At 43.0% G+C, this 72,089-nt stretch overlaps 1 protein-coding gene across 1 annotated transcript; it reads left to right on the top strand.

Annotated features, from left to right (window-relative positions):
- The first annotated feature begins 10,101 nt into the window (after positions 1 to 10,101).
- LOC126259458 (putative defense protein) lies at positions 10,102 to 37,850 on the top strand. The gene is made up of 6 exons (XM_049956285.1): positions 10,102 to 10,331; positions 15,092 to 15,273; positions 23,364 to 23,500; positions 25,764 to 25,852; positions 33,987 to 34,053; positions 37,509 to 37,850. The coding sequence occupies exons 2-6, from the start codon at positions 15,093 to 15,095 to the stop codon at positions 37,524 to 37,526; spliced, it is 492 nt and encodes a 163-aa protein (XP_049812242.1). The 5' UTR covers positions 10,102 to 10,331; position 15,092; the 3' UTR covers positions 37,527 to 37,850.
- The last annotated feature ends 34,239 nt before the right edge of the window (positions 37,851 to 72,089 follow it).

Below are 72,089 nucleotides of genomic sequence, written 5' to 3' on the forward strand. Positions count from 1 at the left end.
CATTTGAACATTTTTTTGAACATGAAAACTATTAGAGCTTCAGTCCTCTGCGAGAGATTTAACCCCTTCAGTCCCGCTGATAAAATAAGAATTTTTTTATTGTATGTTTTATTGTTGTGCCACATACGTAGTTACAGTCTAAATTACATAATTTAAATTTTTATTTTTTATACACTGACGGAAAAACTCTCAACACAAAAAAAATTGCAGATTAATGCAAATTCTGGGATATATTTGTCTATGTAACATATGTAAGTGATGAACAATGCAAGATCACGGGTAAATGAAGGCGTGGGGTTAGCCATTGCAAAGTTGAAATGCTGGTGCATTAAAAACCGGTGTAACTGCCGGACTGTTGAATGCAAGCATGCAAAAGTGCATGCGAAGTGTTGTACTAGTGTCAGCTTGTGCGATGGAGTTCCATGCCTTTTGCACTTAGTCAAAAATGTTCAAATCTTTGTGCATTGCATAAAACCTACAGGTGTGTGTGAAATCTTATGGGACTTAACTGCTGAGGTCATCAGTCCCTAAGCTTGCACACTACTTAACCTAAATTATCCTAAGGACAAACACACACACCCATGCCCGAGGGAGGACTCGAACCTCCGCCGGGACCAGCCGCAAAGTCCATGACTGCAGCGCTCGAGACCGCTCGGCTAATCCCACGCGGCTGCACTTAGTCGGTTAATAAGGGATAGTTCATGATGTTTTTGGATGCTGCTGGAGTTGTCCGATGATATCCCATATCCGCTCAGCTGGAGAAGGTCTGATGATCGAGCAGGTCAAGGCAACATAACGACACTCTGCAGAGCGTAGTGGGTGAGCGTTAATCTGTTGGGAAACTCCCCTTGTAATGCTGTTCGTGAATGGCAGTACTTCATGAATGGCAGCACAACAGGTCGAATCACCAAACTGTCGTACGAATTTGCAGTCAGAATGTGCGTGATAACCACGAGAGTGCTCCTCCTGTCATACCAATTCGCATCCCAGACCGTAACTCCAGCTGCAGGTCCAGTGTGTTTAGCGCGAAGACAAGTTGGGTGCACTTCCGTAACTGTCCCCTCCTAACCATTACACGGCCATCACTGGCACCGAGGCAGAACCATCTTTCATCAGAAAGCAAACTAGAGCTCCACGCTGCCCTCCAATGAAGTATCCCTTAACACCACTGAAGTCGCAAATAGCAGTGGTTTCGGCACAGTTGAGTGCACGCTACAGGGCGTCTGGCTCGATTGTCCTTGAAGTAACTGATTTGTAACAGTTCGTAGTATCACTGTGGTGCCAAATGCTGATCAGATTGCTGCTTCACATGCAGTACGACGCGCGAGAGGCATACGGACAGTGCGACTGTCTTCCCTTTGGGCAGTGCCCGGTCTTCTTGCGACCATACATCGACGTGACCATGTATAGTGTCTACATTCCCACCAAGACTTTCTACAGTATCGCACAAGGAGCATCCAGCATTTCCTACCTCCATTAGACGACCTAGTTCCAACTCGGTGAGGTGTTGGTAATCGTGTCTTTGTCGCCTTAAAGGCTTTCTTGACTAATCAACTCATCACGTCCAAACTGAAAAGTAACTAACGCTCACGACCATTACAGCATGTATTTAAATCAAACCTGAGTTGCATCCTCATAGTGGCGCTATTAGTGCCGCTCTTATGCGACTGGGCAAAATTCGAATGGACATCGCCTTTCAGACGTTGAAATACGACTACCAACTGTCGTATACGTCGCACATCTCCTAAATTTTTTCCGTCAGCGTATTTTCTAAAATTCGTATATGTCGCACAACTCCTTGTTAATGTTCCGATTTTTTCCGTCAATGTGTTTCTAAAATATTTAAGTCTTAACCCAACAGAAGAAAAGAAATTTTATACCACATCTTAAGATTTTTGATCATGGAATTTTAAAAAGTAGTTGTCTTCGAGTACGCATAAATATACATCACGCTTCTTGCACACGGTTCTGCACGCTTCATGGTCACATTCCTCACCTCTATGCACCTGGTCGTGAAGAGTTACGTTTCTTGGGTCGAGAACAACATTTCTTCTCTTTGATGCCTTATCAGGTCCAGAACTGTCACAGCTTTCCTGTCCATCCACAGATATCTTTCTGGAGATACGAGTGTGGGATTTGTGTCTGTGTTGAGACGCCATGATCGGCCTCATTTGAACTCTTCTGTAGGGAGGGTGAACTTGGAGTTGGAGTGGCTGCTTAGGACGGTTGTAGGGTCCCATATTGGTTTGATTCCTGTGGATGCTATCGATAGGTGGGACTACACTAGGCATGGCCTTCAACTCAGTAGGAAAGGGAAGGGAAAACTGTCCGGATTGATTGCAGAAAACTTAAGGAGGGGCACTGTCATAAGTGGTAAAATACCAGTGGTCACAGGTGTCAGAGGGATGCCTTTTTTAGGATAGGGAAGGGGGATAGAAAACGAGTTTTAAGAGAGATTGGCAGACACACTCAGTTTGAGAAAACAGATGAACAGGAGTCAGATTTTAGCATACAGCTTCCGTTTAAACAATGTTTAACAGAAAGTAATCAGAAACTGCCAGTTCATCTTCACCAAAGCAGTTATAATCCCATTAGTATGCAGTATCAGTTATCTTTATTACACCAGAACATTCCGGGACTCAGAAATAAAGTTGATGAACTACTCATTTGTATCGATGAAATGAATTCATCTAACCAAATTGACATAATCTGCCTCTCTGAACATCAAGTGACCACTGGTATACATATGTTAGACATTTCAGGTTTTAAGCTAACTTCCTACTTCTGCAGAGTAGATATGGATGGAGGAGGAGTTGCCACATTTATTAAAAACTGCCATAAATTCAAGAACATTGGCATTAATAAATTCTGTTTAGAGCAGCATCTAGGAGCATGTGCAACAGAAGTAGAGTTCCATAACAGATCCTATATAATAGTAGCTATTTACCGAGCACCTGCAGGAAATTATAATCTATTCATAAGTCATCTAGAAGCTCTTTTGGGTCATTTAACAGGAAGAAACAAAGAAATTTTGATTGCTGGTGACTTTAATACAGATTTTCTAATGCAATCTTCCAGTAAACATTTACTGCAGTTAGTAATGTTGTCTTTCAATCCAACTCACGCTGTAAACTTTCCAACTAGGATCACTAAATCCTCAAGGACAGCCATTGATAAAATTTTTACAGACAAATCAAAGGAACAAAATCATATCATAAAACCTGTAATAAATGGACTATCAGATCATGACATTCAGCACCTTGTTTTAGATGTAAATTCTAAGCAGATTATCAAGACTGCTAAATCTGAGTACAGGAGAGTATTCAATCAACCAAAAATTGAGTGTTTTAGAAAAATTCTCAAAGATATGAACTGGAAAGATGTTTATAGTGCTCATGACATGAATGAAAAATATAGCACATTCATGAACAATGTCAGTACCATGTTTGAAAACTGTTTTCCTCTAAAGGTTACTCAAATAAAACAGGAGTCTATAATAGAAGCATGGATCACACAAGGAATAAAGATTTCCTGTAAGACAAAAAGGAAAGTGTATCTGTCGACCAAGAATAGCTCCAATGCTGATGATTTAGCTAAATACAAGGAATACTGTAAAATATTAAAAAAAGTAATTCAGACATCTAAACAAACGCAGTACGAGAAGAAGATAGCAATGTCAGGGAACAAAATAAAAACAATATGGGATATAGTGAAAGAGGAGACTGGTAGAACCAGAAAGGAACAGGAGCAAATAGCACTAAGGGTAGATGACACATTAGTAACCGATGGGCACAGTGTGGCAAATCTATTTAACAAGTACTTTATATCCGTTACTGATAGAATGGGATTGTCAGGATCAGTAAATAATGCCCTTGAACATCTGAAACTAGCCTTTACAAATAGCTTCAGGTACATGAATATATCACTCACTTCACCAAAAGAAATAACTTCCATAATAAAATCTTTAAAAACAAAGCATTCTAGTGGTTACGATGAAATATCAACAAAGTTAATTAAGGCATGTTCTTGAGAGTTTAGTACAATTCTAAGTTACTTGTGTAACCAGTCAATTATAACTGGGAATTTCCTGACTGGCTAAAATATGCAGATGTTAAGCCTCTATTCAAGAAAGGGGATAAAGAGATACCATCAAACTACAGACCGATTTCACTTTTGCCAGCATTCTCAAAAATTTTAGAAAAAGTAATGTACAGGCAGCTTCTCAACCATCTGAGCACAAATAACATATTATCAAGAACACAGTTTCGATTTCTGAACGGTTCTGATATCGAAAAGACTATTTACACCTACAGGGAAAATGTACTTAATTCATTAAATAACAAGTTACAAGCAGCAGGTATTTTCTGTGATCTGTAAAAGGCATTCGATTCTGTAAATCACAACATCCTTTTAAATAAATTAGAATTCTATGGTGTCACATGCAGTGCTGCAAAATGGTTCAAGTCATACCTCGCTAACAGGAATCAAAGGGTATCAGTGCAAGGGACTAGTGAATTAAGTCATCAGTCATCATCAGAATGGGAAGAAATTACATGTGGTGTCCCACAAGGATCCATCATAGGGCCATTGCTTTTTCTTGTGTACCTTAATGATCTCTCGTCAGTTACACTGGCAGAAGCAGAGTTCGTTTTGTTTGCAGATGACACAAGTATTGCAATAAACAGTATGTCGAGTGTAGTTCTAGAAAGATCTGCTAATGATATTGTCATTGATATTAATAAATGGTTTAAAGCAAACTCACTGACATTAAACTTCGAAAAGACTCATTATATGCAATTCAGAACCTGTAAGAGGTTTCCACCTAGCATATGCATAAAGTATGAAGAAGAGCAGATAGAAGAGGTTGACAGTCTTAAATTCCTGGGATTACAACTTGATAATAAATTCAGTTGGGAGGAGCACGCCACAGAACTGCAGAAACGCCTTAACAAATCTGTATTTGCAATTCGAGTGTTAGCAGACATAGGTGACATAAAAGTGAAAAAGCTTGCATACTTTGCCTGCTTTCATTCCATAATGTCATATGGTATAATATTTTGGGGTAACTCTTCAAGTCAAACAGACGTTTTCAGAGTCCAAAAGCGTGTAATACGTATTATTTGTGGAGTAAATTCACGGACGTCCTGTAGAAACCTCTTCAAAGAACTGGGTATAGTAACTACTGCCTCTCAGTATATTTACTCCTTAATTAAATTTGTCCTAAATAATATATCTCTTTTTCCAACAAACAGCTCAGTTCATACATACAATACAAGGAACAAAAATGATCTGCACAAGGACTTAAAAGCACTTACTTTAGTTCAAAAAGGGGTCCACTACTCAGGAACACTCATCTTCAATAATTTGACAGCAAACATAAAAAATGTTGTTACAAATAAAGATCAGTTTAAAAGGAGCCTGAAAGACTTACTAGTGGCCAACTCCTTCTACTCCATTGACGAATTTTTTAATAGAAACAAATGATGTATTGTATATATTCATACTATTAGTATTGTTATTTCAGCTTTTTTTATTTTAAAAAAAAGTGACATGTTCCACATCCACGAGGATCTCCTTATTACGGATCTATGGAATGAAAAACTAATCTAATCTAAGCCGTGAGGAACTTCTCACATGAGAAGACTTTATCAGCTCATTAGCTAAATTCAATACAAAATTTGAAGGGACGATCTGTTACATTTTAGTACCCCTTCTTAGTACATAATCCACCAATTAACAGCAGCTAAGTCAGTAAAACGGCTAAACAAACTGACTGGTCATTTTTTTTTTTGTTCTGGTATTTGAGTGGTATTTATGGACGACGTGGCCCACCAACCACTCCGAGGGATCTAAGCCGAATCGCCGTTGAGGAGTGGGGCAATCTGGACCAGCAGTGCCTTGATGAACTTGTGGATGGTATGCCACGACAAATACAGGCGTGCATCAATGTAAGAGGACGTGCTACTGGGTATTAGAGGTACCGGTGTGTACAGCAATCTGGACCACCACCTCTGAAGTTCTCGCTGTATGGTGGTACGACATGCAATGTGTGGTTTTCATGAGCAATAAAAAGAGCGGAAATGATGTTTATGTTAATCTCTATTCCAATTTTCAGTACAGGTTCCGGAACTCTCGGAACCGAGGTGATGCAAAACTTTTTTCGATGTGTGTTAATCGTCTAGCTTTTGGAAATGTAGTAACGAAGCACACTTCTCGGGAGAAAAAATAACTTGGTGAATTTGTGAAGAAATTTTAGGAGATAACCTTTGAACCAACCACCAAGTTTAAACGTGCTCCTTCATTGGACAAAACGAAGAACGAAATACAGTGGAACCTCGCTTAACGAGCACCTCCCATAACGCGCAATTTGTATAAGGAGCAGAACAAATTGTAAAAAAATGACTCTCTTAACGAGTAATGTTTCTCATGTCGAGTGATTTAGTGTGACGTCCCCAGGCTTCGCGCGCGGTGGTGGAAAAGTTCGACAATATGAATACTTTTGTTTGTCGGCAGCGACATATGAACAATCTCTTTAATACGTACTGCAGTGGACTGATGACCATAGATGTTTAGTCCCATAGTGCTCAGAGCCATTTTGAGCCGTACTGCAGTGTGGGTTTAGTGCTTTTTCTGCTTCCATCCTAGAGCAGCTTGTGACATATATTTTTTCTAAACTACTGTTCACACAGTGCTTTTGTGTGCAAATTTAATACCTCCATAGAAATTTCCCCGCAGATAAAGCCCCAAGAAGACGACCATAAGGGAAAGTATGTGACCTTAGAAATAAAACGTAAAATCATTGAAAAAGCGAACATGGTGTGAGCGTTGCTGATGTGGCACGCACTTACAATCGGACTACATCAACTATTTGCACTATCCTTAAGAACAAGGACAAGATTAAGGAAACAAATGTATCAAAGAGTCAAAGAGTATGTAAACAACGGTTTCCTATTTTGGAATGCTGCTCCTTATACGGATAAATGAAAAGCAACTGTAAGGCGACATGATTAACAAGGATACCATTTGCGAGAAGGCGAGAATGATTTTCAACGACCTCGTTTAGAAGATATCAGGATCATCAACGGCCTAAGAAGTGTTTAAGGGAAGCCGTGGGTAGTTCGAGAAGCTTAAGAGAAGAAGCGACTTCCACAGCGTTGCGAGGCACGGCGAAACAGCCAACTCCGACACAAAGGCAGCAGAGAACTTCATCAGCAACTTCATGATGCTCGTAGATTCTAAAGGATATTTGCCACAACAAGTTTTTAATTTTGACGAGACGGGCCTTTTCTGGAAAAAGATGCCGACGTGTACCTTTATAACAGCATAGGAGGGACGCATTGCCCGGTCACAAGCCAGTGAAAGCCCGTCTCACACAGCTATTCTGTGCCAATGCAAGCGGCGATTTCAAAATTAAACCGCTGCTTGTTTACATTCAGAAATTCCATGAGTCCTCAAGAAGTGTAAAGTCCAGAAGAGCCAAGGGTGCGATTGGATCAATGAAGTGTTTGGTCCTTCGGCTTGAGATGAATCTGTCACTCCCTGTCTTGCTTGGTACGGACAACGCTCCTGCCTATTGCCCAGGCCTACAAAATCACCTCTTTGAAGAATTTCAATTTATCAAGATCCTTTTTCTGTCTCCCAACACAATTCCGTTACCTCAGCCTATGGACCAGCAGATATTTTCTAATTTTAAGAAGTTCAACACTAAAGCACTCTTGGAGCATTGACTGAAGCTACCAATCTCATTCTGAGAGAGTTTTGGAAAAATTTCAAAATCGTTGCCTGCGTCAAGACGACCGAAAACGCGTGGGAAGGGGTTACCGAGAGAACTTTCACTTCTGCTTGGAAGAAACTTTGGACAGGGTGCGTTGTCGAATTTGAGGCATTTGATTTAGATTATTTGGAGCCTGTAGTCAATGAGATTGTGTCTTTCGCCAAGAGCATGCGACTAGAAGTGGATAACAACTATATTGATGATCTTGTGGTAGATCGCAGCCACGAAATGACCACCGATGAGCTAAGGGAACTGCAGTGTGTTTCACAGCAGGGGGGTGTAGGAGAAGACTTCTTCAGAGAAGGAAGTGGTAACAGCAAAGCAGCAATCTTCTGGTGCAATAAGATAAATGCTGAAAGCGGGCGAGTCGGTTGCATCGTACCAGGGATAGAAGTATGAAACCGGAGTTACCCTACAGATGACGCTGGCCGTCAGTATAGGGCCCGCGAGACCTCGTCTGCAGAGCCATCTGCTCCCTGTCGTTCATGACGACGAATGTCAACACACAGTGACCCAAGTTCCATTCATCGGCACGTGTTTCAAACCCATAAAAATGTCGAGTTTTGTGCCTACGAACTACGGTTTGCGTAGAGCATTGGTTTTCTGTTATCATTTGAAGAAAACGTCTGCAAAATCGCTCGTCGAAGCTTTCGGTGAGCATGCTCTTGGGAAAACAAAGTGTTTCGGCTGGTTAAAAAAATTCAAAAGTGGTGATTTTGACGAGCGCGGGAACCCACCGAAAACGTTCGAAGACAACGAATTGCAGGCCTTATTGGATGAAGTAATACTCAGACTCAACAGGAACTCGCGAAACAATTGAATGTGACGCATAAAGCCATTTCTCCTCGGTTCAAAGCTATGGGAAAGATGCAGGAAGTGGGAAAATGGGTTCCGCAAGACCTGAATTAAAGACAGCAAGTAAATCGAAAGACCACTTGTGAAATGCTGCTCGTCAGATACAAAAGAAAGTCTTTTCTCCATCGAATAGTGAGAGGAGATAAAAAATGGATATATTTTGAGAATCCTAAGCGTCGTAAATCATGGGTGAATCCAGCCAAACCAAATCGCCTTGGAAAGAAGACAATGCTCTGTGTTTGGTGGGATCAGAAGGGTATTATCTATTATGAGCTGCTAAAACCTGGTGAAACCGTTAACACTGATTGCTACCAACAGCAAATGATCGATTTAAATCGAGTATTACATGTAAAACGACCGGAATATGAAAAAAACGTCAACGCAAAGTCATATTGCTCCATGACAACGCCACATCAGACACAACAAAACGGGTCAAGGAAACGTTCGAGGCGTTAAGTTGAAAGTACTAGGGCATGCGGCTTACTTGGCTCCGTCCGATTATCATCTATTAGCATCACTGGGACACGCTCTCGCTGAAAAACGCTTCAGTTCGTATGAATATGTACGAAAACGGCTCGCTGACTGGTACACACACACACACACACACACACACACACACACACACACACACACAAAAAAAAATGATGGATGGGGGGGGGGGGGGGAGCGTAGAATTCAGAGCCTGCCGGAGAGTTGAGAGAAATGTATACATAGCGATGGAGATTGCTTTGAACAAAATATTGTTTATCAGTTTCAAACAATAGAACTGTAACTATTGCAACCAAATTCCGGTTTCATACTTCTACACCTGGTACACTGAAAATCGTCACCCAAATAAATCAGTGGCTACGCGCGCTACAAATTTATTTGACGATAATGCTACGTCGCATTTTCGCCAAGTGTTGAAACGTCTGCAGAAACAAATGACAATAGATAGCATCCTAATCAATAAGAATTGTTTATGTATCGTGAATAAAAAAGTACATAATACTGTATGTATAATTTTCTTTGGATAAATGGCATGAAATAACTTAAAACATTTAGCACCTTTTTCTGCATGGAACGCATTATCGTATTTTAGATTACTTTATATGGGATGAATTGTTTCGCTTAACGAGTGTTTCGTACTACGAGTAAGATTCTGTAATGAATTATTTTCGCTATGCGAGGGTCCACTGTAAAGCATTTCTGAAGCCGAGTTTAAGTAGACGACATTGTCATTTATTACTATAGCAGTCTTCGCGTTCTTCGTGTCGCAAGTTAAAAACGAATATGTGGCGGACAGAACGCAAGGGCGTCACGACGTGGTGGTGTGGAATACATAGTATGAAACGTGTTGCTTGGTTGGTTCCGATGCTGCTAGGGCACTGGCCGTGGCCCCAGTGAGGCAGATCGGCAGCGGCGCAGCGTTGCTGGTGGTGGGGGACGACCTCCTGCCATCGGCCGGAGTAGGAGGAGGAGGAGTTGGAGGAAGGGTACCCGCCTTTATTTGCCGTTTGTTATCGCCAAGTCCCGCGGTGAGTCCCCGCGGGAAGAACCCGCAGTGTGGGGTCCGCGTGTATAAAGGCGTGCTGTCGCAGCCATCGGCAACGCACGTCGTCTGCACCGTCTGCCTTGGCCACCGGCGAAAAACTCTCAGTCTAGCAGGTCAGTCACCTCCGCCGCCGCTCCTCGCCACCTCTTTACATCTTTTCCTCGCACAGTAAGTGTTGGCGACCTGGTTGCGTCCAACAAACCTGGCGTGCTGATTTGTTACTGGTGCTCTCTCCGTTCTCCCAGCACTGCTGCACATGTCAAGTAGAGCTACAAGGTTTTCGAGGTTACGTCTAAACCTCTGAATGATTAGATCTAGAGTTTTTTCGTCTTCAGGATTTCCACTACTCATTACTTTATTTACAAGAACACTATACATTACACAAATAAAGATTTACAGGCCTTTAATACAGAGTGACTCAGCTGCCCCTACCTGTAGGTTTTATGTAAAGTGCAGAGCCATCAAAAACCACAAACGAGATTTTCATATTCTCTCCAGCGTTACGCGCAAAACTATTAGTCCTACATAAAAAATGAACAGAACGTTTTTGTAGGAAATTTAATGTATTTAAGTGTTGTAATGGGATACATTCTCCCTGGAGGCCACGATTTTCGAGTTATTCAAGAAAAACGTGTTTGATAGCGATTTTTGTACGTTTTTCAGGAGTTATTAGAAATTACGGCCTCCAGCGAAAACGTGTTTAAATACAAAATTTGACTACATTAAATTTAGTTTTCTATTAATTTCTTTCTGCAGGACTAATAGTTTGCACATACCGAGCGAGAGAATATGAAAATCTTCCACATGGTATTTGAAGGCATAGTGTGTTGCATTAAACCTATCGGTTGTGACATTTGAATCACGCAGTATAAATGTCTGCCTCCAGACACTTTATCAAGTAACGCCCTTTTCAAAATAGACACTTACAAGGCCCAACTTCTCTAACTTAGAACTGCTATTAAACGCACCAAGAATTAGACAAAGATTAGCGAATAGTATCTCGCTACATAAAGATATATTTTAATACCGATCTATACATGCAAAGATAAACTAATATTCGATTAATAAATTAGATAATTTACTTTACAAATATTTTCAAATGCTCACCAAAAAGTTATGAAATAATAATAGTAATTATTATAATTTCAGCTATTTTCAAAACTTATAAATGTATGTTTAACACAAATTTTTAAAGTTTTAGTTTTCGGTTTGAAATAACTGGTTATCGCACGTTTTCATAATTGAATGTAAACGTGGAACTGAGAACCATAAGGGACTAAAGCACATCACCGCCACTTTTGAGGTTATAAGGAAGAATAGGAACACAACAATCAGTCGCAATCGCATTAGTTCTTTATTGTTCTTACGTATACAGATTTCAGCTATAAACACCTATCTTCAGTGCATATGAGTGAGTTATAATCCAACAAACTCCCAGCAATGCATGTCACCATACGACTTTATTGGTGTCGCGTACAGCGGGGAGTTCGTTGGATTACAAATCGCTCAAATACACTGAAGATGGCTATTTATAGCTGAAATCTGTATATGTAAGATTAATAAGAAAACTAATGGAATTGCGACTGATTGTTGTGTTTCTAACCTTCCGTATAATAATATACAGTCGCTGTGCACAATGGTTCCATATGGAGTCAGAGTTGGTGGATTTTGAGATTGTAGCATGCATACAAGTCCTGACATCTATTGATCTCACGATGAACCAGCTTTACCAGCGCTGTTCAGCTACACTGTATGTATGAACAAGTGTCACTGCTTTCTCTGATATTCACTACCATATGGGCCCTAAGCACAAGTTTTCATTGTTTTGGGAACGCTCACTGGCTACACTGATGCCCATTTCTTCAAAAAGCTGGAATCTCTTGAAGCAATGACCCACCATAACGTTACGTTCCATGGTTTCAGCATTCCAGTCTGTAAAACTGATGCTGGGGATTTTAAAACCTCTAAGAGTGTCACCACCGTCATTACCAAACCATGAGATGATGTTCGTGGTAACAATGTACATTTCAGAAATTTTACAATGATGAAGTTTTCAACAGAATGCCCATGAATTGTCGTTTAAAGTAACACATTCTTCACTGGAGTCGTGAAAAGCTGCCACTGACCTTAAGTCACATCGAGGGAGACCACAATTTGTTATTTCCCCACAGTTTGTAGATGTCTTACAAAACCTAGTGCCCACCAACGTAAGTGAAAGGCAAATTTCAACCTTGAAACACAAAGACATAACAATACTACTAGATCAAGCTTAAAACACATAGAATTAACAAAACCACTAGATTTCATGCCTGAATTGAACAGACGGCTTTATCTGAACCTCAAGCCGGAGGATGTGCTTAATGAAAATGATGATAACGAAGGCCCTGAAGGGCTGGGATAGGTCATAATTGCGTGGGTGGTGTATTTAGTGTTGTTCTTTATGTTCTGATTCTAGTTTCACATTAATTACAAACTATACAACAGTTAAAAAGGCAGTATTGCCAATAGTCTATACATGAACATTTTGTGGATTAGGATTAATAACAATGATCCTAAATATTAATTAAAATTTCATAACATATAGTAGGTACATTATTTTCTATTGGAGATAAAGGATGTTTAACTTGATTAAAAAAAAAGTGCAGCCTATGAGAATGGTGGCTTGCGTACAAATTTGATTTTCACAAATATCTATTTTTCTCTCAAAAGTTTGCGCTTTGGGCTCATATGGTTCTCAGTGCCTCAAATGAAACAATCCTTCACCGTTTGTTTGATTGTAAATAAAAATCAAAATTACGTGAAATGTAAAGAATGTTAGTGGATTGGGTAGTGATTTTATTAACTGTATCGAAAAGTAGGTTGAAGAAAAAGTATGTGACTGATCAGTTCCATTGCACCACTTGGGACAGTTTGCGTTAACACACCATAAAAATCAGGCAGTTTCATTCACAGTGTGGTCACGAACACATCCAACCGAGACAGTTCCTTTCTGCCATTCAGTCTAGTCTCTTCATCAAACCATGTTACTGCACTGGTTTCATACAACCGACTGGAACGTACGCAACACATCCACTGCTGTGACTAACATCTGCTGTTAGAGGGTCACATTGTAAGATGGCAAGAACTATGCTCCTTACATGAAGTCATTAAAAATCACCTAACTCACGTTGAGCGAACAGTAGGGCTGAACAAAAATGACTGACAAGGCACAATGCATCTTGTAGAGGGTATAGTATGGACGTATTGGAATAATTAATGTCGGGTAATTCACAGGACATGAAAACTTTGTGGAAATGCGTCGATTTACTGGAGGCTAGTTTATCCCAGGGAAGTATTCGAGTTGACCACCATGGCCGGCGGGGGAGAGGCAAAGGGAAGCGACAATAGGCAGCTTAGGGCGGCTCAAGCTCTGAGAAAGCGGTAATGGGGCGGTAATGGGGTGAGGCCTCCAGCTGCCTTAAGATGAGTGACAGTGAGTGGGTGGTTGACCCCAGGTGGTGTACCGGGAAGCAGACGGAGAACTTGTACACCTGTCGATAAATGTCCGTCGTCCCGTTTTCAGTGAAACATGCGAGAAAGCTACGGTGGAGCGGTCAACAGAGGTCAAAATATGCGTGTTCGTGACTGTAGGAACTTCACGCTGAATTCACGGTCTGCAGAGTCTGAAGTAAATCAGGTGAAGAGTGACAGAATGAAATACGCCGGCCTCCGATGGGAACGTAGCACCGAGGAATTTGAAGTACTCTCCTGGGAGTCAGAATTCCGGTTAAATTGGTGTTTGTGCAGATGCTAACCTTGATGGGTGGCCTGGGAGAAGGTAAATAGGAGAAGTTGAGAGGAAGGGAAATTTTGTGGGCATTTGTTCACTTCCCAGAGCAGGCATTGGTCAGTGCTGGGAAGCGACGCATAATTAACGCGACTTGCACTGCAATTGGCGTAAGTGATTTTGCTGGAGGGGAAACCGAGGCGAAGAGCGGACTGGGAGAAGTCTCCGTAGGGGTCTTCCATTCCCAGCTTGCCTAGAGTGCGGACGTGGCGTTCTTTACTCAGCTTACCTGAGAGAGAGTGAGCATCTCTGCAGTTTAGGACTTAGCAAACGGGACGATTGAGCTTGAAGATAGAAAGTTTTCTTTCAGCTATGTACTGAGCAAGATAGCTAGAAGTGAATAGACGAGCGCAGCCTTGCAGCACCACGAGGTCGGCCGACGTCCGCATAACGACGCCGCTCCGCCACGCTGTATTCGGTGATATTGTGCCCGCTCCGGCCACTGATTAATTTGTTGGATCACGTCGGCAAAGTTTCCACGAGGGTTTCATGGGCCGCGTATTGTAGAATTCTTCTCGCACTTCGCATTACGCCTGGGTCAGTCGATAGGAATTACTTTTGATTTATCGCGCTTTACTCCACGCAAACGCAATTTATTACCACTGCCTTATAGGAGAGTCACGTAATGTGATGATTGAAGGTCGTGAGTTAAAATAAATCTGTGCTAATCGACTGCATCTGTTTTCAATCAAGTAGTTGAAATCCCAAGTCACTTTCTTAATTAATTTCATGTTCAACATTTACATCTGGTGTTCAATAGCTGAATATAACATCAATGTGCACCCCTTTTTAATTAAAAGGGATCAATTCTGAATCAATTAATGTCAACACTGCCACCGCAGTTCAATCAGGAGTCACAGGGCCTTATCACTTTCTTTGCGTTGTCCGACATTGCGGCAGTTTTGCACTGTCTGTTGATCTGTTAGTCAATTACCTGGGGTGACGGGTGGGGTGTTACAACACGACCGTTCGGCGCCAGTTCTACACGATGTACAGATCTCCAAAGCCTTAGCACACCCTGTTGTCATTGCGACTAGTGTGGTTCCGTGTCGCGTTGAAGGTGAGGGGCAGCAGTGCCCAGGTAACGGGCGTCCGTTTGCAGGATGAACCTGTTACCGGCCACCGTGATGCTGCTTGCGCTCGCCGTGCTGCCCGCGCCGCTGTCTGCCACAGCGTGCGTCGACACGCTGCCCATCTTCGGGGACGCCCAGCCCAGCACAAAGCCGTCGCCCTACACCATAACTGTGACGCCGACCACCGTCAACGCGGGAGGCACCGTTAAAGGTGAGCGGCGGCACATCTGCTTTTTCACAAACGCAACGCTTCATCAGTGAAAGCGCCAAGTTCTTCTGGAATGATTGACTAACCCAGTGGGTAGCAAACTCCGAAACCATTTCGTGAGGGCCACAGAACCATCATTGTTTTAATACAGGTACACGGTAAATAGTTAGTAGAAACTTGTGTGTAAGTAGTAATACGTTTTCTAATTGGATGAGTGTTCGATGACAGTTTGCTTGAGAAGATTAACTGAAAGTGGTATGCATGTGACAGCATGAACTACCTAATATTTTCCAAAATTCCACGCATAAAATCGGGATTCTTCTGGGGCTCACAACTCAGGTTCTATTGCTGATAGAAAGATACGATCAGGTATTTTGGATAGGTCTTGCGCTAGGGACCATTTGCATATCCAACAAAAGGATCGTCACAGAGTCACTATCCTACAGTAGAGGGTCAAAGTATGGACATTATCACACTTCTTCCTGCTTACACAAATGTGGCAAACCGGTGGTTCTTTTTGCATTTGATGTGGTCTACGGTGGGCCTTAGGGGGCTTAATAAGGCACCATTTGTCCAAGGACGGTTCATTAGCAAATCTCCAACCAAGGTATTTTTGAAACTTCCTGGTAAGTTAAAACTGTGTGCAGGACCGAGACTCGAACTCCGGACCTTTGCCTTTCGCGGGCAAGTGCTCTACCATCTGAGCTACCCAAGCACGACTCACGCCCCGCGAAAGGCAAAGGTCCCGAGTTCGAGTCTCGGTCCGGCACACAGTTTTAATCTGCCAGGAAGTTTCATATCAGCGCACACTCCGCTGCAGAGCGAAAATCTCATTCTGGAAACATCCCCCAGGCTGTGGTTAAGCCATGTCTCCGCAATATCCTTTCTTCCAGGAGTGCTAGTTCTGCAAGGTTCGCAGGAGAGCTTCTGTGAAGTTTGGAAAGTAGGAAACGCGGTACTGGCGGAAGTAAAGCTGTGAGGAAGGGGCGTAAATCGTGCTTGGGTAGCCCAGTTGGTAGAGCACACGCCCGCGAAAGGCAAAGGTCCCGAGTTCGAGTCTCGGTGCGGCACACAGTTTTAATCTGTCAGGAAGTTTCATATCAGCGTACACTCCGCTGCAGAGTGAAAATCTAATTCTGGCAAGATATTTTTACCAATTTTCGTGCCAAATTCGAGCCGCGGTGTCCAGACGGCTATAGGCAGCAAATGGCTGAAACTTGTATGATATGTTTCTAAGAGCCCAATACCAATTCTTGAAATTTTTCTTGATATCTTTATCCGTTTCCGAGATACAGAGTTCAAAGTCACCCAAAACGTAGATTATAAAGTGACGGAGGACTGTCCTGTAAACTGTCTCCGTTGTGATCAGAAGGGTTCTGAGAATCCCTTATTGTGCTACTGAAGTACATGCAAATGTTTGTGCACGTAAAATCCTATCTGAGGTGTAAAATTAGGTTTGCGTTATTTTAATTTCACATAAGTAAACTACCAAAATTTTAGTGACCCATAAAGTTCTTTTCATATGAGTGACTTGCTCTGCTGTCGCAGGAAAAAGAACGGAAGCAGCCGAAAAATGCTCCTATCGAAGCACACAAAAGGCGAAAATGCTCCTGTTTAAACGACTATGGGTGAAAAGTGGAGCACAAGCTGCCTCATTCTACTTTCCTTAAGCACCTTTATAAATTTTCCCAAAAATTTTGGCATGCGAAACAAATTCGCGCTTTTCATGCTGAGAGAGAAGGAGACAGTGGCAGTGCGAAAGTGACGGAAAAGTTATAATACTGGAATAAACGAAGGATCCACCGACTCTGGATTCAGAGTCCAGAGTGCTAGATTCTAAGGCTTGGGGCAGTCCGTCGAGTTGTCACTAAAATCGAAATATTTCAACAGAGCACGTTTTCATCTTTTATGCGATGATATTGATTCTTGATATTTCAATACACAGTCAACATGAATGTGTCTAGTCAACGTGAATGTGTCTAGTTTCGAAAAAACGTGCCTAATGCTCGTTCTGAATCTCTCAACAACTTCTGGTTCCTTCTAATTATCCAGAACTCATCTCCTTAATTTCCTTTTTGGTCTTTGTTCAATTTTAATCTGCAGTTCATTACCCATAAATTACTGCCAGAGTTCGCATCTGCCCTTGGGAACGTTTTACAGTTTAAAACCTGATTTCGGGTTACTGTTATCACGTCCGCCATGTTTCAGTAATACTGATAATGAATTAATTATGTTCATCTTCATTCTACCATTTGACGTATGTCGTCTGCATCGGCGCGTTTGCATTACGCCCTGAAATGTTGACAGTGCAGGTGCGTAGATTTTGCAGTTATGCAGGACTCCAACATTCAAGTACAAAATGGAGGTAAACTTGTTAAAATCGTATCTAAAATTAATTTTACGTGACATTTCTCCCGTCACGGCATTCTTGACGGTTAATACAGCAATATTAGCGGCCTTATATCTTGCTCCACGTTCCACTGAGATGACCTTCCATTATGGGCAATAGTTTTTTAATGTATCAAGTCTTACATTTTGTGTTGTTTTTGGCTCACCGGGCAGTTATTATCTTACAGTGAGTAGTAAATGATGGCAGAGCTGTGCGTGCTCAGAGTATAGTGGATGAGCAGGGAAACAGATTGTGCAGTCGCGGCACAGCCCAGTGCTTTCATCATCCATACTCCAACAGCAAGAAGTGGTTCTTGCTATTTTCTGTATACAGAGACACTATTATTATGATGGTCTGCGGTGGTTCAAAAATACTGGGAGAATATACGGAACTAAAAGCGGTTTTAAAATACATTTCAGTTGAGACAGAGATACATTTTATTGTTTATTTCTTCAACCTGCCTCTGTATGTGTGTGTGTGTGTGTGTGTGTGTGAGAGAGAGAGCGAGAGAGAGAGAGACAGAGAGAGAGAGCGGGAGGGAGGGAGGGAGAGAGAGAGAGAAAGAGAGAGAGAAAGAGAGTTAAGGAACAATTAATTTATTAAAAAAACTAATTTTTGTCTTAAGTACTCCTAATATTGTTTTTTGTGTTTTAACGTTACTTACTTCTAAGCTTCTCATCGAATAACTTAGGACCGAGCACATTTTTCGTCGTGTTCTCATGAGTAATCTACCGCGTTTTTCCTGAACTGTAATAACCGCTCCACTATCTGAAAATTATTTTCCGTAGTTTTCCGTCTTTTACTTACGCATTAGAGTAAGTGTGCAATTGGAATGATTTGAACGTCTTGCTGCAGTTCATGTTGATGCGGTACGTCGATCCAAATAGCCTAAACTTCTGCACGCACAGTTTTCCATTGTTTATCCATTGGGGATCGATATGACTGCAACCATTTTCGAGAGAGGCGTCGATCACATGCAGAATACACTTAACAAGATAACTTATCCAGTATTGTTCCTCATGACAACAAAATGTTATCATTTATCAACAACAGAAACTGATGGTGATGCGCCTAACGCGTTTGGCTATCCAGCTGTGGAAATTTAATGTTTTAGCCAATGCACGCACGATTAATAACTGGTAGTTTACATTTAACTTTAGGACTCTAATTCCACGTTAGGCGACGCGACGAGTTTGCGCAATGGTCGACTCCCTACTAAGGCAAAAATTTCCGACTAATGAAAAATTACCACAGCGTTCTGCAATACCAGTTATGTATTCTTCTTATATGTAAATGTGTTACGTAATAATCAGATATAATTCATCGGTTTTGACGCCGCAAAACATTATGATCAAGATCCTTCAGAGATGTGCATGCAAAAGGAATGATAAATGAAGTATGTGACAAGGTTGTTGACCAATTTTCTGTAAATGGTGGTACCACTTACCGTAAAAAAGAGAAACGGAAGAAACAAAGTTCGCATAGTTCCGTAGAAGCTAGAGCTATTACAGCCTCAGCAAAACAAAACGTAAAATAAAACGTTCAAAATTTTTCCTTGGGTGTTTGCTGATAAGAACATTGATTAAAAATCGCATATTGAAGCCATTAAAGGCTAAAATTCAAGCGTTTTTACTGTGTGAATGATTTTAAATTCCGCGTTTTATGTATAAGAAAGTTGAATAGTTTGTGCGCTTCATTGCTAAACGTTATACGTGATAATGTTTTGGAACAAGTGCAAGAAAAACATGCATGTCGAACTGTAGACAGTTGTTCAGGCTACTAGGCACAGTAATCACAGCTTCACAGTAGATTCGTAACTATATTAATTACATCATTAACTATATTCATTACATCATTAACTAAAGAGACAGAATTTTCTTATAACGTTGTTACCGAAGCTCCCTGAACGCTTTCGCTAAATTTTTCAGCATTTTGGCAAAACTCTATCCCAGAAGCTTAAAGGCAATGATATTGACTGTGGTTGGAAGTCCGTAGAGGAGTCAGCGTCATCGCCCGAAGATGCTGCTCTATCGAAATAACTCGAAGTCCTAGCAGCACCACCCGATGCAACGCTCGAGAGCTTTAGCAACATTTATTACGCTCAGAAACACTTGCAAAACACTAGAGTTGTTTCAGTAAATATAACGCAAGTGTTCATGTATTAGTCTCATTCATGTGCAGGAAGGTATGATAAGAGTAACTACACCATTATTTATCCACCTCCCCATCGAATTAAAAAAGATACTTGAAGATAATACTGGCTTATATGGATTCAGTTAATCTTCTCAAGTATGATGTCATCGTCTGTACATTCAATGAGAAAATGTACTACTACTTTCTTCCAAATCATTGCGAGATGCTCGTACGTGCTACCACGGTCACTCTTTGGAGTAAACATCCTACTGTGCTGGAAGGTATGATAAGAGTAACTACACCATTATTTATCCACCTCCCCATCGAATTAAAAAAGATACTTGAAGATAATACTGGCTTATATGGATTCAGTTAATCTTCTCAAGTATGATGTCATCGTCTGTACATTCAATGAGAAAATGTACTACTACTTTCTTCCAAATCATTGCGAGATGCTCGAACGTGCTACCACGGTCACTCTTTGGAGTAAACATCCTACTATTTTATCCGTTTCCAAACCAGATGCTAATGGTTGATTCTGGACTGAAGCCGAATGATTCTCCCATGTGACATTTACAGTGTAGCGTGTCCCAGTAGGGATGGACAGTATTCATTTCGAAGCAACAGGCCGGCCGGAGTGGCCGTGCGGTTCTAGGCGCTACAGTCTGGAGTCGAGCGACCGCTACGGTCCCAGGTTTGAATCCTGCCTCGGGCATGGATGTGTGTGATGTCCTTAGGTTAGTTAGGTTTAATTAGTTCTAAGTTCTAGACGACTGATGACCTCAGAAGTTAGGTCGCATAGTGCTCAGAGCCATTTGAACCACTTTTCGAAGCAACAAAGTCTAGCAAACACGGGTTCTAAAATGCATACCTTACTGGTTGTGAGCATTACTTTGTCTTCGATACTGGGGAACAAATCTCTTCTGCTGAAAGCTTTTTGCTTTCCGCATTTTTGGAGGACCATAATAAGAAAAAAAAGTCTAGAAAACATTTGTCTCCGTTACTGTGAAACACATCTCTTCTACTGAATTAGTGCTCACAGCTCTTAAGGTAACCATTGTATAGCTATTGTTCAGTAGACTTTTTTGCTTAGAATGATCGTTACTGTCATATCACTGAATACTGACCATTCCTCTTGGGACACCCTACGAGTATATTTGGCTATCTGACGAGATGTTCTTTAATTTTGTTTTTTCCGTTCACAAGGATGTGATATCTATATGTGAAAAAATGCCACGATTTTTTTTCTTTTTTGTTTGTGCTGGCAGCGGTATAACAGATTGTCTCTTCAACCACAGTGTTTACAAACGGACAAAATACGTTTTTGTTTTTAAAACGTGAACAATAGTGATGAAATATTTATTAAGATCTTAATTATGTGTGTTGATTCATGACTCATGGAAATAATGTGAAGGCTCCTGGTAACGGTGGAACTGATGTAGACTTTTTTGCGTGCAAGGAAGTGTATGTTTACGTGGAACGGATTGAAATAGATGGGGTGTTGGAGTCAAACAATAGGTGGAATTGAATTAAGCTGAAGCACGAACTGGGACCTTCATTGAGTGGGTTGGGAAAGAAAGGGGACGGATGACAAAATGAAAGGTTATAGGTGTCATTTGGAAATCAGAGGGGTGGAGTTGTTTGTTGTATCCACGTCAAAACGGATTCTCGAGCAGAACGTGGGAGTGGATCGGATAATTAGGATGGATAGATGGTTCAAGCTAAAGTCTATCTGGTTGTAGGAATAGGTGGCAGTTAAAGTTCAGTGGAGGACAGATTGGACAGCTACGGAAATTTGGTATAGCGTGTGAGAAGGTTGGAAGGGTTGGATATTTGGCAACATTACTGAGACGAATTGGACAGTTACTTTAGCTATGGTAAAGGGACACAGGTAGTTGTTGGGGTGAAACTGGTAGTCGATAATTCGTTTAGGGATTATGTCCTCGAGTCTTGTTGGAGGATGTTTGACTTTGCACTTGTGGAAATACAGTGAGGAGCCGAAGAAACTGGTCCACCTGCCTAATATCCTGTAGGGCCCTACGGGTACGAAGAAGTGCCGCAACGCGACGTGCTGGAGCCAACTGACACCATGAATCCTTCAAGGCTGCCCATAAATCAGTAAGAGTATAAGGGCGGGAGGAAAAGAGATATCTGTTCTCAAGACCATGTTGCAGCGCATCCAAGATATGCTCAATAATGTTCATCTCTGGGGAGTTTGGTGGCCAGAGGAAGTTTTTAAACTCCGAAGAATGTTCCTGGCTGGAGCCACGCTGTAGCAATTCTGGACGTTGGGGTGTCGCATTGTCCAGCTGGAATTGACCAAGTCCGTCGGAATGCACAGTGGATATGAATGCAGGTGATCAGACAGAATGTTTATGTACGTGTCACCTGTTAGTGTCGTATCTAGACGTATTAGGGTCTATGGAGATTGTCTCCATACCCGTACACGTCCATCCGCTCGATACACTTTGAAACGAGGCTCGCCCGACCAGGCAACATGTTTCCAGGCATCAAGAGTCCAATGTCGGTGTTGACGGGGTCAGGCGAGGCGTAAAACTTTGTGTCGTGCAGTCATCAAGGGCACACGACTGGGCCTTTGGCTCCGAAGACCCATATCGATGATATTTCGTTGCGTGGTTCACACGGAGACATTTGTTGATGGCCCGCCATTGAAATCTGCAGAAATTTGCGGAAGGGTTGCACTTCTGTCACGTTGAACGATTCTCTTCAGTTGTCGTTGGTCCCGTTTTTGCAGGATGTCGGAGATTTGATGTCTTACCAGGTTCCTGATTTTCACGGTATTGAAATGACCGTACGGGAAAATCCCCACTTGATCGCTACCTCGGAGATACTGCGTCCCACCGCTCGTGCGTTGACTGTAACACTATGTTCCTACGCTCTTAATTCTTGATAACCTACCATTGTAGCAGCAGTAACCGATCTAACAGCTACGTCAGACACTTGTTGTCTGATATAGGCGTTGCCGACCGTAGCGCCGTACTGTGCCTGTTTAGCCGGCCGAAGTGGCCGTGCGGTTAAAGGCGCTGCAGTCTGGAACCGCAGGACCGCTACGGTCGCAGGTTCGAATCCTGCCTCGGGCATGGATGTTTGTGATGTCCTTAGGTTAGTTAGGTTTAACTAGTTCTAAGTTCTAGGGGACTATTGACCTCAGCAGTTGAGTCCCATAGTGCTCAGAGCCATTTGAACCATTTTTTTGTGCCTGTTTACATACCTCTGTATTTGAATACACTCGCGTGTACCAGTTTCATTGGCGTTTCAGTTTATGTGGTTTCATTGCAAGTGATAGGATTTCAGTTTGGGGCAGTCTCTAGAAAGACGGCAAATGGATGCAGGGCATAGCATCAGCAGGAAGTATCCGCTTGAGTGGACTGCTTACATTTGGAGCCTCAGGACTGATTAAAAACGCCGAAGACGCGACATTAACATCTGTCCACCGCAGTGGATAACTGCACTATAGTGTTAAAGTAAATGACGCAGATTCTTTGTAACTTGTCTTGTGACGGTGATAGCTAGCTGGCACCTCTTACAGCTGGTACTGTTGTGCTTGCAGTGCGCATATCTGGCAGCGAGAACTTCCACAGCGTGTACCTGCAGGCAGGGAACGGGGAGCAGCCGGTGGGGGAGTTCCTGGCCCCCAGCGGACAAGGCTGCAGGGCCGGCGTCTTTGGCTGCCCGTCCGGACAGAAAGTGAGTAATGCCTGGTTACTGTTGCACTACTTACGGGAATCATTTCTTCCTGGAGCACATACGCAAACAACCACAAATAATTGCCATCATTTCGCTGTCAATATCGTTACTCATTATAAACTAGGGTAACACGGGGCGGACGGGATGTTTAAAATAAAGGACCACAAAAAACACTTCTTCAAGGTGTCGTAAATAATCCTGTACCGTACTTTAGTTGAAAATCACCTTAACCGTATGTTATGTATTTCTTACGTTCTTTTAAAGAAATGGTTGCGTATTTCCCGTTCTGCCCCACCTACTTAGGAGAATGGGATAAGGTAATTTTTTTGTGAAATTATTGCTCAATCGTTGTTATTATCAGGAATATCATCTTAAAATTAAAACAAAGTTGTGTAATGCACAAGTTATACTTATGAATAAGGAATATTAAAAAAATGTTAATAAGAAGAAAATATTTTAACATCATTACGAAAAAATGTACAATTATTTTTGATGCTTAATACCAATATACTGTTACTTTATTCATTATCGTCGCTCGTGCAGTAGATGTATTTTCTGGCTTGCGAATGGATACATAGTAATAAATCTTATAACCCATCCTGCTATGCCAGACACGTTTGTTTGTCAAATATGTGTGGCAAACCAATTATTTGTACTAGCCGATAGGCTAATGATCTATCAATGAGGTATTTTATCGTTGGACTAAAACATCTTCTCTCCGTTGACTTCATATATACTATCAGCTTGTCTACTTGTTCTGCAGTGAACAAATTTTTAAATTTTCCATCTGATTTGTCAGCACTATAGCTGTGAATATTCTTTGCTTTACGAACGTATCTTTCCAACGTTGTATTGGGTACGTTAAACTTGTTAGCTGCTTTTAAAACTTCCATTTCTGAATATAAAGCGGTTGAAACTGCAATTTCTATTGATATACTATTCAATTTCTGTCCATTAGTATTTCTAATGTAAGTTCACACCACCTGCAAAAGGAAGAAAAAAAAAGACATATGTAGTTTGAAATGTATTTGCATCAAAAAATGACGGGACCGAACGGGATACTGTCCCAGTCTGCCCTGTAATGTTCTGCCCCAAGTGCACATTTCAGGTTAACAACTCTTATGGAGCGTAATAACAGGCGGATTTAACGTGTTGCGTAACTGAAATATACGGAAAGGCACGCATTTTAAGATTACATATCATTTAAGGGCGTGCAATTAGGGATTAACGGATTTTCCTACCTTTACATTCACCATAAGTTGAAAAAACGCGACTGGTAACGCGAAGAACAACCGTTAACTTACAAGTCGCACTCCAGACCAAGTCAAAGTTATCCCGTTTTGCCCCGAGAGTTCCACTATACATTTTGCTCATACGAATGATACAACGTACCAGTCCCCAGTGTCGAAGTCAGAAGTGCACAGTCTCCAAAGCCAGTAGTGCACAGCTAACCGGTGACTTCTGGTTGGTCTGTGACATTGTACGTAATCACCACCTCTGTTAGATGATTTTATTTTTTGTCGTCAGTCTTGTGATTAGTTCGATGCAAACCCCCTCAACTTCCTCTTCCTCATCGGAGACTAACACCTACACCTGAGATTCTCGGTTAGTTGTTGGATGTATTCCTTTCTATCCCTCCACCTACTAGTGTCGCCTTCTACAGCTCCCTTTAGTATTATGCAACTTCCATAAGGTCATAACACGTGTCTTATAGTCGTGTCACATCTTCTAGTCAGCGTTTTCCATATACTGCTTTTCTCGTCGATTCTGCGGACGACCTTCGCATTTCCTGTCTTATTAGTAGTCCACTTACTTTTTAGCAACCTTCTGTAACACTACACCTCAGACGCTTCGATTCTCAAATTTTCCAGGTTCCCCAGAATCTGTCGTTCATTCCCATACGATGCTCTGTTCCGAACGTACATGCTTAGAAATTTCTTCTACAAATTACGGCGCGTGTTTGATACTAGTAAACTTAATTTAGTGAACAACTCCTCCTTTGGCTCTGCTGGTCTGGTTCTTACATCCTCCTTGCTTCGTCCATCAAGCTTTATTTTACCTCTGAAGTATAAGAATCTTTCATTTTGCATTAACTTCATGAAGAAAGTATTATACAAGGTAATCATTCTGTATACGCTTTTGATATTCATTACCCATCTTCATAATTTTAAAACTTGAGTAATATACACTATAGCTTATTTTCTTCTTCTTTTCCTTGAAAATTTGTAGTGTACAACTGTGTGACTTACTTATTTCCTTTCAGAACGCCTTCTCGTACAACTCACGCAGGGGAACTAAAGAGGCAGAAGTTGAGTGGAAGGCACCACAAATCAACGCCCAGGTCGCCTTCAGGTGAGACAGACCATATATGAGTTATTTTCATATTCCGTATATTACACTAGTGGCCATTAAAATTACTACACCACGAAGATGACGTGCTACAGACGCGAAATTTAACCGACAGGAGGAAGATGCTGTGATATGCAAATGATTAGCTTTTCACAGCATTCACACAAGGTTGGCGCCGGTAGCGACACCTACAACGTGCTGACATGAGGAAAGTTTCCATGCGATTTCTCATACACAAGCAGCAGTTGACCGGTGTTGCCTGGTGAAACGTTGTCGTGATGCCTCGTATAAGGAGGGGAAATGCGTACCATCACGTTTCCGACTTTGATAAAGGTCGGATTGTAGCCTATCGCTATTGCGGTTTATCGTATCGCGACATTGCTGCTCGCGTTGGTCGAGATCCAATGACTGTTAGCAGAATATGGAATCGGTGGGTTCAGGAGGGTAATACGGTACGCCGTGCTGGATCCCAACGTCCTCGTATCACTAGCAGTGGAGATGACAGGCATCTTACCCGCATGGCTGTAACGGATCGTGCAGAGACGTCTCGATCCCTGAATCAACAGACGGGGACGTTTGCAAGACAACAACCATCTGCACGAACAGTTCGACGACGTTTGCGGCAGCATGGACTATCAGCTCGGAGACCATGGCCGCGGTTACCCTTGACGCTGCATCACAGACAGGAGCGCGTGCGATGGTGTACTCAACGACGAACCTGGGTGCACGAATGGCAAAACGTCATTTTTTTCGGATGAATCCAGGTTCTGTTTAAAGCATCATGATGGTCGCATCCGTGTTTGGCGACATCGCGTTGAACGCACATTGGAAGCGTGTATTCGTCATCGCCATACTGGCGTATCACCTGGCGTGATGGTATGGGGTGCCATTGGTTACACGTCTCGGTCACCTCTTGTTCGCATTGACGACACTTTGAACAGTGGACGTTACATTTCAGATGTGTTACGACCCGTGGCTCTACCCTTCATTCTATCCCTGCAAAACCCTACATTTCAGCAGGATAATACACGACCGCATTTTGCAGGTCCTGTACGGGCCTTTCTGGATACAGAAAATGTTCGACTGCTGCCCTGGTCAGCACATTCTCCAGATCTCTCACCAATTGAAAACGTCTGGTCAATGGTGGCTGAGCAACTGTCTCGTCACAATACGCCAGTTACTACTCGTGATGAACTGTGGTATCGTGTTGAAGCTCCATGGGCAGGATGTACACGCCGTCCAAGCTCTGTTTGACTTAATACCCAGGCGTATCAAGGCCGTTATTGCGGCCAGAGGTGGTTATTCTGGGTACTGATTTCTCAGGATCTATGCACCGAAATTGCGTGAAAATGTAATCACGCGTCAGTTGTAGTATAATATATTTGTCCAATGAATACCAGTGTATTATCTGCAATTCTTCTTTGTGTGGTAATTTTAATGGCCAGTAGTGTATGTGTGACCTACTCGTACAGTTCAATACCGTGTACAGCGCTCAAAAACTGTCAGTGTACCTTTTTAATAGGGGAAGCTTATTTGAGCGGTGGCGCATCAAGGACAAAGCGTACAGTTTCATCTAGGAATGTAAAAAACCGTTTCATTATTAGGTTTGCTGAGAAGTGATTGCTGAAAAAATTTGTTCCGCCATTATATCCCATGAGCCGGGTTATAACGATGTTGTTTGCAATCTGTTACAACATAAGTACACTGATGTGCATTGATGTCTGACATGAGGCAACATATGACGAACAGTTCTTGCTAAAAGCGCTAGTCTCTACGGCCTAGGGACCGTGTGTACTCTGCAGTTAGTTAATTACTTACACAGTATGATTTGTATTTGAAAAAAGGTATAAGTTTCTGACGAAAAATAAGCAAAACTACACTCCTGGAAATGGAAAAAAGAACACATTGACACCGGTGTGTCAGACCCACCATACTTGCTCCGGACACTGCGAGAGGGCTGTATAAGCAATGATCACACGCACGGCACAGCGGACACACCAGGACCCGCGGTGTTGGCCGTCGAATGGCGCTAGCTGCGCAGCATTTGTGCACCGCCGCCGTCAGTGTCAGCCAGTTTGCCGTGGCATACGGAGCTCCATCGCAGTCTTTAACACTGGTAGCATGCCGCGACAGCGTGGACGTGAACCGTATGTGCAGTTGACGGACTTTGAGCGAGGGCATATAGTGGGCATGCGGGAGGCCGGGTGGACGTACCGCCGAATTGCTCAACACGTGGGGCGTGAGGTCTCCACAGTACATCGATGTTGTCGCCAGTGGTCGGCGGAAGGTGCACGTGCCCGTCGACCTGGGACCGGACCGCAGCGACGCACGGATGCACGCCAAGACCGTAGGATCCTACGCAGTGCCGTAGGGGACCGCACCGCCACTTCCCAGCAAATTAGGGACACTGTTGCTCCTGGGGTATCGGCGAGGACCATTCGCAACCGTCTCCATGAAGCTGGGCTACGGTCCCGCACACCGTTAGGCCGTCTTCCGCTCACGCCCCAACATCGTGCAGCCCGCCTCCAGTGGTGTCGCGACAGGCGTGAATGGAGGGACGAATGGAGACGTGTCGTCTTCAGCGATGAGAGTCGCTTCTGCCTTGGTGCCAATGATGGTCGTATGCGTGTTTGGCGCCGTGCAGGTGAGCGCCACAATCAGGACTGCATACGACCGAGGCACACAGGGCCAACACCCGGCATCATGGTGTGGGGAGCGATCTCCTACACTGGCCGTACACCACTGGTGATCGTCGAGGGGACACTGAATAGTGCACGGTACATCCAAACCGTCATCGAAGCCATCGTTCTACCATTCCTAGACCGGCAAGGGAACTTGCTGTTCCAACAGGACAATGCACGTCCGCATGTACCCCGTGCCACCCAACGTGCTCTAGAAGGTGTAAGTCAACTACCCTGGCCAGCAAGATCTCCGGATCTGTCCCCCATTGAGCATGTTTGGGACTGGATGAAGCGTCGTCTCACGCGGTCTGCACGTCCAGCACGAACGCTGGTCCAACTGAGGCGCCAGGTGGAAATGGCATGGCAAGCCGTTCCACAGGACTACATCCAGCATCTCTACGATCGTCTCCATGGGAGAATAGCAGCCTGCATTGCTGCGAAAGGTGGATATACACTGTACTAGTGCCGACATTGTGCATGCTCTGTTGCCTGTGTCTATGTGCCTGTGGTTCTGTGAGTGTGATCATGTGATGTATCTGACCCCAGGAATGTGTCAATAAAGTTTCCCCTTCCTGGGACAATGAATTCACGGTGTTCTTATTTCAATTTCCAGGAGTGTATTAACTACGAATAATACAATGGCAAATCAAAACGTAATTAATGTTGCCTAATCCTCATTGTTATCAGTGGACAGTTGTAGGGCGCACAGATACCTTTCCGTCCTTTCTAAGTGATCTCACACGGAACTTCACCTAAAGCCCGCCTTCCCGCTCACCGTTCACGACTGTATCAGGAAAGGGCGGAATGACAATCACATGCAAAGCACCTTCGGCCGTACTTGGAAAGTCTCCTAGTGAGCGTAAACGCAGATGTCAATGTAACTGCACTATTCTTGGTAGTTACAATATGTTCGTAATAACGAAGTGAAGGTAGCAAGCCTTCTTGCGAGAATACAACTTCTGTTTTATTTTGTTTAATCTTCAAACATGTTTCACGACAGTTTTGGCACCCTCAATAGTTTTCTATTTTCTTCTATTGTTTCTGAAATACACTGAAGCGACAAAAGTCATGGGATAGCGATATCCACACATGGCGGTAGTGTCGCGTACACAAGGTGTAAAAGGGCAGTGCATTGGCCGAACTGTCATTTGTACCCCGGTGATTAACGTGAAAAAGTTTCCGACGAGACTACGGACGCGCGACGGGATTAACAGACTTTGAACGAAGAATACTAGTTAGGGCTAGACGCATGGGGCATTCCATTTCTGAAATCGTTAGGGAATTCAGTATTCCGAGATCCACAGTGTCAAGAGTGTACCGAGAATACCGCATTTCAGAAATTATCTCCCAGCACGGACAATGCAGTGGCCGAGGCCTTCACTTAACGACCGAGAGCAGCAGCGTTTGCATAGAGTTGTTAGTGCTATCAGACAAGCAACACTGCGTGAAATAACAACAGAAATCAGTGTGGGGCGTACGACGAACGTATCAGTTAGGACAGTGCTACGAAATTTGGCCTTAAGGGGCTATTGAAGTGGACGACCGACACCAGTGCCTTCGGTAACAGCACGACATCGTCTGCAACGCCTCTCCTGAGCTGATGACTATATCGGTTTGACGCTAGGCAACTGAAAAACCGTGGCCTGATCAGATGAGACTCGATTTCAGTTGGTAAAAGCTAATGGTAGGGTTCAAATGTAATCCAACTGAACCGATCGTTGGCTGGAAATGGTTATGTTAGGCTACATGGAGATCGTTTGCAGCCATTCATGGGCTTCATGTTCCGAAACCACAACGGAATTTTTATGGATGACAAGTGTTCGCGATTGGTTTGAAGAAGATTCTGGACAATTCGAGCGAATGATGTGGTCACTCAGATCGCCCGACTGAACCACATCGAACATTTATGCGACATAATCGAGAGATCAGTTCGTGCACCGGCAACATTTTCGCAATTATGGACGGGTATAGAGGCAGCATGGCTCAATATTTCTTCAGGGGACTTCCAACCACTTGTTGAGTCCATGCCAAGTTGAGTTGTTGCACTATGCAGGTCAAAAGGAGGTCCAACACGACATTAGATAATATCCATGACTTGTCATCACAGTGTATATACAACGTATTTTATGTAGGTTAGGTATCTGTTGACATCATATTTTGTTGTTTAGATTGCATATGAACTTAAGCATCGGCTTACATTATGTGTGCCGTGTGGCTGCAACTGTAATCAACCAAAACTCTAAATTAATAGAGCATGTCATAAGCATCACAGGGGTAACGTCTGCATTCCATTTTTGTTTAGCTGATAGCCTTTAAACTATATGTTCCCGTAAAACAGTTGACATGCCACTTTTTTGAAGCTGTAGTTAAGCTGTACTGAACAGTACTGGTTCCTATTTGGCTGTTAAATGTGTCGTTTATGCTTTTGTGTTTGAAATGAACAGGAAGAAACGTCATAAAAAAACCCTAACAACCACATTAAAAAGAAAAAAATAAACAGCTCAGGAGAAGATTACTACAGAATTAGAGAGAGTCAATGAACAGACATATTTCGCCGGAATATACACTGTGTGATCAAAAGTATCAGGACACCTGGCTGAAAATGACTTACAAGGTCGTGGCGCCCTCCATCGGTAATGCTGGAATTCAGTGTGGTGTTGGTCCACCCTTTTCCTTGATGATAGCTTCCACTTTCGCAGGCATACGTTCAATCAGGTGCTGGAAGGTTTCTTGGGGAATGGCAGCCCATTATTCAAGGAGTGCTGCACTGAGGGGATGTATCGATGTCTGTCGGTGAGGCCTGGCACGAAGTTGACGTTACAAAACATCCCAAATGTGTTCTCTAGGATTCAGCTCGGGACTCTGTGCAGGCCAGTCCATTAAAGGGATGTTATTGACGTTTAACCACTCCCCAACAGGCCGTGTATTATGAACAGGTGCTCGATCGTGTTAAAGGATGCGGTTGCCATCCGCGAATTGTTCTTCAACAGTGGGAAGCAAGAAGGTACTTAAAACATCAATATAGGCCTGTGCTGTGATAGTGCCACGCAAAACAACAAGGGGTGCAAGCCCCCTCCATGAAAAACACGACCACACCATATCACTACCGCCTCCGAATTTTACTGGTGTCACTACACACTCTGGCAGATGACGTTCACTGGGTATTCGCCACATCCACAACCTACCATTGGATCTCCACATCGTGTACCATGATTCGTCACTCCACACAACGTTTTTTCACTGTTCAATCGTCCAATGTTTATGTCCTTACACCAAGCGAGGCGTCGTTTGGCATTTACCAGAGTGATATGTGGCTTATGATCACCCGCTCGACTACGAAATCCAACTTTTCTCACCTCCCGCCTAACTGTCATAGTACTTGCAGCGGATCCTGATGCAGTTTGGAATTAATATGTGATCGTTGGATAGATCTCTGCCTTTTACACATTACGACCCTCTTCAACAGTCGGCGGTCTCTGTCATTCGACAGACAAGGTCGGCCTCTACGCTTTTGTGCTGTACGTGTCCCTTCACGTTTCCACTTCATTATCAAATCGGAAACAGTGGACCTAGGGATGTTTAGGAGTGTGGAAATCTCGCGTATAGACGTATGACATAAGTGGCACCCAGTCACCTGACCACGTTCGAAGTCCGTGAGTTCCGCGGAGCGCCCCCATTCTGCTATCTCACGATGTCTAATGACTACTGAGGTCGCTGATAGGGAGTACCTGGCAGTAGGTGGCAGCACAATGCACCTAATACGAAAAACTTATGTTTTGGGGGGTGTCCGGATAATTTTCATCACATAGTGTATACGTTGTATCTCCCATGGGAGATGTTTGGTAAGCCATAATAAGACACAGGCAAACAAAAACAAGAGTTTATTACGGCCACAGTAGAGAGATTTAATAACAAAGGAAAAACTCTTCTCAATAAAAAATAACACAACTTCTCAGACAATAACAGGCGTACGCCTGGAGCACATATGAGTAAACGTAATGGGATATGAAGACTGTGTCACTGATAATTCCTAACGACGGAGGTTGAGCATTTGGCTTGGTTGAAATGATAATGAAATCAAGACCCTACGCTGTGGACAGGCATTAATATATCGACGGAGACAGTTGAAAATGTATGCCCGACCGGGACTCGAACCTGGGATCTCCTGCTTACATGCCAGACGCTCTATCAATCTGAGCCACCGAGGTCACAGAAGATAGTGCGACTGCAGGGATTTATCTCTTGCACGCTCCCCGTGAGACGCACATTCCCAACTTAATGTCCACACACTACATTCGTAGTGCCCCTGCCCATTACACTTATTTCTCGCGGCAGATAATCTTTCCGCGTTCCGTATGAGTTCGGGCAATACGTGTGGATCCGTACAGAAAAAGGTCAATGGCCGGTTAGCCTTAACTACATTCATATTCGGCGTAGTTGGCCCACAGGCATGCCTCGGATTTCGCTGGAATGTCATAGGTTCCGCGGCGGTGGCTTTCGACCAGGCTGATGGGCTGCATGAATTGGCCCAGAGCTCCGGTGGAACGAACTGCCGCTCTGTACAGCCGGGGCGCGGAGGATATCGCGCCGTTCCAGTTCGGAACAAGTGTCACGGCGGAGGAAATAGGTCCCTGCCACGGAGGACCTCTGGTGACGCTTGTTCTGCAGTTCTCGTTGTGATCGACGCAGTCTGAGAAGGCAACGCCTTGTACATATGCAACTCCGTAATGCATCAGCGTCTGAGGGGTTGCGATCCCTTTAGGCAACGTCGGGTGTATGACAATAGTTTAAAGGCTATAATCTAAATCGAAGTGGAATCAAGACGTTCCCCTAACATACTTGTGCTGCAGATGATATTTTGTATTAATTTAGATTAATTGCTGATTTATGTTTGCAGCCACAGGGCGCACATAACGTAAAAAAAAAAAAATTATATCTGCAACCTGAACAACAACAAAATCTCATGTCAACATACTTCTGCCCTATATAAAATTTGTGTGTATATATTACAGAAAAAATAAAAGAAAACCTACCGAGGGTGCCACAAATGTGGTGAAACATGTTTGAATATTAAGCAAAACAAAACAGCTGCGCTCTTGTAAAATGCAGACCATCTTTAATTCACTGTAATTTTCTGCAAGCACGGGAAAAGAGGTTAAAATTCCATTATGGTTATTAATGTTTTTGTTTCCCGTATCATACCTAGTTTGCATACTGCACTCCGCTCAGGTGCTATGTTGGACTCCGCATTTGGTCTGAAGTCACAGTTTATATTTTAAAGGAAAAAGAGCTACATTGATCTCTGTCTCGGTTTTCAGGATAATTTGTGTGGGATTTGCTTCCCTTTTCGTTGTCATGTCCTAGTTTGTGGAGTCATCTGACCACTTTCCAGAAAGTTAATTTTACGGCGCTGCAAGACCTGTAGCAGTTCCTGACGTGTTTACCTTCTGTTGCAGGGCTACGATCGTGAAGTCTTTCACCGAGTTCTGGGTCGGCGTCGAGTCAGCTCCAATCACCGTCCGTGTACGTATCCTGCAGCTTTGACATATTTCATCAGCCATCTACCTTTAAGTCCAAATCACTTACTACCATTCTATCTAATCTCTACCACATATTTTGTTTAGCTCGTAGTTAGAAAAAGGCATAGTTATACCTCCCATCTAACAAATCTGCTTCATTTTTCGTGTTTAAAAATTACAATGGTAATTTTTTATGAGGATACAGTGTGATATACTATAGGAACTTTATAAAAGTCTATTGTTTCTTTCATTTGGTTATTATAAGCTATAAAATGAGCTTCACTAATTAAGTAAGAGTAGGAATATCTATGTAGTGAGCATTCAGACATACAGAACAGAATTATTGTCGCTGATTTTGAATGTAATCACATCGTTAAAACTAACAGATGTCCTTCGTTAAGTTCCACTAATTTTATACATGCGTTTCATAGGCATATCAACAATTTAGATTCCTTATTTTGAAAGAGCTTGTTTCAAAGCTTTGAAAAGATAATCTGAAGGGCATTTCGCTTATTTGCGACAAGTATTACAGCTGAAACGTCGCTTTTTTGCTACAGGGACAGAAGGTATAGCTACAATTGTTTCTGGTGTTGTGAACTGTATTTGATTGCATTTGTGGATCTCTGTTTTAATAAATTATGGTGCAGCGGCTCTGCGAAATTAATTCCTAACAAGATGAAACGAAAATGTAGCAAAAAACTTCGAATTTGGGCCTACGAAACGCAGCAAATTAACAATTTATCACACATTTAGAGACGAAATTCTTCCGTTTTTATTTTCTGCTACAATATTGTTAATTTTTGTTCATCCTTATGGAAACTGAACTAGCAATTGCATATAATTATTCAACATGACACAAGAATTTTATGTTTACTATAAAATGAACACAGTGGCTTGGAAAACTGATAAATGCGAAGGAAATTACTCATTCATACACTGATCTTATCTGCAGATGAATATTGCTCTAAATGTGTAAACGTTCAACGAATTGACTGGAAGCATCCTCCCACACTATTGAACCGATCTGCCACTTGTCCCATAATTGTCCCCCCATACAGTCAGATATGTTAGCCCTACGATTTCACATCCTGATCACACAGTGTTCCAATATTAACCAACACACGAAGTGCCTCTTACTAGAATGTCCACATCTACATTTCAGTAGCAAATTGCTATTACTAGCAAACAAATATGTAAGTGTGGAGCATAATTAGCGTAATAAAAAATTTTATGTGTCAGCCGAAAAAGGTAAACACACTGTCATATAGCGAAATTATGCGGCTATATCGGTTTGATATTGATGACATCCGCACTACGCTATGTTCACTTGATAAATATTCCTACTATATTGCCAATTATCACAAAAATTTGTAATTTCCGTGTTTCTGGCTTTTGTTGAATTAGATTGTAGCTCATCACTACCACGAGATTCGATGCATGTCGTTCCATAAACACTTGCCTGTGCATATGAAATGAAATCATTAATTCACGACTGTGACATCTACGGTGACCCCATACGCCCCTCATGAAGGTAACTTGATCGAATCCTTAAGATGAAAGACATTTTGAGCGAGGCATCACTGATAATGTTAAAAGAGGGTGAAGCGTACACTTGCTTATCACCTAATTATGGACCACGCCGTGGTTTAAACTCCAAAACTCACTGCATGTCCCAATATAGTGAGGGTTTGTGACGCTGTTAGTGATCCGATTGCCAGATGAGAAGTTCGCACTCCGTGGTCCCCTTAGTGCTATTAGTAGGCTATATGCTGGCACACGGATGTATCTTCCCCTATCTCACGCGCCTCTTCATCAACTCTTCACACACACACACACACACACACACACACACACACACACACAAATACAGTCTGCTTGCAATCATCAGTCGCCTACTACGAAGATAGAACAATCCGCAGACAAAAGCTGACTATACATGTGATCAAAGAAAACCGTTACAATTAGGCAACTGAACCCATCACTCAGCAAAACTATACGGTTTTAATTTACCGATAATAGTACTGAAATTCAATTGAGGAGCTTATCATTCATTTCTCACTCCTATCGTGAAAGTTGCAACGCACATTATTTCTTGCAGTGAAGTTGTCGTTGCCACTTTCCTTATTCTATCTTTGTCACGGCTCTGGCTTCCATACTGGGGATAGTCCTAAAACACTACCTATGTGTTTGTTCCCTTTATTTATGTGTAAAAATACGCGTATTTAGCGGTGCTGATGCAAGAGTTGCGAAATCCGTTAAACTGCACTTCAAGCAGTATCTTAAATTGTCTTAAACAACGCACTTTATCAAGCAAACGCCGCTGGTAAGAAAGAAACTTGTTAGCAACTGCATGTAACGACACATGTTTCACGCCCGTATGTCATACCTTCATGAAACTCTTCCTAGGCGGTGACACATGACCTAGTGCATGATAGCGAAGTCTTTAAAAACCTAGCATACCTTGGATGTCGGACCTGGTCATCTAGCGATAAACAGCTTTCCTGACTAAAGATGTCGCTGAATCCAATCCTGGCAGAACTATAGAAATTTTTCAGTGTTTCTTTAACCTAGCCTTCTCCTCTCAGTGTGGTGAAGATTCTTGAGGAACGGCACCCCTTTTCCCAGGTAGTATTACAGTTCTAGGTTAGGGATACGGAAATCGGCGGAGTGGCGCCCAATTGAAACACTTGCATCAGGCCGTTAAGCCACTGTAGTGAATAGAATCGCCAATGCCTCAAACAAAAAAATGCCTTTAACACCGGCAAAATATTAATATCAAATGCTCATTAACGACACATCAAGTTACAGTAAAGAGACACAGAGACAGGGATTCGAGAGTGAAGGTTCATCTATTCTATTTATTCCCCTTGGTTACAATCAGTGCACCGAAAAAAATAATATCGAGATGCAACAAATCCCTTAGAATCAGTTTATTGAGCCTTCTATTAGACGAGAAGAGTTGTCCCCTGCAGGATCAGCGCCCTCGAACCTCTGCTAAATGTACCTAATCGGATTTTCAAGGTTCAGCCTTGAGACTAGTTATTACCACTTTGATAAATATCACTTGATACGCGCAGCTGAGTTATTTAAATGCATTCTGAGAATTTTAGAAATGTTTCCTGATAATATAAATCACGTAATACATAACTAAAATTAATTTTTAATATATATTTTGAGATTTTGGGGAGGCTCTGGCTCAGAGCCTTCAACTGCTAGGCACGACTGTTTGATCTTGACATTTCTAAGAATGAAGATCCTCTTCAGCAAAAACATGCCATCTACAACAATTCCTCCTCCTCCTCCTCATTCTCCTCTTCTTATTGTTCTCTTTCTTCTTCTTCTTCTTCTTCCATTACATAATTGAACAGTTGGAACAAACATTAATAAGTAAGTGTTAGAACTCTAACCATACTGCAGGAACCTTGTACGTTTATTAATAGATTTCTGTTTTATTTACAGACCGTCAGCAGAAACTAATAACGCCGTTGCTGTACGAAGACAGAGTAACCGATTACGAGGAAGAGTATTAATATCACAAACATCACATACTACTGGCATCATCGCTTTACATGCTTCTTGAAGTCAGCTAACAGAGCAGCCGGTCATACTGACATAGGAGACACTTTCTGTCTCCCACACAGTAATCTCAACCGTCGGGAAACGACGCTTCCTGATTATCTTTCCGCAGCCAAGAAATGGCTAATTGCAAGTCGAGGTTTAAGAATGTCTGCATCTGCCTAACATTCACTCATCAAAAATCTGTACTTAAGGCTTTGAAAATAAAATATAGTCTCTACTAAAGAGTTTAATACCATGTACTGAAAACTTGTCTCTTCATCAGATGTTGCCTGTCCTCATCTCCAAAATTTATCAGCTACACAATCTGTTCTACGAGGGATTGTTATAAAGTTTTTGAAGCTGTAGGGAGCTTCTGAAGAGAATGGAAAGGTGCTGGAATCAGAAAATTGTATTTTAAAAACAGTTTATTACACCAGTCAAAATATCTACAATGAAGAAAACAGACCGATGACAGAATGACAAAACACGAAAAAAATTTAGAGTATAAAGAAACACTTTCAGCGCAAATGGTCAACAAGGAATAAAGATCAAGAATAATCCAATTCAGCGGATTAAGGGCAAATAACAAGTGACATTCACAGCTAAACATGAAGTTTTGAATTACTGCAGCGACAAACACAGAATCACAAACCAAATTGCTGCTACATAATTAATAGCTTTGTGACTTTGTTCATAGGCAAAAAAAGGAAATCAAATGACAAACTCGGCGACTGAAAAACTGGCTCAAGGCGTAGTTAAAGGTATGGTTTATACACTCCTGGAAATGGAAAAAAGAACACATTGACACCGGTGTGTCAGACCCACCATACTTGTTCCGGACACTGCGAGACGGCTGTACAAGCAATGATCACACGCACGGCACAGCGGACACACCAGGAACCGCGGTGTTGGCCGTCGAATGGCGCTAGCTGCGCAGCATTTGTGCACCGCCGCCGTCAGTGTCAGCCAGTTTGCCGTGGCATACGGAGCTCCATCGCAGTCTTTAACACTGGTAGCATGCCGCGACAGCGTGGACGTGAACCGTTATGTGCAGTTGACGGACATTGAGCGAGGGCGTATAGTGGGCATGCGGGAGGCCGGGTGGACGTACCGCCGAATTGCTCAAAACGTGGGGCGTGAGGTCTCCACAGTACATCGATGTTGTCGCCAGTGGTCGGCGGAAGGTGCACGTGCCCGTCGACCTGGGACCGGACCGCAGCGACGCACGGATGCACGCCAAGACCGTAGGATCCTACGCAGTGCCGTAGGGGACCGCACCGCCACTTCCCAGCAAATTAGGGACACTGTTGCTCCTGGGGTATCGGCGAGGACCATTCGCAACCGTCTCCATGAAGCTGGGCTACGGTCCCGCACACCGTTAGGCCGTCTTCCGCTCACGCCCCAACATCGTGCAGCCCGCCTCCAGTGGTGTCGCGACAGGCGTGAATGGAGGGACGAATGGAGACGTGTCGTCTTCAGCGATGAGAGTCGCTTCTGCCTTGGTGCCAATGATGGTCGTATGCGTGTTTGGCGCCGTGCAGGTGAGCGCCACAATCAGGACTGCATACGACCGAGGCACACAGGGCCAACACCCGGCATCATGGTGTGGGGAGCGATCTCCTACACTGGCCGTACACCACTGGTGATCGTCGAGGGGACACTGAATAGGGCACGGTACATCCAAACCGTCATCGAAGCCATCGTTCTACCATTCCTAGACCGGCAAGGGAACTTGCTGTTCCAACAGGACAATGCACGTCCGCATGTATCCCGTGCCACCCAACGTGCTCTAGAAGGTGTAAGTCAACTACCCTGGCCAGCAAGATCTCCGGATCTGTCCCCCATTGAGCATGTTTGGGACAGGATGAAGCGTCGTCTCACGCGGTCTGCACGTCCAGCATGAACGCTGGTCCAGCTGAGGCGCCAGGTGGAAATGGCATGGCAAACCGTTCCACAGGACTACATCCAGCATCTCTACGATCGTCTCCATGGGAGAATAGCAGCCTGCATTGCTGCGAAAGGTGGATATACACTGTACTAGTGCCGACATTGTGCATGCTCTGTTGCCTGTGTCTATGTGCCTGTTGTTCTGTCAGTGTGATCATGTGATGTATCTGACCCCAGGAATGTGTCAATAAAGTTTCCCCTTCCTGGGACAATGAATTCACGGTGTTCTTATTTCAATTTCCAGGAGTGTAGATTAGCCAAAAAAAGTAAGCTACATGCAAGTACAGTACAGTAAGGGGGTCTACGAATTTTACAAACACTGACCTTCAGTAGTATTCATATAAGTAAGATGATTTACAGGTTAACTGAATTAGCGGTCCGTGATCTCGGAAATAAGGATACATTCGGTGAAGGAGCTTTAAGTTTTGCCCGAAATTCCCCTCAAAGGCAAGGAATGCACTGGTAATGATAGTATGATTTAAGGCACAATGATCACGCAAACCATAGGTGGAATTTATACTATAGGTCGCCTGTAACCGGCGTTTCTTTATCCAAACAAGAAAAATATTTCCATATAATCAAGTATAGTTTAGGTAACTGAAAAGTTCAAGTGATGCAAGCTATTGTAGTGAGATTTCCAAAAACAATTACAGATCAGGAACGTAAATACTGATAACGAACTTTAACAGTATTTTAAAAGAAAGGCATCTACTGACTTAACGGTCGGCGGTCTTGTAAACAAGTTTTATAACTGGCGAAGGTGCTTTAGGATTTGTCTGGAATTTGATGAAAACACAACAAGTCCATAAGTAACTATACAATAGGGTGCTGCCCCACATTGGCCAAGTAACAGCCTGAACTGATTCTAAAGGACACCCTTAGGCTGTGTTTCTTAGATTTACTAAGAGATTTAAAGACACTATAAAACAAATCACATAAAAATTGAATAACTGAACAGGGACAGCGAACGACAGCAGTAGCCGCTCAAGGACACAGAGTCAGCAAGACCAAAGGGCAGCAGGCCAAAATGACAACTGAAAATAGTTAAAAGACAGAGGGCTAGTTACAAAAGTAACAAATGGCAAGTAATAGAGATTTAATACACTCAGCTGGCCAGACGTCTTAGCAAAATTAGATACCTTTAGTCAGTCGTAATGTAAAACTGTTTGATGAATGTCACAGTGATGTCACCGTTAAATAAGTCATTAAATAATGGCTAATTTTACCACATATGTACACTGCCAGAAAAGAATTAGTACACCTCTTTAGAGGTTTTCAGTTCACTCAAGATTTGTTGTTGCAATAGTGAATATGAAGTATATGAAATGATTACATTTAGGGATCAATAGCACAAGCAATTCTGAGGTACTAGGTACCAGCACATACTGCTGCTGCTGATGATGATGTTTGATTTGTGTGGCGCTCAACTGCGTGGTTATCAGCGCCCGTACAAATCCCCAACCTTTGCCCAGTCTAATCTCGCCACTTTCATGAATGATAATGAAATGATGAGGACAACACAAACACCCGGTCATCTCGAGGCAGGTGAGCACATGCCGAAACACCAATATCAGTACGTGGCCGGCCGATGTGGCCGTGCGGTTCTAGGCGCGTCAGTCTGGAACCGTGAGACCGCTGCGGTCGCAGGTTCGAATCCTGCCTCGGGCATGGATGTGTGTGATGTCCTTAGGTTAGTTAGGTTTAAGTAGTTCTAAGTTCTAGGGGACTGATGACCTCAGCTGTTAAGTCCCATAGTGCTCAGAGCCATTTGAACCATTTGTTTTATTAGTACGTGATGCAGCTTTCACAGGAGACAGTGCGTTCGCTGACTTCGACAACCAGTCGATCGTACATAGGACGAATACTGTCCTGGGATATGTTATTCCACGCCTGCTCGAGATGTTCACGTAGCTCTGTAAGCGCTGTTGGTTGACGAGTCGCACCAGTCACATCTCGTTCCATCATATCCCACATGTGCTCGACTGGAGACAAGTCTGAAGGTCGTGTTGGGCAGGGAAGTTGCTGCACGTCTTGCAGCCCATGTTGAGTTTCACGGGCAGTGTGTGTGGGCGAGTGTTACCCTGTTGGAACAATACATCACCTTCCCGTTGCAAGAACGGCAAAAGAACAACATTCTGGATCTACCAAGCGCTGGTTAGCGTCGGCTCGAGGAGCACCAAAGGTGGGCGAAAGTTGTAGCTCATCGCACCCCAGATCACAAGGCCTGAGGTGGGACCAGTGTGTCTTGGACGAATGCAGTCTATGAGACAGCGCTCACCAGGTCTACGTCGAACGAGCGAACGACCATCACTTGCCTGCAGGCGGATCTGCTTTTATCGCTAAAGATCACGGCGTGCCATTCCATCTTCCAAGTGATCCTCTGACGGCACCAGTCGAGCGTGCAGCTCGATACTGTGGCGTGAGTGGGAAGTGGGGTAAAAGTGTGAGCTCCAGTAGATCCACTGCTAATAACCGGTTCGCAGCAGTTCGTGTTCATACTTCTGGACTCACAAGCCCTCTTATAAGGGTTGTGGTAGCTGTACGATCTGTCAATGCTGTTCTTGCACTACGACGGTCCAGGCGGGCGTCTGTGCTATGTGGACATTCAGAACCTTGTCTACGGGTGTGAGAATGTTTTCGTCACCATTGGTACCAGCATCGATGCACAACTGGCGCAGTACATCCTACTTGTGTTGCAGTTCTCTGAAAGGACCATTCCGCCACTCGGAAGGCCACAACTCTTTCAAACTCGCTCATCTATCTGTAGGAAGCACGAGTGTGTCCCCGTGGCATGAATGCCTATTTGCTTCACACGTTTGCACCACACTGATTCCTCTGCCTCTGAGCATTCCCATTTAAAAGACAGATCTGGTAGCTATGCCACACCGCTATTGTTGGCGGACGATCCGCCAGGTGACATATGCTGTCGTCGGTTCAAAATAGACGTCATCTTACTAGGTGTACCGATTTTTTTCCAATAGTGTACAAACACGATTAATCGTCACTCAACATAACTACGTGGTAATGCACATACTTCAGTAGGTCACATTATAAAATTAACTAGACCAGCATTAAGGGCTAATTAGTATTTAAATGAAAAGCCAATTCCAACAGACAATTTCGTTAAGTAAAATGCAGAGCACTAAATAATAGGCAATAAAATACAAACACCTTAAGGAGAACTGTCAAGTGTGGCATTAACAAAAAAAAAAAATCGCAGAGTGAAATCAAGAAAAGCGCCTTAGAGACAATGCAGGCTGTCCATGTCGTTCGGTGACGTGGCGAGTACACAAAAACTTGATGCATGTTCGCGACAGTTTGCGAAAGTGCGCATTACGTGACTAACACCAACGAGTGCCTTTGATCTACAATACCAGACCGGAGAAAACCACAAATATCAAACTTTTGATCGTCACTGCTGCCAGACAGTCACTTCCCAATAGCTAGCCGAGCGTGGACATAATTATGTTCCGTCCGTGGCTATTCACGCGGCTCAGCATCCTCTAGTCTCCCAACAACGGGACAAAGGCAAACGTAGCGCAAATACAATCCATACCAGAAAAGATATGACGCGCTCACGGCACAGTTTTAATGAACATCTCGAAAAAATCAACTTGTGACTATGAAAGTTGGCTATGGTCCTTCCCTACAACTTCTGCTTTCACTGAGACACATTGCACCAAACGATAGATAACTTAGCCGAGGCCTTGGTCGTTGAAGTCTACAGTTGTTCAGAAAACATTCATCGAAAATCCTGGAAATACCTGTTTCCTCACACGAGAAAAAAAGAAGAATTCACTGGGCACCATTTCAGGGGAATATGGCGGAGTGGAGGGGGGAGGGATAAAGTATAACTTTGATATCTCAAAGAAGCAGCATGTGTGACCGTCTGGTGCGTAATGAGCTAGGGCATTATCGTGTAGCTAAAACACTCCCCTGTTCTTGACAGTATTCTGTAACCTATCCAGTAGATTTCTGCAGTATGTTCGTGTGACGATTTGCCTCTTAACAATCGTAATACGACGTGTGTGAGGAAAGCAATGAGACGCATAAAGCTGTGTTGTTCTACTTGTGTAGATGCTCATTACGCTTCCAGACGCTTAGTCTGAACTTCAGCTCTATACAGCTATCACGTGATTTCTGAGAGCGCCGTCAGTGAGGTCGTGGTTTTGTTGTGTGTAACAAACATGGAACACAGGAATTTAGAGCAACGTAAGGCCATCGAGTTTGTGTTAAACTTGGGGAATCCGCGAGTGTGGCATTTGAAAAGTTGAAATAGGCCTACAGTGAACATTCCTTATGAAGAGCGCATGTTTTCCGCTGGCACAAACCATTTTTGGAAGGCCGGGAACACGTTGAAGATCAGCCTAACTCAGACAAACCTTCAACTTCAAACGTCGAACATGTGCGTGGTCTTGAGAGATCAGACCAACTTTTGATAACGTTTAACGCTTTCAATATACATCAGATTTTGACTAAAATTATGCACATACGAAAGGTTTGCGCTAAAATGGTGCTGAAAAACTTCACAACTGAGCAGAAAGACACTGGAAGAAAAGTGTGCGTTGATGTTCGTGAGAGGATTGCCAATGACCACGAACAGTTCAGTCAAGTGATCGCAGGTGATGAATCCTGGGTTTTTGAATACTATCCTGAGACAAAGCGGCAAAGTCAGGAGTGGCACACTGAGGAAGCTCTTCGACCGAAAAAAGGCCGAATGAGCAAATCACAGATCAAAACAATGCTGATCTGCTTTTGTGAGAGGAGGGGTATCGTGTATAAAGAATTTATTCCACCAGGAGAAACCATCAAGCAAGGGTTTTACAAAGAAGTCCTTGAAAGGCTCAGGCCGGCCAGTGTGGCCGAGCGGTTCTGGGCGCTCCAGTCTGGAACTGCGCGACCGCTACGGTCGCAGGTTCGAATCAGGCCTCGCGCATGGATGTGTGTGATGTCCTTAGGTTAGTTAGGTTTAAGTAGTTCTAAGTTCTAGGGGACTGACGACCTCAGGATGTTAAGTCCCATATTGCTCAGAGCCATTTGAACCATTTGAAAGGCTCAGGACAACGGCGAATCGAGTGATATCAGAGTTTGCAGACAAGTGGACGCTGCATCATGCGAACGCCCCATGTTACTTCCATCACGGAATTTACGACCTCAAAAGACATTCCTGTTGTTCCACAGCCCCTCTGTTCACCTGAACTTAGTCCATGTAAATTTTCCCTTTTCCCAAAATTGAAAAATGTTTGAAATGGACGTAATTTTAGGACCCTCCGGAACATTCAGAAGAATGTGACTGATGTGTTAAAGGCCCTCCAGTTGAAGCCTTTAAGCGCTGCTATCAAAACTGGAAACAATGGCTCCGATGGTGTATATCTGCCAGAGGGAACTACTTTGAAGCGGACAATATTGTTGTTTGAAAATAAAAAAATAAAAATTTTGGTAGATAAACCAATCTCATGACTTTTATCACACATCTTGCATGTTAGCACCATACCATAGCATTACCAAAAGATACCCAGAGTCACAAGCCATCCGTGTACAACCTGAGAAAGCTCACTGGTATATTTGGTACCAGCTCTGTATACAAATTACTTTACAGAATGAACACCACTTACATGATTTTCGTGAACCACGCTCTAAGAAAGTGTCTATGCAACTCCATGAATGCGCCTATATCAATTTCCACTTAAATAAACTGGAAGCAGTCTTGATCGCATAACTTTTTTAATGTGGTGACCGGTTTCGATCTTTTTATGAGATCATCTTCAGACCATGAATGTCTGCCGGAGGCGGTGGCGCATGGTAACACTCTTGATTGTGGCTGGTGGTATACTGGTGCAGTGAATAATTCTCAGATTAAGCCCATGAGCAGAAGAAAAACATTAATTAATACTGAATTGCACCATTACTGATCTAGGCCTCGGCGCATACGAAATGGAAAGATTTTAGACGAGTTTCATGAGTCGTGAAACGAAGACATCTATTTGCCGGACGATTTCTGCTAAGGAATAGATGAAAAAAATAATAGTAAAAATGGTTCAAATGGCTCTGAGCACTATGGGACTTAACATCTGTCATCAGTCCCGTAGAACTTAGAACTACTTAAACCTAATTAACCTAAGGACATCACACACATTCATGCCCGAGGCAGGATTCGAACCTGCGGCCGTAGTGGTCGCGCGGTTCCAGACTGGAGCGCCTAGAACCGCTGGCCGCATCGGCCGGCTGATAGTGGAAAGAACCGATTCAGTCCCTACGACAGGCTCATTCTAATAACAAACTATTCAGTAATTCAAATACATGTATCACGTATGTGCATTTGGACAAGAGAAGCTAGGAGTGAGAAGAGGAATGCAGTAGTCTCTCCGGCATTCCATTTGCGATTAGTACGGGGTAGAGTGCGACTGATATAGAAAAAAACACACATCGAACCACGCACTGAAGCGTGACTTGTGGAGTAGATAACTGAAGGTTGGAAAATTGGAAAACATATTCTGCGAATAAACCAAACATATTTTTATTGACAGTGAGTATTTAAAATTGTACTTAAAATTTTACGAGATAAGAAATTTCGAAATTTGCAGTTACGAAAATGGTTTTCCCAGTGAAGAGTCGGCTCTCTAGTTACACAGTAGCTTACGTAGTATTCTGTTTCCTCAACAGCAACATATACTATGAGCCAGCAATGACATTATCATTAGGAAAGTCGTGAAAGTTCCATGAAACTGCTGCATTATATACGGAAACTGTTATTATTTACATTAATTAAAAACTGTTTAGGTTGAGTCTTCATAAAATGTATAAGAGCTTGTGGTCGCTGATGACCATTGGACACGCTACGTGAAAGTTGCCTTAGAAGTTGGTTGTCTTTCTCTTTGTAACGAACAGAGAAACTAGTTGGGAAAGTCATTTATAGAGAATTTTTTTAATTTCCCTAGAACTCTTTAGTTTTGTCCATGTCCTTTCACCGTCGTATTTTTTTTCATATGTGTACTGCTACCGAATGACTAATAGAAATGGTTAACAGAAAAAGCTCTGCGGAACGCTTAACATTAATGGAGAGAGACTTGCAGACCGCTATATTCCGCCACTCCTAGATGCCTGGGTTGATACTACTACAGGGAATATGATTCGTGGAAGGCTTCTATCTGTGTGGAAGGTTTTGTTTGGGGCACACTCTTCTACAGAAAATGATTAAGACAATATAGAACATCTTTCGAGGCAGACAATTCGCCTAGATGCCTTAAGACATACCGAGCAACGCCACGTCATTGAGGAAGGAAAGGCGAGATTAGTGCGCCCTTGAATTAACCTCTTGAGAAAGCATTTGACAGTCTCTCGCCTGCTCCGTGTTGCAGTTCTTCTGAAGATGTCCCTCGCAGACAGTAGATTATTGTGCTGTAAATTGATAGTATGGCTTCTGATAGAAACGCAATAAAATAAAAACAGAGATGCCATCACGGCGAACGTATAGAAATTAATCACTGTGGAATGTACAGAAATACGCTTCTGATAATAACCAACGTAATTAAGTCGAAAGTGGAGTATATGAAGATCATGGCCTACGCAGCTAGATCGTCTCTAAGCGCCGAATGATTGAGTTGGCACGGTGTAAAATGTGCTATACAACATCGTACTTTTCCGTACTTCATCGTATACTCTCGAGTGACTATGTCCTCTACTTAGCAAATGTCGAAGTTTGCTGCATAGACTGCCCGTGACATATTGTATGGGAAACATTTATAGTTATTAATATTTGTATTCACAATTATTACTGTTCGGCGCCAATTTTCGGTTCATCCCCGACCTACACGTCAGAGAGCAAGGTATCTTCTTCCGTACTGAGCCCATTGTCTCATCATCGACTAGTGTTTATACGCACCATATGTCGTGACATATATCTATGTTGGGCCCAAGCTGCCTCCACCCGTGCTGACAACCTCTCGTTATGATCTACACTCCTGGAAATTGAAATAAGAACACCGTGAATTCATTGTCCCACGAAGGGGAAACTTTATTGACACATTCCTGGGGTCAGATACATCACATGATCACACTCACAGAACCACAGGCACATAGACACAGGCAACAGAGCATGCACAATGTCGGCACTAGTACAGTGTATATCCACCTTTCGCAGCAATGCAGGCTGCTATTCTCCCATGGAGACGATCGTAGAGATGCTGGATGTAGTCCTGTGGAACGGCTTGCCATGCCATTTCCACCTGGCGCCTCAGCTGGACCAGCGTTCCTGCTGGACGTGCAGACCGCGTGAGACGACGCTTCATCCAGTCCCAAACATGCTCAATGGGGGACAGATCCGGAGATCTTGCTGGCCGGGGTAGTTGACTTACACCTTCTAGAGCACGTTGGGTGGCACGGGATACATGCGGACGTGCATTGTCCTGTTGGAACAGCAAGTTCCCTTGCCGGTCTAGGAATGGTAGAACGATGGCTTCGATGACGGTTTGGATGTACCGTGCCCTATTCAGTGTCCCCTCGACGATCACCAGTGGTGTACGGCCAGTGTAGGAGATCGCTCCCCACACCATGATGCCGGGTGTTGGCCCTGTGTGCCTCGGTCGTATGCAGTCCTGATTGTGGCGCTCACCTGCACGGCGCCAAACACGCATACGACCATCATTGGCACCAAGGCAGAAGCGACTCTCATCGCTGAAGACGACACGTCTCCATTCGTCCCTCCATTCACGCCTGTCGCGACACCACTGGAGGCGGGCTGCACGATGTTGGGGCGTGAGCGGAAGACGGCCTAACGGTGTGCGGGACCGTAGCCCAGCTTCATGGAGACGGTTGCGAATGGTCCTCGCCGATACCCCAGGAGCAACAGTGTCCCTAATTTGCTGGGAAGTGGCGGTGCGGTCCCCTACGGCACTGCGTAGGATCCTACGGTCTTGGCGTGCATCCGTGCGTCGCTGCGGTCCGGTCCCAGGTCGACGGGCACGTGCACCTTCCGCCGACCACTGGCGACAACATCGATGTACTGTGGAGACCTCACGCCCCACGTGTTGAGCAATTCGGCGGTACGTCCACCCGGCCTCCCGCATGCCCACTATACGCCCTCGCTCAAAGTCCGTCAACTGCACATACGGTTCACGTCCACGCTGTCGCGGCATGCTACCAGTGTTAAAGACTGCGATGGAGCTCCGTATGCCACGGCAAACTGGCTGACACTGACGGCGGCGGTGCACAAATGCTGCGCAGCTAGCGCCATTCGACGGCCAACACCGCGGTTCCTGGTGTGTCCGCTGTGCCGTGCGTGTGATCATTGCTTGTACAGCCGTCTCGCAGTGTCCGGAGCAAGTATGGTGGGTCTGACACACCGGTGTCGATGTGTTCTTTTTTCCATTTCCAGGAGTGTACATTCACATCTCCATCAGTACTCCACAAGCCACCTGACGGTGTGTGGTGGAAGTTACTTCTGATACCACTAACTGATCCTTTCTTTCCTAATCCTGTAGCTCCATAAGCTACTGCTCTAACAATGCGTCATGTAAAAGTCTCAGTAACAATTAAAAAACCCAATTACAGACAAAATAAGAGGAACTTCACTACTGGGTTTATGTTTTGGAGGAGCAGGGTTAAATAACTGTCCATTTATCCTGTTGTTTGCGGTCTGTCCTTCGATAATTCAGGTGTACGGCAGAGCCTTTACTTCAGGAAAACCACTGCCAACTCCGTTCACCATCCTTGTGCAGTAATTATGGTAACCCCTCCCAAATTACCTTCATGTCGACGAGACATTAAACTCTAAATGTTTTGCTTTCTAGTACTGAATGAGTGTTCTTCAGCAAACTAGTTTCTAGATTGCGGCTGATGCACTATCAGCAAATATTTGCTGCTAATGCGAGGTAGCTACTTGTAATGACACAAAACATTTTTCCACAATAGATACTTCACTGTGATAACCGTCATTTCCCTCTCGACTTTCCTACGTATTCTGGTGCCCAACAAAATAAGGCCCTCAGCGTTCACGCAGCCGGAGTACACGAAGAATTTCGTAACATAAAAGGTCTCATAAGCTATCATGAGCACGTGTATTTCTGCGTTATATGTAGGAAAATTATTCGGTAAGCACATCTTGAGGATACTATCTGAGTACAGATGAGCAAATGCTTCTCCAATACATCATCAGCGTAAACGAATAAATAATTGAGATGCTACTGCTATAAAGCGATGTCATAAATTAATGACATGTAAACGCAATATGGAGTATTCTTTCTTTTGAAGTCTTCTGTTTCCAGATTAATTTTTTGTCTTTCGTATATATTGTGCCAGTCGGCTTTACTGCTGTATAAAGACTGAGATGGAGACAGTGTCCCATTAAAGCACCGCACCGCATTCCTATCACGCTTTAAGATAATGTTGGTTTGCTCTGTTGGTTGAATACTGCCCGGAAGTTGTACAAGTTCGAGTCCTGACTCTCATCTTCCCTTAACACGTCAGTGCGATTACAGCGTTGAGTTTTAGAACCGTCATCATTTAAATCTGACGGGGTGTTTCGGAGTCTTCGCATCAGATGCCTAGGGTTGTTAGACCGTGCCATGGGGAACAACTTTTTATAGAGAAAATATTTTAGCTGATGCATCTAAAAGATGCTGGGGGTCTTTTAGTACTCGCCGGACCTGTGAAGACGAGATTTCAATGTACAGGCAGGGTCTAGTAATCAGGTGTGCAACATGTTGCCTACCCCGGTAAACTGATAGAGTGATTTTCAACAATAAAAATATGAACTGGTGTCTCTAAGCGGGGAAAGATAGTTTATGAGCGAGTAAGGAACTTTAATTTTGCCCTGCACATCGCCTTTCACGAGGGACAAATGACAATGAAGGGCAACACGCACTGCATATGAACGCCGCTGAGTGCCTATGCTGCCCTGCTGCCTCTCAGGGGGCATAATCAGTCTTAAACGACGAATAGCGTCTCCGGGAAGACTCAACGAAAATTTTGTACCCAAAAAAAGTTGTTCCCCGAGATGTGGCCTATCACCAATAGATGTCGCGAAAGACTTTAAAACACCCTTCGTACACACTCCGGAAGCCACTATACAATTCAGCTAGAAGGTGTTTTGTACCACCTCTATTCATCCCCTTTCCTATTCCACTTGCAAATGGAACTGAGGAAAATGACAGCCTTTAGGTGAATGCGCGAGCACTAATCTCCTTTATTTTGTCGTTGTGGTCCTTGCGGTCCTTATACGAGAAGAACGTTGGAGGCGATAGAATCGGACTATATCTATCGCAAATGCTGATTCTCTAAATTTTCTCCACAGTGTTACTCGATAAAATCATGTTTTTCTCTGCATAGGCCGGCCGATGGGGCCGAGCGGTTCTAGGCGCTTCAGCCTGGAACCGCGCGACCGCTACGGTCGCAGGTTCGAATCCTACCTCGGGCATGGATGTGTGTGATGTCCTTAGGTTAGTTAGGTTTAAGTAGTTCTAAGTCTACGGGACTGATGACCTGAGATGTTAAGTCCCATAATGCTCAAAGCCATTTGAGACATTCTCTGCAAAGATTCCCATAGAAGCTTACACAGCATTTCCGTAACTTCGGTATTACTAAATGGCTGAAACGGTCACCTGATCACAGTTGAAGATTACCTATCCATCGGCTTAAAGGAGAACAAAAAATTTTCAGTATTTGAAATTTTTAGTATTTCATATTGTTAAGCCCAAATTTAAAAATTTAAAATACCGCCCTAATCAACTCATTAAGAGGTATAATCTTACGTTAAAGGTCTAACACAAGTCAAGTATTAAAGTTAGAAACTGTGTGTAGCTTACAGCGCACAAATTACACAGACTATATTCATTTAGTATTTGAGAAAGAGAAACCTAGCGACTTCCAACAAACTTAGCATATAACTTCAAACTTTTTAAAAAAATTTTCTCGCTCACAGACACCCCTCTCCCCCCCCCCCCCCCCCATAAAATAAGGAAAGGAAAAGTCTTTATCGCTCACTACATTTTCGCTATTGCAATAGTGCACCAGGCATGACGTCTTAATTTATTACTTCTTTACTACTAACTCTACTTCTATTCGCTACGCATTTTGCATTGAGTATCCACATTTACTACTGAATGAATCTGTAAATAGTTCACGAGGCGTGACGTGATAAACGTCGAGATGTATGAAGAAAGCGCTTTTATTTAAACGGAACTGTTTGATGCACTGGAGTCCGATTCTTTAAACAACTGGGTGGGGGGTTACGTGTTCTCGTATTAGTCGACCAGACCGATAACGACTCTTTCAGCATGTGTTGAATTTCTTCGATATAACCGTTTTCTCCGTGCTGCTGGGGCTCTAAGACACTGCAAAAATACCCAGGAATGGGTCGCACAAGCGTTGTGTATGCACTATTCTGTATAAGTGTGTTATACTCGGCCAGAACTCTCATAATAAAACGCTGTCAGCCATTCATCTTCCCTTCAACCGTATTCGGATCTGCAGGGATGTTTCTCCTGCCCAGCTGCATTAATGTACATTTATGCACTACCAGAGCAAGCTGCCAGCCCTCGAAACAAATAAAAATTCTGCGAAAGTCATTCTGAGCCCTCCTTCAGTCATTCAGCGATGACACTTTCCCGTATACAACGGGGTCGTCAGCAAACAGACTGCTGCCCACCCTACCCGACAGATCGTTTATGTTCATGTAGAAAAGTCGCGGCCCTATCACAGTTCTCCGGGGCACTATCGAAGTTACCACCGTCCCTGATGGACATTCGGCGTCTAGGGCAACGTAATGGGTTCAGTCACTCAAAACATCGTCGAGACAGTTTTTCGTAAATCTCAGGGAAGCACTATCACAAATAAGTAAACTGCCTGACCTAACATACGTCAAAAAACTTTCACGCTGACAGCATGAATCATTCTCAAAAATAATGGATTCCAATTTGAAGAGCAGGTTAATGATTCAAATGGTTCAAATGGCTCTGAGCACTATGGGACTTAACATCCCTAGAACTTAGAACTACTTAAACCTAACTAACCTAAGGACATCACACACATCCATGCTCGAGACAGGATTCGAACCTGCGACCGTAGTGGTCGCGCATTTCCAAACTGAAGCGCCAAGCACCGCTCGGCCACTCCGGCCGGCACAGGTTAATGAATTACTTGAATAAATATTATCTCGTCAGTAAAGCACAGTTCGATGACAGAAAAAGTACAGGATCACCTATAGTACAGCTTACAAATTAATGTACTAAACAACAATGTATGTGTCACAGGTATATTTTTTTAAATCTACAAAAAACCTAATAAAAAATTGGAATCATTAGGAATAAGAGAAACCACCAGTCACTCATTCCTGTCATATCTGAAGAACAAGGAACAAAGAATAGACAGCACAAGCCTTAAAAAAAGCAAAACACTTAGTGAAAGCTTTTTTCTAATCCCAAGTATATTAAGATAGGAGTCCTTCAGGTCACCATATTAGGACTTATAATTTTTTTGATATGCATGAATTACTTTCGCGAGAATGTTAGAAATGACGCAAAAATTCTTTTTGCTGATGACAGCAATATTGCAGTCCCAGATAAAACACGAAACTTTACGGCAGAGAAAGATAAGTAAACCCTAAATGATATTTATGATTAGTCATTTTGCAATAAACTTATACGGAACATAAAGAAAACAATGAACATGAATTTGCATAAAGAAGGAAAATAATCCTGTTAAGTTATACGTGGATGAAAATTTCGTAAATTGTACAGCTTAGGAATTAATATTGACTGTCACCTGAAGTGGAATGAGCATATAAATACACTTGCAATGAAAATGACATCAGCATGATATGCCCTAGAATCCTGTTATAAGTGTGTAACAGTCAATGCTAGGTAGTTACATATTATTCCTATACGCAAACCATTTTTGGTTGGGTCCCATCTTCAAAACGTGGACACAGTCTTAAGACTGCAAAAAAAGGCTTTGAGAATAATTATAAAAAATAATAACCGAGATCACTTTAGAGATTTGTTTAAACTGCTGGGGATTCTAACTGCAAAACGTCAGTTCATCTAGCGATCTATTACATGTATTACAGACGTGAAGAAGAACACCAAACAGCATTTTCTACAGCGGAATAAAGTTATACTATAAATTGCACAGGGAGATTAAAGAGACAACTAAAACACAAATATTTGTACAGTCCGTTAAGACTTACCTCTTAAATAATTCATACCACGAAGTCCAGGATAATACAGAGTAGAGAATGTTTGAAAATTTACATTATTTAATAATAAACTTTATTCCGCAGTAAACTGTCATAAGTTAATGATTCTTACTGTAAAATCTTACCCCGAGATTTGTGACGGAGAGTTCTAACTTCTTTCCGCTCTCTTGGGCTCAACATCTCATTCATTGTGATGAGATGCTGACTTAGCGTTTTCAGACGATCGGAAGGGACAACATAAAGAATTCGACAGTGACGGAAGTACCATCAAAGTTCTGATTCCAGCCGGAAGTGTATATTTAGTTTGGACGGTGACGAGTGACTAGTGATGTGATAAAAATGAATAGTATAAAAGTATTTTTGCTAAAATAATATTGTTGTAAGCATGAATTAGTTGATATTTTTATAAAAAAAGAGTGTCTTTTTTCGGTTAAGATGGCGTATTATTTTGTACACGATCTATGGTTGAATAAAGAACTCTCTAACTAACGGAATGATCACATAGCTGAATGTGGGAGAAAAGCAATTCATTATGTAAGTACACAGAGGCTATTTTGACCATCTTCGTAGTGGCATATCTAATAACATTAATTGTAAAGATCAGGACTTGAAGCAAATGTTATCATTATGAGGTAGGAAGCAGAGGTCTTATTGCTTGTGACAAAACACTCGGTGACTGTGTGATTACAGACGTACCGTACGTCTTTATCTGAACGCCAGTACTTGGTCACTGCACTTGGACTTCAGTCCACCTCTCGGTTTTAAAGTACTATTACTTAGTATTTATTCGAACTTCCGTTTGAGTGGATATTCTTACGTGAGAGCCAATGCTCAGTGAGTGCATCTTGGTACATGAGTACCGATATATTATGAAGAGACTTCAGCTGAGTACAACTTTTTGTATGAGTGGCATACTTGTGCAGTTTCTCAGAAAATGTTCAAACTCCTGGAAAGTTAGTATTAAGAAGAGAGAAAATAACCGGATGGACTTGTCAGCAGTTGAGAGGAATGCGTTGGATTTTATTGCAGTCCATCCATAGGTGTTATACGATAGCATGAATTACACGTTTTCTATGATTTATGAATGTAAGTTCCTATTAAAAATAAATTTTGAAGTGCTTGTTAGACAAAAGCATCAAAACGGCTATGAAACTCAAACGTAGATCCACCTCTATACCTGATTTATGAATGTAGGTTGCTATTAAAAATAAATTTTGAAATGCTTGTTCAACAAATGCATCAAAACGGCTGTGAAACTTACGCATGAAGCCACCTCCTTTTTCCCTTTTTTGAGATTTCGGATACATTTGTTGAGTTTTGGCATTCTTATAACTGCTTGAATGTACAGAGGGAGGTGGCGCAGTAGTTACCATCCTTCGGGAGGACGACAGTTCGAATCCCCGCCTGGCCATCCAGATTTAGGTTTCCCGTGATTTTTCTAAATGGCTTAAGATAAATGCCAGGATGGTTCCTTCGAATGAGCACGACCGATTTCCTTCCCTGTTCCGAGATTGCGCTCCGTCGATTTCTTTGACGACTGGACGTTAAACTCGAAACTTCCTTCCTTGCATGATGCTCATGTTACACGTAGTAACAATGCGAATCTGCTTTCAAAACAGATTAAATGTCTGCCATAGTTGGTGCCAGCAAGCCATTTATTAAATTAAAACACAGATTATGGTTCAAATGGCTCTGAGCACTATGGGACTTAACTTTTGAGGTCATCAGTCCCCTAGAACTTAGAACTACTTAAACCTAACCAACCTAACGACATCACATACATCCATGCCCGAGGCAGGATTCGAACCTGCGACCGTAGCGGTCTCACGGTTCCAGACGGTAGTGCCTAGAACCGCTCGGCCACCACGGCCGGCCACAGATTATGACTTAGTTTGGATGTTAGCTTCTCTTTTCAAAAGGACAAAGAAAGAGGGGAGTTTACAAAGGTATCTCTATGTCACGAACTACTCAGCGGAACCTTAACTGTGTATCACATTTGCTGTGTCATTTGAGCTCATGGATGTTGAGTCAGTTTCTGTTGTGCAGAATTAAAATAGCGAGCAATGATTCAGCCAATCAGAACTCCATATCAACTATTTTCTGTCTGCTATATCTATCTATACTATACTATATAAAACCAAAATATATCTATTATTTACTGTATGACTAATGCTGGGTTAACTATTATTTATCCCACCCATTATCAATTACATGGAGTTAAAAACAGTAAAAAACAGTTGTCAGACTTGATAAAAGCATTTAAACTAAATAAAGCAATCATAAACCGAAGGAATGGCTTGAATACAATGGAAATTCACAAAATCTGGTCAACTATCTTCCTCCATCATGCCAGATCACACTTCTAAAGGTGAGAGATTGAAGTTTAGCGTGGTAGTTAAACCATGTAGCGACTTGACTCTTTCATTTGGTTGTGTTGAAATTCGCGGTAAGAACAGAAATACTTTTGGTCAGAGGGAGCTGGAAGATTAGACCTCTGACAAGAGTTATGGACCTTACGTTAACTCGAGTGAACTGCGATATATGAGAAATGGCTGACCTGTAACTCACTGTACTAATGTCATGTCGGCGTTTAGGTTTTTTAATAAAGGAATGTGAGCACAATTTAGCTGAGGCGAATGCTATCGCGCTCAGTATTCCCGAAGAAAATGAGAAAAGATGTACAGCGCTCTATCCCACGTTCCACTTAATTCCACTTCGGTATCTATTAACTGCAGGGTATTGAGAATGAGCATACGGAATGTATGAGACACGGTAACTTCACCTTAGTCCATGAAAGAAAAGCTAAGAGGTGTACTTGAAAGTATGGCAGGCAAATATCTAGATAAAATGTAAATCGTTCAGTTGTAGAGGTTCCCTCACACTGTACATATTTTCATTACCATAAATGATTACTGATAAACTTCAGAAGACAAAACTAGGGGAGAGGGTCGCAAAATTCGAGCAAGAACGTATTGAAGATTCGTTACCCCGCACGTATAAAGATGTATTTATATTCGAATTATTATTTATTTGATTAAATTTATTTATTGATCTGTGTCCCTTTTTTACTTAAGAAGAGACACAAACGAAAAAAAAAACTTATGTGACTTCCGGTACCATTAACCAAGTAGACACGTACAAAAACTTATCTCAAAACAGGCGGCCTGATCTAATTTTAGTTCGTTGCGCAATAGTATACGTGGTTGCACCATGTGGTGGTGATGACACAATATAAGGTTTAAACGTGGGAGTATTCGTTTTCCTTGAGACAATAGACACGTAATTTGCACATTGTTCTGACGGACACATGCTAGCTTGTTAAAATCCTACTCATATTAACCAAATTACTGCATAATACTCTACGCAAAAGTCAAGCGTGGCTAGATGTAAATACAATGATAATGATTTTAGAGTTTTTTAAAAATAATCTACATAATTTTCCATAAAGTGAGGTAATAATCACAAAAATAGAAATATCCAATAAAAAACAAAGAATCTGACATGGAACGTCGATGTGTTGCTACCACTGTAATGCCGCACAAAATTACTTCACGCTAGGTACAGTCTACGTAATTTGCCTGTGTCATGTGTACTTTACAGACCGCTGCTTGTTTGACAGTAGGACACCAGTTGATGCTATGAGGGCAAGAAGACAACAGGGAATTGGTGGATGACGTCGAGGCACCATTTACCTGGCGAACTGTGTTAGGGTGCCTTGGCAGAATGGAGACTGGTCAAAATGGAAACAGGTGGCAGCATGGTTACATCATGTTTATCCTTCTTTTTATAGATTGTGAAAACAACAGTTATTTTTGCTGTTTTGAACTAATAAAAAAACATCACCACGATCCCATAACAACCATGGCATGCACTTGCTAAGGCCACCAGAAGAATGGTACCAGAACTGACGAAAGGTAGCCCAAAAAAACATCATGATGTAAGCGACAAACATGCGCTTTTGCGTTGTTACTGTAGAAAACTGCTTTTCCAATTATAACAGTCTATACATCCTTGTAGGAATCTTCCATGCTTTTATTGGAAGTCTAGATTCATTACCGAGCTACCTGTCAGACAAGAAGACGCATTAGTTTGTGGAGATAACAGCGTAGTTTTTTAAAAGATCCAGACAGGAAAAAAGACCTAGAATATTTACTTGGCTGTTTCAGTCTGACTTCAGTTGTGAATTTCCCAACTCGTGTGCAGAAAGATAGCAGCACCCTGATAGATAACATTTTTAGGACAGTTCACAGGCTTAAACAATTATTAATGTATACCGTGTGCAGAAAGATAGCAGTATCCTGATTAATAACTTTTTAAGACAGTACTCAGGCTAAAACAATTATTAATATGTACCATGTGCACAAAGATTGCAGTGCCGTAATCGATAACATTTTTAGGACAGTGCTCAGTTATTAATATGTACCGAATGGACTTCTTATCATATGCAAAATTATTGGAAATAAACAATGTAGCATCTTACAGCTCAGAGGCATGTTAAAAAAACAGTAAGGCCTATTAATGATACCAAAATACGATGATTTAAGAATAAGTTAAACGAGATGGTATGAAATCAGGTATATATGCAAAGACACGTTAATGAGAATTTCAATATATTTCATAGTACATTTGTGTCTGTATTTGAAAGTAGCTGCAGGAAATCCATAAAAAAAAGTAAGCCATGAATAACTAAAGGGAGGTAAGAGAAAAGGACAAATTTATATAAAGGCCAGAACAGGTCATGGTCCGAAATTGCTTTCATTCTACAAGAAAATTGTTTTAATATTTTAAGGAAAGTCATTTCAGCGTGCAGATGAATGTACATCATGACAGAGATTAATGATGCAGATAATAAGATTAAAACTATACACGATACTGCAAAATAAGAAACCAGTCGTACACAAGATACTTCCACAGTCAAACTGAGAAACAGTGTTCTGACTGATAATCTACAATCACTTTTGAAACTTAGCAGCAAAAATAGAATTATACGGTTCCGTTGTTGACACAAGAGACTATTAAAAATTCATTCCACAAAACTTTAAGCAACTAGAACTAGCACGAAAATCCTTCGTTGAAATTAATAGAATTACAGACGTTCTCAAAAACAAAATATCCTATAGTGGTGATGAAATTTCAAACATAATTCTGAGGGGTTGTTGTGGCTTAGTATGTAATGTCCTTAGTATAGATGTAGTGCCACACTGGTATAGCGAATTTTTCCAGGGAGATTCAAATATGCCATTGTTAAACCTCTTTATACGAAAGGTGACAAGAAACGCTTAAGTAATTCTCGTCCAGTTACCGTACAGACCTCTTTTAAAAATATTCTAGAATATATTTAAGAATCGTCTTTCATTTAAGTAGAAAAAATTCACTTCACGTACCACATTTTGAATTCTACAAGGATGTCACGACGGCGAATGATATTTCTACATTCACTCACCAAATTTTACAAGCCTTAAATAATAAAATACTGCCAGTTGGTATTTTTGGTGATCTGTCAAAGGTGTTTGACTGTGAAGATCATATTACACTTTAGTTTATGGATCTGATGGCTTTACAAACGACTGGTTTGAATAATACTTAACAACTAGAATTCAAAAAGTTGTGTCGAATAATTCAAACAATGTTAAAAGGAGAAAAACTTTCAGTAACTGGAAAAAATCCCGAAGGGAGTTCCACAGTGTTCAATTTTCGGCCCACTCCTATTCCGTGTATATGTGAATGACTTACAACTTAACATTCATCGACCAAAATCGTAATTTTTGCGGATGAAAGTAGTGTTATTAGTGAGGAAGCAACTGAAGAAACAGTTAATGTTCGCTTTCAAATAATTACTATCAAATGGTTCTCTGAAAATCGACTCTCCCTAAATTTTGAGAAAACATATTGTGTTTAGCTTTGTACAACAAATAGGCGTACCAACAATTGATGCAGTACATCAACAGGAGTCAGTAACCGGAATATTCTAAATTATTGGATGCGTGTATTGATGAAAACTTGAACTGGAAGAAGCATATTAACTGGGCTTCTCAAACAGATAACTTCAGATACTTATGCTCTTCGTATAATTGTTAAAAAGACGAATCAATCTCCTAATATGTTTCGCACGGTTCCAATCAAAAATGATTTATGGAATAATTTTCTGGGGTAACTTATCACTCAGAAAGAAAATATTGATTGCACAAAAGCGTGCAATAAGAATAATATGTGGTTGTCACCCACTGTCATTTTGTAGGTACCTCTTCAAAGAATTAGGCGTTTTAACTCCACCTGCACAATATATGTATTATTTAATGAAATTCATCATAAATATCTCATCACAATTTGAGGAGGATAGTGATGTTATACTTACGACACTAAATGGAAAAATTATCTTCATTGCCCATTATTAAATCTGTCAGGGGCTCAGAAACGAGTTCATTATGCGTGAACAATTTTTTTTGTCATCTACCCAATAACGTAAAGTCTCTGACGAGTAGCAAAGGTAGTTTTCAGTCTAACCCAAAATCTTTCGCTCTGAACAGCTGCTTCTAGTCAAGAGACGATTTTTTTATAGAACTGGTACCAGAAAGAAAAAGATTCTTAAGTGTAGTAGGACTGCAAATCATCTACATCTACATCTATACTCCGCAAACCACCTTATAGTGTGTGACGGATACTTCGTGTATCAGTGTCCGTTCCCCGTTATCCTGTTCCCCTCGTGAACTGTTCGCGAGAAGAAGAACGATTGCTGGCAAGCCTTCTTGTGAGATCGACTCTCTCTTATTTTAGCTTCGTGGTCTTATCGCGAGCAATACAAAGGAGGACGCAATGTGTTGGTTGACTCTTCTAGAAACGTACACTCTCGAAACAATCAGTTAACCATATACTGTGCTGCAGAAAGCCTCTCTTGTAGCGTCTGCCACTACGTTGGCTGAGCATCTCCAGGGCTCTTTCGCGATTGCTAAATGAACCTGTTACGAAACAGGCTCTTGTTCTTTGGATCTTGTCTATTCCCTCCATCAAACCTATCCTGTATGTATCCCAGACTGACGACCAATGTTCAAGTATTGGTCGAACGAGAGTTTTATAAGTGACATGTCCATTAATATTAATATTAAGACTAATCGTGTGTACGTGTCCTGTAAACTGACTCATTCCACTTTTTTCGATAAAGTTGTTAAAACGATCTATGGAACACATAATTAACCAACTGACTGGGGACAGTATTTTAACTTTTTCGGTAACCTATAAAGCGATAACAAATGTATTTTTATTTTGGCGAGAACACTGAACCTGTTACCATCCAACAAATATCTCCGAAGCAGATACCATCGGAGGAGTTATTGCCTGCGTTGTGCGAGGTTGTCTGAGAAATTCATCATCATCGGACATTAGACATCAGCTTCTTGATAAAGGCCTCTTGTTGCACTTCTCCACGCACTGCAGTCCGAAGCTACACTCACCAACGTTGGTTCCTAATACCGTGTATACATCTTCCATTAGCCTGTCATCTCGAGATTTTTTATTTCTTGTGCAATCTGTCACACGCCTTGGTTCGGTTACCATCCTTTCGCCTATCCACAGTTCTAACTGCTGTAAGTCAAAACTGCACTTGCTTATTTAGCCACATTAGGAACATAGTTTTGAATAATCTTCTATCCTTCCAGTCCTATCTTCAACGGATATAAATTCAAAATTTCATGTATTTGCTCTGTGACGTAATTGTTAATTTATACAACTTTATTACAAGAACTTGTAGTTTTATAACAAGGGGCGATCAAAAAATTACCGTTAGAGGGCTTTGCTGTAGGGCTTGCGTACTGCAAATACAGAAACATTCACTATGGCGACGTTATGACCAAGAGAGTCCAAACAGGACCAACGTACTGTTATTGATTTCTTGGCTGCCTAAGGTCAAACATCATCGGAGAATGAAGAATGTGTATGGGGCAGGACGTTTGTCGAAAATCACCGTTGTGGAATGGTGCGCCAAGTTCCATGCTGGTTGCGATTCGACACGCAAATCACAATATCGCAACAGCCGCAACGCAGAAACTGTGCCAACTCAAGTGGGATATACTTCAGCAAACGCCCCATGGTCCTGATCTGTTCCCATGCAACTGTCACACCTTCGGCTCCTTAAAAAAGGCCTTGAATGTTCGACGATTCCTGTGGGATGAGGATATGCAGCAGGCAGTTATCTCCGTGCAGCAGAACTCTGTGTTTTGCCAAATGGGTGTCTTCAACCCGATGCCTCGGCAGGATGATGGCTTCAATGCTCGTGGCGACTTTACCTGATTGGCATACGGATTCTGGAATGTACGACCTTAGAATGGAAACTATTTGACTTCCCCTTATATAATTGATTTTCACACCTACGCGCAACCTCTTCCTGTAATGTTTCTACATTAGTTGTTAATAAACACATCAAAAAAAGTTTTTCATTACCCCGTTTCCCAGAACTCCTGAAGACAGACATTGACTATGAATATTGTATCACAGAGAGTTCCTTTATCTGATCAGAGATGTCACTAAACTCTCCCAAAGATGTAAACAGCCATCCACGAGCAGCACCTATTAGACGGAGGGGGACCGACAGCCTATCAGTTCCAGTCATTCCACCAGAAAGCAGGTACACGGCTTGTGTTGTCTGTAGTTCAACCATGCCTAGACGGTCAATACCGCGGTTGGATCGCGTCCGCATTGTTACTTTGTTCCAGGAAGGGCTCTCAACAATGGAAGTGTCCAGGCATCTCGGAGTGAACCAAAGCGATGTTGTTCGGACATGGAGGAGGTAGAGAGATACAGGAACTGTCTATGACAAGCTTCACTCAGGCCGCCCAAGGGATACTACTGCAGTGGATGATCACTACCTACGGATTATGGCTCGGAGGAACTCTGAAAGCAACGCTACCACGTTGAATAATGCTTTTTGTGCAGCCACAGGACGTCGTGTTACGACTCACACTGTGCGCAATAGGCTGCATTATGCGCAACTTCACTCCCGACGTCCATGGGGAGGTCCATCTTTGCTACCACGATAGCATGCACCGGGGTACAAATGGGCTCAACAACATGCCGAATGGACAACACAGGATAGGCATCACGTTCTGTCACCGACGGTTGTCGCATATGCCTTCAACCAGACGATCGTCGGAGACGTGTTTGGAGGCAACCCGGTTAGGCTGTACGCCTTAGACACACTGTCCAGCGAGCACAGCGAGGTGGAGATTCCCTGCTGTTTTGGGGTGGCATTAAGTGGGACCGAAGTACGCCGCTGATGGTCATGGAAGGCGGCGTAACGGCTGTACGATACGTGAATGCCGTCCTCCGACCGATTGTGCAACCATATCGGCATCATATCGGCGAGGCATTCGTCTTCCCGCTATGGTCGCAGGTTCGAATTCTGCCTCGGGCATGGATGTGTGTGATGTCCTTAGGTTAGTTAGGTTTAATTACTTCTAAGTTCTAGGCGACTGATGACCTCAGAAGTTAAGTCGCATAGTGCTCAGAGCAATTTGAACCAGCCATTCGTCTTCATAGACAACAATTCGCGCCCCATCGTGCACATCTTTTGAATGACTTCCTTCAGGATAACGACATCGCTCGACTAGAATGGCCAGCATGTTCTCCAGACATGAACCCTATCGAAATGCCTGGGATAGATTGAAAAGGGCTGTTTATGGACGACGTGACCCACCAACCACTCTGAGGAATCTACGCCGAATCGCCGTTGAGGAGTGGGACAATCTGGACCAACAGTGCTTTGATGAACTTGTGGATAGTATGCCACGACGAATACAGGCATGCGTCAATGCAAGAGGACGTGCTGCTGGGTATTAGAGGTACCGGTGTGTACAGCAATCTGGACCACCACCTCAACATGGAATGTGTGGTTTTCATGAGCAATAAATAGAGCGGAAATGATGTTTATGTTGAACTCTAGTCCAATTTTCTGTACAGGTTCCGGAACTCTCGGAAACAAGGTGAGCCAAAATTTTTTTTGATGTGTGTATTTACGTGCACTAGAGGCAAAAAGTACAATTTCATTGGCCGAACATAGGTTGTTCAGATATGTTGCATAGACACCTGTTCCCCCTTGCTCACAGTTTATCGCTCCCAAAAGTTTCTCCAAGACTGCTGAGAATAGTTTCATTTCTGAATTTCCCGTTGATGTGTTTAAATCTGATGGAAAGTGTAGCATAGAAATTCTGTATATGTTCTTCACTACGCCTACACAAACTGAATTATTGACTTGGAATTGTGACTTTTTAAGGCTTATATGTAACACATTTGATGGTTCGTCCTTATGCTGTTGCAACAGATCTCCTGTATTATGATAACACTTGACTGTCTAGGGATTGTCTCGTGGAGAGTTAACTTCAAGAGCAAGCAATTCAGTGCGCGGAGTGGAAAAGTAGCTCTTCAGACGTGAATCTCACACAGTAGGCTTGCTGCGTTCTCTAGACACGTGTAGCTGCTCTCAGGTCTCCATCCTGCACTCCAGCCGCTTATCGTGCTGAGAGCGGCTTCACAAGAGGAACTTCATTCACTTCCTTTAGAGCTTATACAAATAACCACTAGTCACCCACTGCTGCGCTCTATTGATGCTCAAAGTAATCACTCTACGTAACAAGTTTACTTGGGACGGATATCAAAATGGCACATTAGATTTGTGTAATGCAAACGTCTTCTAAGATGAAGCGTAAGTTCTTTTTCTTTGATAACTGCTAAGTCATTATGCTTTATTTGTGCATTGTTCTGTGCTCTATACTTCACGGAACTTTCATAACATTCCACAGTACTGTTCCTACTGTGACAAATTTTGCGTTTTTTCACTGATTCATGTAAGTGAACAAGGAGATTTTAGAAAGGAAATTAAAATTCAAGGCGAAGAAATACAAGCTTGGAATTTTTCATATGCCACTGTAATTCTTTCAGAGACGACAAAGTAACTGGGAGATCGGTTGTATGGAATAGACAGGGTTTGAAAAGACATTGTAACATGAATACCAACAGTATCAACACAGGGTGTTGGGGAATTAGATTACGAAAAGCGACAGGGTTATTGATGAGTTTTGCTGTTTCGGTAGAAAAAGAAGTGACTGTGGTTAAAATAGAGAGGAAATAAAGTGCAGACAGGTAATAGGAAGGAAATTCTTCGAGAAAAAGTTCACACGGAATGTAAGTTTTACGAAGTCATTTCTGAAGGTACTGTGTGATTATAATTAAAGTGCAGGTCCTCACGGGGTACCACCAGTGTTACCTATAATTATCATATGGCAGCAAAACTTGGTAGTAGCCGGTCGGAGTGGCCGTGCGGTTCTAGGCGCTACAGTCTGGAGCAGAGCGACCGCTACGGTCGCAGGTTCTAATCCTGCCTCGGGCATGGATGTGTGTGATGTCCTTAGGTTAGTTAGGTTTAAGTAGTTCTAAGTTCTAGGCGACTGATGACCTCAGAAGTTAAGTCGCATAGTGCTCAGAGCCATTTGAACCATTTGCGCCCATAACTTGGTAGATACTCTAAAGCGTTAATGAGGAACGCATTTACGTTGGAAAAAGAGAATATTTCCAATTTTGGCCACCCGCGGCAAATCTAGCGCCGTGAATGCAACAAAGACGTGTAGAAATATTTACATACATAATGATTTAGCAACAGGACGTGGGTAGAAAAGGTGAAACAAGTGAGAAGGTATACTGTTGATTTTATTATTAACCGCTGCTTAAACAGTTTGTTCAATATGAGCACCAGAGACGATGACGAGATGCAGAGTCCGTAGAACAACGTGAGCAACAGTCGCTCGCAGCAGTTCCGGTGGAATGCGAGCACCGTGGTTCCTGTATACTGGCCTTCGGATCAGGTGAATGCTGGATGTGTCCCTGGCTAACACCTTCTTTTAGATATCCACAGAGCCAAGTGTTACATGGATTCACATCAGGTGATCTTGCTAGGCATGCATCTGAAAAAGCCCTGGAAATAATACTTTCGGGGGAGGTTGTATTAAGCATATCTTTCACTGGGATAGCGGCATGAGGCGGCCCATCTAGAATGAAAACAGTGGTTTCCAAACAGCTGCACGCTTACAAAATAGGAATCACATGCTGTACATGGTGGTCTCCATAACGTCAGACGTAACGGTACATCTGACAGTCCTTTGGGTATATTCTCTTCAAACAAGAACAGACCGAGAATAAAGGTGTTTTGAGTCCACACCACACAGTGACATACGGCGGATGCAGTGGCTCTCCGTGAACAACACGCGGTTTTAACAGTATCCAGATTACAGCAGCTCAGTGTATTCACTGCACCCTGTAGTATACAATATCCCTCGTCACTCCATAGAATATTGCCCGGACACATGTCGTCAACTTCGATGTGTGCCAGAAACTGAAGAGCAAATTCAGAACGTTGCTGCGGATAATGAGGTTTCAGTTGCTCCACCGTCTGGATCGTGTACGGGTACCAGTATAGAACAGACCATAGAGCTTCCCGTATCGTTGACCATGGGATGGACAGTTCCAGTGACACTGCACGAGCACAAGGACTACCCATGGGATGTGCTGCGCAGCCAGTTACAGCAACAAAAACGTCGTCGTCAATAACTTCCACTGGGATAGCGCGCCTTTCTCTTCTACACTACTAACCATTAAAATTGCTACACCACGAAGATGACGTGCTACAGACGCGAAATTTAACCGACAGGAAGAAGATGCTGTGATACGCAAATGATTAGCTTTTCAGAGCAATCACACAAGGTTGGCGCTGGTGACGACACCTACAACGTGCTGACATGAGGAAAGTTTCCCACCAATTTCTCATACACAAACAGCAGTTGACCGGCGTTGCCTGGTGCAACGTTGTTGTGAAGCCTCGTGTAAGGAGGAGAAATGCGTACCATCACGTTTCCGACTTTGGTAAAGGTCGGATTGTAGTCCATCGCGATTGCGGTTTATCGTATGTCGACATTGCTGCTCGCGTTGGTCTAGATCCAATGACTGTTAGCAGAATATGGAATGGGTGGGTTCAGGAGGGTAATACGGAACGCCGTCCTGGATCCCAACGTCATCATATCACTAGCAGTGATATGATGCGGTTACCCTTGACGCTGCATCATAGACAGGAGCGCCTGCGATGGTGTACTCAATGACGAACCTGGGTGCACGAATGGTAAAACGTCATTTTTCCAGATGAATACAGGTTCTGTTTACAGTATCAGATGGTCGATCCGTGTTTGGCGACATCGCGGTGAACGCACACTGGAAGCGTGTATTCGTCGTCGCCATACTGGTGTATCACCCGGCGTGATGGTATGGGGTGCCGTTGGTTACACGTCTCGGTCACCTCTTGTTCGCATTGACGGCACTTTGAACAGTGGACGTTACATTTCAGGTGTGTTACGACCCGTGGCTCTACCCTTCATTCGATCCCTGCGAAACTCTACATTTCAGCAGGATAATACACGGCCGCATGTTGCAGATCCTGTACGGGCCTTTCTGGATACAGAAAATGTTCGACTGCTGCCCTGGTCAGCACGTTCTCCAGATCTCTCACCAATTGAAAACGTCTGGTGAATGGTGGCTGAGCAACTGGCTCGTCACAATACGCCAGTCACTACTCTTGATGAACTGTGGCATCGTGTTGAAGCTGCATGGGCAGCTGTACCTGTACACGCCATCCAAGCTCTGTTTGACTCAATGCCCAGGCGTATCAAGGCCGTTATTACGGCCAGAGGTGGTTGTTCTGGGTACTGACTTCTCAGGATCTATGCAACCAAACTGCGTGAAAATGTAACCACATGTCAGTTGTAGTATAATACATTTGTTCAATGAATACCCGATTATCATCTGCATTTCTTCTTGTTGTAACAATTTTAATGGCCAGTAGTGTACGTGCTACACCAAGCGCACCCGTGTTTTACAATTTCATTATCATTTTCTTTAAACCATTTAATGACATCGGGCCTCTCCCCAGATCTTTGAGTCGAAAATACTCTTAATTCAGCACTGTGATTGCTGCCGTTCACATAAAACAGTTTCACTGACAGCATACGGTCTCACTTTTCGATATCCACACTTCTCAATCACAGCGTGGTTGTCATACCGACATACAAACAATGTACAGCACCACCGGGTGGTCACAACTGGAACTAATTTTTTTCCAACATAAATTGGTTCCGCATTAGGGCATTGGCATCAATGTTGACTGTCATACGATAACTACAGCTGGACCTCCGTGAGGAGCTCCACTTCAGTTATAAGCACATAATGTTTGCATGGAGTGCAGTCTCGTACGGAAATGAAGCTTGGATGATAAACAACTCAGACAATAAAAGAGTAAAGTCTTTTTAAGTGTGGTGCTATTGAAGAATGCTGAAGATCGAGTGCGTAGTCCGAACACCTGATGAAGAGATACTGGAAAACTGGGTGGAAAATAAATGCATGGCACTACTTGACTAAAGAAGGAAACACTTGACAGAGCATATCCAGAGTCATGAAGTAATTATTATTTTCGTAAAGGAGGGAAGTGTGAGCAGTCGGAGGAGACTAAGGGTGGACTACAGTGAGTAGGTTCAAATAGATGTAGGTTGCAGTAACTATGCGGAGATGAAGAGCTTGCTCATGATAGACTAGCGCAAAGAACTGCTTAAAAGCAGTCTTCGGGCTGAAGAACACTACAGCAACAACACCGTGAATCGTGAACTGGTGTAAAACCTCTCTCTGTTCTTAATTACAAAATTAGTCACTGTCCAGGATAAGTTAAATAAGTTTAGACAGAAAACGTATTACGTATCTATTGAAATGGTTTAGTTTGCTATACAATGGCTTTTCAGTTCTAAAACGACACTTGGTTCTCTTTTTATCTGAAATAAATAGATTCTTAAATTAATTTAATTTTATCCATATTTTGCAGCTTAAAACCTCCAGTGTATTTAAAACACTGGAGGTATGAATTACGCAAAAGCAAGACAACGAATGAACACAATATGAAATAAGAGAAAATATTCGCCAGTATCCCATACCTGGGCCCCGTATCACAAAAAATCGCCAACCTTTTCAGAAAAACAAATGTAACAGTTGCATTCTCAGCCAATAATAAGTTAGGAAACCTAACCATCCATAATGTAAAATCAAATACACAAACATACAACAACAGCGGAGTGTACAAAGTATCATGCCCAAGTTGTCCTGCCTACTATGTAGGGAAAACAGGCAGAAACTTCAAGACTCGTTTTCAAGAACATGTAAATGCTTACAGGCTCAACAATGTCGAAAAATCAGTCATTGCGCAACATATGTTGGAAACGAAACATGTCATCAACAGTGTAGAAAACAATTTGGTAATACACTCCTGGAAATGGAAAAAAGAACACATTGACACCGGTGTGTCAGACCCACCATACTTGCTCCGGACACTGCAGGAGGGCTGTACAAGCAATGATCACACGCACGGCACAGCGGACACACCAGGAACCGCGGTGTTGGCCGTCGAATGGCGCTAGCTGCGCAGCATTTGTGCACCGCCGCCGTCAGTGTCAGCCAGTTTGCCGTGGCATACGGAGCTCCATCGCAGTCTTTAACACTGGTAGCATGCCGCGACAGCGTGGACGTGAACCGTATGTGCAGTTGACGGACTTTGAGCGAGGGCGTATAGTGGACATGCGGGAGGCCGGGTGGACGTACCGCCGAATTGCTCAACACGTGGGGCGTGAGGTCTCCACAGTACATCGATGTTGTCGCCAGTGGTCGGCGGAAGGTGCACGTGCCCGTCGACCTGGGACCGGACCGCAGCGACGCACGGATGCACGCCAAGACCGTAGGATCCTACGCAGTGCCGTAGGGGACCGCACCGCCACTTCCCAGCAAATTAGGGACACTGTTGCTCCTGGGGTATCGGCGAGGACCATTCGCAACCGTCTCCATGAAGCTGGGCTACGGTCCCGCACACCGTTAGGCCGTCTTCCGCTCACGCCCCAACATCGTGCAGCCCGCCTCCAGTGGTGTCGCGACAGGCGTGAATGGAGGGACGAATGGAGACGTGTCGTCTTCAGCGATGAGAGTCGCTTCTGCCTTGGTGCCAATGATGGTCGTATGCGTGTTTGGCGCCGTGCAGGTGAGCGCCACAATCAGGACTGCATACGACCGAGGCACACAGGGCCAACACCCAGCATCATGGTGTGGGGAGCGATCTCCTACACTGGCCGTACACCACTGGTGATCGTCGAGGGGACACTGAATAGTGCACGGTACATCCAAACCGTCATCGAACCCATCGTTCTACCATTCCTAGACCGGCAAGGGAACTTGCTGTTCCAACAGGACAATGCACGTCCGCATGTATCCCGTGCCACCCAACGTGCTCTATAAGGTGTAAGTCAACTACCCTGGCCAGCAAGATCTCCGGATCTGTCCCCTATTGACCATGTTGGGGACTGGATGAAGCGTCGTCTCACGCGGTCTGCACGTCCAGCACGAACGCTGGTCCAACTGAGGCGCCAGGTGGAAATGGCATGGCAAGCCGTTCCACAGGACTACATCCAGCATCTCTACGATCGTCTCCATGGGAGAATAGCAGCCTGCATTGCTCCGAAAGGTGGATATACACTGTACTAGTGCCGACATTGTGCATGCTCTGTTGCCTGTGTCTATGTGCCTGTGGTTCTGTCAGTGTGATCATGTGATGTATCTGACCCCAGGAATGTGTCAATAAAGTTTCCCCTTCCTGGGACAATGAATTCACGGGGTTCTTATTTCAATTTCCAGGAGTGTACTACATAACGAACCCAATGGTAAGACCCCCAAGTCTGTTAGAACAACTGGAGATATACCTCCACAATATCGAAAAATCAGAATCTATGTTAAATGAACAAACATATTTCGCAAGCCATAGTTATTTCAGTAATTTTAAAGACCTATTCTAAAGTTTTTGTTGCATATGTCAATTGTTTAATAGTTGTATCTTTAGCACAACGAATAAATTCATCTTTAACAACACCATGTACAAAAAGATCTGTGAAGTGTTTATAAACATGAGTGTGCAAAAGTACATCTTGAATGAAGTGACATGTACTAAAACGACGGAGAAAAAAATGTTTGCCGGTGCTAAAACATTAAAAAGGCTTTCCTTGGATTATGTGGTAAGTTTACACTTCATTTTCCACCATTTTGCACATATTCTGCGCGTTCTACTTACTAAATTCATAACCTAACATTAAAGCTTTTCGTGACCATGCATTTCACCTTATCCAGGAGAAGAAATAAAACATGTAAGAGGGCAGTTCAATAAGTAATGCAACACATTTTTTTTCTGAAACAGGGGTTGTTTTATTCAGCATTGAAATACACCAGGTTATTCCCCAATCTTTTAGCTACACAACACTATTTTTCAACGTAATCTCCATCCAATGCTACGGCCTTACGCCACCTTGAAATGAGGGCCTGTATGCCTGCACGGTACCATTCCACTGGTCGATGTCGGAGCCAACGTCGTACTGCATCAATAACTTCTTCATCATCCGCGTAGTGCCTCCCACGGATTGCGTCCTTCATTGGGCCAAACATATGGAAATCCGACGGTGCGAGATCGGGGCTGTAGGGTGCATGAGGAAGAACAGTCCACTGAAGTTTTGCGAGCTCCTCTCGGGTGCGAAGACTTGTGTGAGGTGTTGCGTTGTCATGAAGAAGGAGAAGTTCGTTCAGATTTTTGTGCCTACGAACACGCTGAAGTCGTTTCTTCAATTTCTGAAGAGTAGCACAATACACTTCAGAGTTGATCATTTGACCATGGGGAAGGACATCGAACAGAATAACTCCTTCAGCGTCCCAGAAGACTGTAACCATGACTTTACCGGCTGAGGGTATGGCTTTAAACTTTTTCTTGGTAGGGGAGTGGGTGTGGCGCCACTCCATTGATTACCGTTTTGTTTCAGGTTCGAAGTGATGAACCCATGTTTCATCGCCTGTAACAATCTTTGACAAGAAATTGTCACCCTCAGCCACATGACGAGCAAGCAATTCCGCACAGATGGTTCTCCTTTGGTCTTTATGGTGTTCGGTTAGACAACGAGGGACCCAGTGGGAACAAACCTTTGAATATCCCAACTGGTGAACAATTGTGACAGCACTACCAACAGAGATGTCAAGTTGAGCACTGAGTTGTTTGATGGTGATCCGTCGATCATCTCGAACGAGTGTGTTCGCACGCTCCGCCATTGCAGGAGTCACAGCTGTGCACGGCCGGCCCGCACGCGGGAGATCAGACAGTCTTGCTTGACCTTGCGGCGATGATGACACACGCTTTGCCCAACGACTCACCGTGCTTTTTTCCACTGCCAGATCACCGTAGACATTCTGCAAGCGCC

The sequence above is a fragment of the Schistocerca nitens genome, chromosome 5 (assembly GCF_023898315.1).
Source record: "Schistocerca nitens isolate TAMUIC-IGC-003100 chromosome 5, iqSchNite1.1, whole genome shotgun sequence".
NCBI classification, from domain to species: domain Eukaryota; kingdom Metazoa; phylum Arthropoda; class Insecta; order Orthoptera; family Acrididae; genus Schistocerca; species Schistocerca nitens.

Coding starts and splice junctions, on each gene's coding strand:
- LOC126259458 (XM_049956285.1), top strand. CDS start 15,093: ATGAACCTGTTACCGGCCACCGTGATGCTGCTTGCGCTCGCCGTGCTG. Junction 23,501..25,763: donor GCTGCCCGTCCGGACAGAAA/GTGAGTAATGCC, acceptor ATTTCCTTTCAG/AACGCCTTCTCGTACAACTC. Junction 25,853..33,986: donor AACGCCCAGGTCGCCTTCAG/GTGAGACAGACC, acceptor CTTCTGTTGCAG/GGCTACGATCGTGAAGTCTT.